Source organism: Ostrinia nubilalis, chromosome 13 (assembly GCF_963855985.1).
Source record: "Ostrinia nubilalis chromosome 13, ilOstNubi1.1, whole genome shotgun sequence".
NCBI classification, from domain to species: Eukaryota; Metazoa; Arthropoda; class Insecta; order Lepidoptera; family Crambidae; genus Ostrinia; species Ostrinia nubilalis.
In genome coordinates this window covers 4,638,195-4,710,283 of record NC_087100.1, presented here as the reverse complement: position 1 = coordinate 4,710,283, position 72,089 = coordinate 4,638,195, and the positions used below count along the sequence as shown (strand labels likewise).

The 72,089-nt window shown below is 35.8% G+C and overlaps 1 protein-coding gene across 1 annotated transcript; it reads left to right on the top strand.

The window, feature by feature from the left end:
• The first annotated feature begins 32,591 nt into the window (after positions 1-32,591).
• Positions 32,592-51,749, top strand: LOC135077282 (uncharacterized). The gene is made up of 3 exons (XM_063971817.1): positions 32,592-32,932; positions 45,522-45,715; positions 51,649-51,749. The coding sequence occupies exons 1-3, from the start codon at positions 32,592-32,594 to the stop codon at positions 51,747-51,749; spliced, it is 636 nt and encodes a 211-aa protein (XP_063827887.1).
• The last annotated feature ends 20,340 nt before the right edge of the window (positions 51,750-72,089 follow it).

Sequence of the window (72,089 nt, the reverse complement as noted above, 5' to 3'; positions counted from 1 at the left end):
GAATCTAGACTAGAGACACAAACAAAATAGCTTTCACAACGGCTCAATTGAACCAACGTTACCTAACGATTGCGGTGTTAACTGATATAATGTTGAAAATTAGATCTCCTCTGACAATACGATTAAGGTCTTAGGGAAGGGTACTATGTTTACTTTGGTTGAAGACCTAAAGGCATAAGCAAGAATATGTAATACGTATACGTGCTCTATCCACCTGGCCAAGATGAGGGTCTGCAAACATTTTAATTGGCCTGCTGGGTCTGTTAACTAATTAAATCGGAACCTTACAGGTATCTAAATAGACCTAGTTTTAATTCACATATTGCGATACCATTATGGAGTTTGTCCTAAATTAACTAAAGAATACCTTTAAATTTAGCAAGCTAAAGTGGCAATGGCCAGGGCACATAGTACGCAGAACTGAAGGCCGATGGGGCAGTAAGGTTCTGGGCACAAGGTGGACCGACGACATCATAAAGGTAGCAGGAAGGTGCTGGACGCAGGCCGCTACCAAGCGGGCAACATGGAAAGCATTGGGGGAGGACTTTGTTCAGCAGTGGGCATCCTATGGCTGAGATGATGATTATGATGTCCTTTAAATTGGAACTCTCAGACAAAAATAACACTTAAAAATACTGGCCACGTATAAAATTGAATTGATCAAGTCTAAAACTAATTATAATACATTAGAAGTTAGATTAAAATGGTTCCTTGTCTCATTTTCAACTAAAACCATAATGAACTTCTTTAAATTGTTCCGACTCATTAAGACGGTAGGTACTCCAATAAAGGCTGAAGCGGCCTTTACATCTGACGATAGTAGTGCGGATAATTTTGTCATATCGATAAAAAAGTTATTAAATTTTTTCTGGCGTCAAGAGTCGCCCGTCGATTCCCACCTTAGGCAGTACGATTTTTTCAAGTTATTTTCAATATATTTCGATAAACAAGGATGTAAACGAGTATGATGCGATAACTAACTTAAACTTTACGTTTTATAGGAATACTACAACATTCGTTTTTGAAGTACACCTTTACATGGTAAAATAGCATTAGTTTATTTTTTGCATAATTATTTTCTTAGACAATTAGATTTAAAATAAATAAGAATGTAGTTATCTATAGCTTCCGTATTCCTAAACTCATACCACATTATTTAACCTTCAAGTTACCATTAAGTCAGATCAGTTTTGGTGAGATGATGGTACGCATAAGATTATTAATTTCCAGTTAAGTGTTATCAAGAGAAAAGTCATTAATAAAAATATCTTCATGAAACTGAAAGCGCGGCGGGAAGAGCCTGGATGCGGGCAGCGCAGGACCGTTCATTGTGGAAAACCTTGGGGGAGGCCTTTGTCCAGCAGTGGACGTCATTTGGCTGAAACAACAACAACAACAACATGAAACTGAAGTAGCACGGTGTAAAGTCCAGGAGTCGGCGTCGCCTGGACAACATTTTAGACGCTTTGTAATTCGAACCGATTTGTTGAGAGCCTTCGGGCTAGGGCTGTTGCTTATCTTATGTTCTGCTCTGTCGAGTTAGTGGACATAGTCTTATTAAAACTTTAAAATAAGAGATTATATTGATTTCTGGCTAGATATTATGTGGAATTAATTTTGGCCTAGTGGTAGCGGAGTTCTGCGGGTTTGAACTCTGCTTCATGCCTTAATTAAATAAATATTTGTGAGCATGAATTTGAGAGTTTTCTTTATATTTTCAGAAAAATATTTAAATAAAATATCCGTTGTGTGGTATCCAATGCCTAAAATCCTAGCACTAGGTACATACAATTCAGCCATCTTCATAGTTTTCAATTAACTGCAAGATACCGCTGGTAGCTCTATCAGAATTCCTACTCCATCAATACTCGGGAGTTCGAGGTGGTAGGACGTCCAACCACAAGGTGGACCGATGAGACGACGACCTCATAAAGGTAGCAGGAAGGCGCTGGATGCAAGCCGCTACTGAACGGCCACTATGGAAATCATTGAGGGAGGCTTTCAGATCACAGAAATTCTATGATCTGAGGGGGAGGCCTATGTTCAGCAGTGGACGTCCTGTGGCTGAAATGATGATGATGAATCTATTATTAGTCATACTTATTATCATCATGATCATCAGTCTACCTTAATTTAGCAATTTAGAACCTTTTCAATTATAATCTTTAAAACTAAGGTTTAAACTATGTCGTCGCTGCTAACTAAAAAAGTCTCGACGATGCGCTAATAAAAACTTACCATTTAAAAATTCTTGTACCAAAAACTGTAATACGAATACCAACATATTTGAAGACGGAGAGTAATGCTACTAACTAGAGCGCAAACAACGAAAAACAAACATAATAAAGGCAATGGGAAAAATAATTATTCATACTTACTGACGCGCACCTGCGCTCCACAGGGTTGTCGATTAGCAAACTTTTAGATAATACATAATTTAAGAAAAGTACGAACTAATTCTACACTTTAAATATTTTTTCTTAGGAATAAAACTTTTTCTTTTTCTATGTGACTGGTTGTAGTTACTTAACAATATAAACAGAAACGAGAGAATAATATAAAAGTATTTGCACCCATAAAAAATCACCTTCTAATTGCTAATAAACGACTAGAATACTAGATTTTTTTAATGTTAAATAAGTAGATTTGGGTAAAATAACGTAATATTCTGCTATCGTTTATTACGTTTGTGAATTGGCAACCCTATTTTAAACTAAATAAATCCCTCCCGAGAATGAAGTTCTGAGCCAATTTATTCTTCGAATTAAAACTTATACGAAGATGATATTTTCAGGGATTTTGTTTAGGAAAAATGTAGAGTAGTATATTTTGGGCTGCAGATAATTTTCATTAAGAAGTGCATAAAGGCTAATGAAGAATTTAAAATACCTACTGGTTTCGTAACTTGTAGGCCTCGATTGAAGTTATTAAATGCTCTAAAGGGGTTTTGTTTCAATAATAATTATTATTTACGGGATACAGTGCCGAAATATCGGGAACTCAAAATTAAGGTAGGTACATGGTAGCAATCCCGTAAATACTTAATAATTATTATGTTAGTGACCATGAAAGTTTAAAAAAATATTTTGTTTTTTTTAGCTCACTGACAAAACACCTATTTACTCAATGTAACTCGGGTACTTTGTATACCTTGATTTTTTAGAATCCAGCAGAGATGTAAACAAACACTTTCATACACAATTACACCATAATCACTTACGTGTTCATAATATCATACACATTATTTAACAAGCCCATGAAACCAACTTTATTTTCACGTTTATACAAGTTTGAAATCAATCTTTGAAACAAATTATTTTAGCAAAATACGTGGACGATGAAAATTTGTGAGACTTGTCAAATTGACTTGACGTTTAAAATCATGTGTTATCTCCATATTGTCTATGACTTGTCTCTGACACATCAGTGCTGTAACCTGTGAGTCATAGACAATAATCTGTAAATTTAATCGCTATTATTTTAAGTATTCACTTATTCCGATTACTGATTAATTTTATATTGGAGATAACGTAAAATTATTTTTCTACTTTTAGTGTATACTTTTTCGGAGTCAGTTTAATTTTTAGTTGGTTTTATTTAAACAAAATTATTTTACTTTTTTATGCAATTATTCTTACGTATTGTTCCATTGCTTATTTTTCTATATAAGTAAATAAAATAAAAGAAAATAAAAATCTTTTTTCAATTGATAGCATCTTAAATAACCTCCCTAGCCTAGCGGAATAGAGCAACAAAGAACTGAGCGAGCGAGATATCACTAGTAGCAACACTGTCAAACAGAACTTTTTGCAACTATTTGAAGTTTAATGACTTTACGGATAATTGATTGTTTTACTGTCCAGTGTGTTTTTTGATTACATCTGTGCATACAGTTTGTTTCCTGTTCTCGAAAATTTCATAATCAGTTCACATTCAATGTTGCGACTTTGTTGCATATTTTTAGTATTTTGACGATCACCCGGCGAGTAGCAAGTACTACAATAATTTCACTTCGCGATTAACGAGAGGTTTTGTCGCATCACTAGTTCACAGACTAAAAATATTTTTATGTCAGTTGGCCATATTTGATGACATTTCTGCTGATTTCTAAAAAATTAGACTGTAGGTGGGTATAAAGTATTTTTATTTTTCTCAAAGATACAATAAGGCCATGATAACTCAACAGATATATTAGTCTCTCGTGCTTGCTTATAACATAAGTGTCACAAGTGTAGAAAGATGAGTGTCGTGCGAACATCAAGGGACAAATGTATGTACAGACGACAGTACATCAGACTATACATTTGTTGAAAAATCGTCCTTATTACAGTTAAATAAGTGTGTTAAGCTTGAGGTCTGTAAATTCCATTTATAAACCCTCGAAAAACATTCCATGTTGAATTACATAATAAACGCGCCACTGTAACTTTCTTTTTATTCGAGAACGATGTCGCTGTCATCGTATTTTAATTAACTTTCGGTTTAATCTGCTCGCCATTTTGTGCGAAGAATTTCCATTGCGGGTGTTATGTCGAAAAAGTGCTTTTTACCTACTTTTACTTCTGTCACAATTTTTATTCCATAAAAACTTCTAATCTCTTTTTATTGCTCCGACACGTTTTATTTCAAATTGATGTTACAAAGTTTAAGAATTCTCAATTCACTCGTAAAACTGTGGGCTAGCTTAAAGTTTTTATTTCTTTCGGATGAAATAAAATAAAAAAGAGCTTTCTTCGTTGCAAAAGTTAAGTTAATGTATAAATTATTAGTTAATTAGGTCTGTTTCCTTTTAGGATCTTTTGCCCTAGTGGACAAGACAGCTTTGTTCTTACCTGACTGACCTGAATTAACATTCATTATTAGTATTAGTTTAGTACGTTTATCTATACCGTCGTTCAAGTGAAATTAATAGGGAAAGCGATCAGCTGTTAACTTTGCTTAGACTTTAGAAAATAACTGTGAAAGCTAAGCAGACCAAAGAAGAATTTCTTTGTTGATTTCGCGTTGAAATTAGATATTAAATTATCTGCGAAACAGTAGATAATAATTAACTTTTTTGTCTGAGGTCAAAAGTTGACGGGTGTTATTACTTTGTAGTCTTTAGAAATACCTAATATCGATGAGAATAATTGGCTGAATAAGTCATCACTTAAGAAATAACCTTTTATTCGATTTTTATTATGAGAAAACAGTTTTTTCTTTTGCGACTTAAGCTTAAGCAAGACAAAATGGCAAGTCTTAATACTTACCTAAGTAGGTAATCTGAGAAATTTCGAGAAAATACGGGATCCATTAGCAGCTTCGACAAAGTGTGCCAAAAGGAGGCATTATCTAAGAGTGCGTCTTTGTGGATACTAGGGACGCTCTACCACTCTTATTACGAGTACTATCGATGGTTCATATTACCTACTTAGGATAAGTTATACTATGTTATGGACCGACGCGACGATCTGGTAAAGGTCGCGGGAAGAGCCTGGATGCGGGCAGCGCAGGACCGTTAATTGTGGAAAACCTTGGGGGAGGCCTTTGTCCAACAGTGAACGTCATTTGGCTGAAACGAACGAACGATACTATGTTAAGGCTTCTTGAACATTCCATCGTTGAAATCAATAAGAGCCTGTTCTGATGGGAGCTGAGAATGAAAAGAAAATACGTCCAAATTGTTTGCCATTAATATTATTTTTCTCTCGAACTAAAGGTTTTTTTCTCAACGAAAAGATTTACTTACGTAAATAATAGGTACTTATTTAGCTTAATTCACTAAATTTTTTTATTTAAATCTGATCAACAAATTTTCTTGAGACAGCACATCAAGCCTAACACACTAACGTCTTAATTCGATAGATTTTAAAGGCAATTTTCAACGAAAAATTACAGTTTTACGTGCTGTTGACTAGATAAGCTATTTCGACAACACTAGTAAACACGTCATCAAGCCTCTCTCTTGGGGATAGCAAGGCTGCGCTCACGCTGCGCGTCATGTCTATTAGGCAAACGACGATTTGGGATTACGTTACTTTATTTAACTGATCTTTCATCATCATCATCATCATCATTTCAGCCACAGGACGTCCACTGCTGAACATGGCCTCCCCCAATGACTTCCACATCGCACGATCGGTAGCGGTCTGTATCCAGCGCTTTCCTACTACCTTTATCAGGTCGTCGGTCCACCTTGTGGGTGGACGTCCCACGCTGCGTTTTCCGGTACGTGGCCTCCTTGAGAACCTTGCTGACCCATCTTTGATCTTTACAAACTTCGAACTTCTCCTAGGTTCTTCTGATTAATTTCGTTGCGGGCAATGACAGTACAACTTTGAACGCCCGGGACAAACTTGACCTTCACTGGTTGGGTTTTTATTGGCGGTCAAGCTGTAGATCCTGGCTACACAGGAGATGCAGTGGTGAGAACGAGAGGGAATAGTCCCGTGATCTTTACAAAAGATTTTCAGCAACTGATCTATCTATACAATTAACACACAGCAGTAATTTGCGCTGCAGCTTCAATGTGTATTAATTGAATGATTTCGTCACCCTGAAACGTAATTACATTCCCAATATTTAACTTACGTTTGCAATTAAAACAAATGAAACCCTGTGAAATCTTATGTCAGTTGTAATAGGCACGATTTTACAATAAAAACGTGTAACATGCTATCTATACAGGGTGTTAGGTAAATGGGTATATGAGCCGACACTAGCCCATGTTAACATGGTCATATAAATAGTATGGTGAAGTCAGAAAATTGATATCTTTATTTTAACTATTTTTATTTTCATACAAATCGGATTTTATAAAATTTATTTTGCATGAAAATTAAAAAAAGTAAAATGATGATATCAAATTTCTGACTTCACCATACCATTTATATGCCCATGTTAACATGGGCTAGTGTCGGCTCATATACCCATTTACCTAACACCCTGTATATAGGGTTGCCAGGTCCAAAAACAAAGCCTGACTCTGTGCTTCATTTGGCTGGACGTTTTATCACAGTTTTATAGTGTGTGGAGTGTAGAGGACGTTAATTAGTGAGCTCACGAGTAAGTATCATCATCGGTTACTCAAGGTCCTGATGCGTGCACTTCATGCCTGGAGCGGCAGTCTAATAAAAAGCCTAACAAAAGCCGGACAAGCCGGACACCCAGTTATTTTGGCTGGACACGCAATCAAAAAGCCTAACTATGTCCGGCTTTATCCGGACGCCTGGCAACCCTACCTACACATAGGTACTCGTATCATTTTTCATTCGGTATCGACAAAAATGTGCCATTAAAAGTCCGAGCTTTAATAATACCCGCCATATATCAGCCGACTTCACACATTTGTAACGCCATTAGAAACGAATAACGCTAAACACTTTGGGGCTTGTTTCATAAAATAACGGGCTATATCGTGCCCGTTACGTTTGACAAATGGGGGTTTGAACTATCCCTTTCGCACCTGAGATTTTCGTTCCTTTGTTTTGCAATGAAAACTATATTATTTTGGCAAAGAAGTGGTAATATTAATGTAAAAAATAGTAAAAAAAATCCAGCGTATAACAGGACTTTGGAAAGTCGATATCACGATAGTGAGCTCTGGGGCTGACTTCTACCAACTCACGATCGTGCATTTATAAGTTTTGATGAGATTTTTATGCAATGATAATGTCCACTTATCAGAAAAATATTTATAATGAAATAAAATGCATCTGGTTATTAGAAAATACTTATTTAATAATTGCTAACATTATAGCTTAGGTACAACATTACAGTATTTTGTTTTCATTGGAATGTAAATGTTCTTTCAACAGACAAATTAGAAACTAAACGAAATTCACATAATTTTATATGAGATCATTTTCATGTTCATTTGCGAGATAAACTCATGTTTCTTAGGAAACAAAAATTTAACACAAAAACGAAGAAATTAACTAAAAGGCCTTTCTGGCTGTACAACTTTACTATGTCGATTGCGGTGCCCCCAGTACTGTCCTTGCGTTACAGGTGCGTTGCCGGCCTTTGAGGTGAAGATACGCTCTCTTCTTGAAATTTTGCAGGTCGTATCCGTCCGGAAACACCGCAGACGACAGTCCATTCCACAGTTTGGTTGTACGGAGCAGGAAGTTTCTAGAGAAACGTACTGTTGTGGACTGCCAACCATCTAAGTGGATGGAAGTGCTGTCGGGTAGATCGGTGGCGAAAAGTGGCGGTAGGAATAAGTCCGGACAATTCTTCGGAGCACTCCCCGTGATACATGCGATAGAAGATGCACAATGAGGATACATCTATACGCAGCGCCAAGGAGTCAAGCAAACCCGGAATGTCCTGGCAGTCAACGATTCAAGCTGCTCTCCGTTCAATGCGGTCCAGAGGGAGAAGCTGGTACTGGGGCGCACCTGCCTAAAGATGAGAACAGTATTCCATATGAGGCGGAACCTGCGCCTTGTAAAGTTGCAGACGATGGGCAGGAGTGAAATACCGCCAGTACATTGCGATCCTAGGATATGAAAGTTACTATTGAACAAGGTGTCTGCTTTGACTTTTTAGAACAAGATGGGTCTGCTTTTCTACCATCCATACTATCAGACGTAGACTTCCTCTTAGATATTCAATTGCCCAGCTGCCACAGATGGGTGAGGCGGAGAAGATAGCTCAACTTCAGCTTTTTCATCATTTTCCGGCTGCGGAGGGATAAACTCTTGGTCGTTGTCGACAAAGTCCAACTCGGAACAGTCACCCTCGTCGAGGAAGCCCAAAACGAGGTCGTTGTTCAATGGCAAATATAAAAAAAAACCTTAAAAGTCACGATCATGCGTTGGTACAATTGCAACCCAGATATCACGATAGTGAGCTGGGATTTTTTTCATAATTTTAATGAGTAATTGCTAAGAATATAGAAGAAATTTATAGTTATTCAGATGCAACATGCACTTAATGATATAATACAATCAAAATATCAATAAATTCCTACGAAAATTGCAATAAAATAAATATTACTTACGACGTCCAGTGACGGGGTCAAGAAACGCATCCATTTTTCCGGTGCGCTCTCGGCTACTGATTAATTTAGCCGCCAAAACTGTTTTTTATTGGTTAGATCGATAAGCGCACGATCAAGTGAGGTCGGTTTGGCGCGGAGAAACGAATTTGGCGCGAACTTATAATTTTTTAAAGAAGAAACTCACGATCGTTTCATTCAGGTGCGAAAGGGCTATATTGGCGGCGCAACAGATATCTGTTGCACTTGATTTTAGTGTTGCCAGCAGCAGCTTATGTTGTAAATAGTAATAAAGGCCCACGATTCTAGAACATGAAGTGGCAAAAATAAAAAAACTAAACCCAGTATTGATATTAGCGCCCTACGGTAATTTTATACTATAAATGGTTGTCCAACCTACCTATTTTTAATTAAATTTAAAATTAGTCAATTATTTTGAAACAAACTCATTCGATATACTGGTTCTGAAAATAAAATCTGAGTGAAGTTACCGCAATCGTGACGTCATCCATGGTCGGGTGATGTCACAAAACACATTAAACGGTTGTGTGTGATGTCATTTAAACAGAAACTACTAAACTTATTTCCCCAGACGGTGTGATCAAAATAAGGTATTAAAATTCGAGTCACATAAATATTATCTACGTGCTATATCCATATTATAAACATAAATTAAAGTAGAAGGAATCGGGAATTTCCCAAGAGCTGTTTCTGATATATCAACAACATGTGAGCTGTCAACTCCGGTGGGGTTAAATATTGAGAATAGGCCTTAATGGAACGTCTGGCACTATGAACTGCTAACACAGACTAACTTATTATTAGTTAACTAACTAATTAAAAGAGTTTTAAACAAGCAATCTGTACCAAGGTAATGGTAGAACATTAACAACAGACTGATTTTTCTTACAAAATGATCGATACCATTTATGAATACCATTAATTTATGAGTCTTCAAGTTGATCCACTTATAGCATTTTATTTGTAAAGTAATAAAAAGAGAATGTCCAAAAAATAAAAATCTCATTGTTCGAAATAGCTTTTAACCCTAGAGAAAAACGGTCGTAAATTTTTACCGCCGGGTCCGTAGCGCTGGCATCCCCGTAGTCGGGCCGTAGCCGCGTAGTGTTTGCTACGCCGTAGACGCGCTACGACGCGCGCTCCGGCCGCCGTACTACGAGTCTTGCGGTCGCGCGAGTGCGAACTGACATACATTTTTTAAGTGCTGTGGACGTGCTGTGTATTTTGTGGGTGTCTTTTGTGTATTTTTTAATGAAATTTTAATGTATTTTTACGGCATAAATATTTCGTCAAACAAAGACCGTTTCAAAAATTTATAATAAGCACTTGCTGTCAAAAGCCGGATGAAACTTAATTCCATAACTTATAATATTTGTTTAGTAATTAATTTATTTATAAATACAAATACTTGATGATTTAAACTTATTTAAACTTTAACTTAAAAAAATTAATTAAAACGGAAATAAATTTATGTTCTTTTAACGATAAATAAAATAATAAATTAAATACTTCAAAAATAAAATTGCATAGGATTTGATCCGGTTGAAGTCAATTTTAATTCAAAGTGTGATACAAATTAAACAATTTTAATCAAACGCGTGTTTCCCAATTGGAACTGTCAAAATTGTAATGAGTTACGCAAAAGTTTTGGATCAAACCTGAGGGTAAATAAGGGTTATTAGTTCGCTCCAACTTCGTAAGTAATTGCTGGGATGGTTGATTAAACACACACGAAGTTACCGTCAGGTTCGCGAAATTTTCTGTTAAAAAATTAACTTTGACTGCTGTGTGTTATACAGGGTGATAACTTTGACTGTTGTGTGTTATACAGGGTGATTTTGTAATCTGTATCCAAATTTTTTTAATAAGCTCTATAGAACAATTTAACAACACAACTTTATCTAAATTATTTAAATCGTTTAATTTTTTACAAAAAAAAATATTGAAATTCTAATTCGCGGGTGCCCATTTATCTGAAATAAAGACTAAGGCTTATACAGTGTGAGTCACGTTAAAGTGTACATATGAAAATAGATGAAACTAGACCTATTTTTATCGACAAAAAAGAGGTCAAAAATTTTTTGAGATTTTTTTTTAATTTTTTATAGAATTTTTTTTCTTCCAATTACTTATTGTAAAGAAAACGTAATAACTTTTAAACTAAGCGGTATATCCTGATAAAATAAAAACAGTAATAATGCTAAATAACAGGCAATACTAAAAAACTACATAAAATACACAAAAAAGGCCAACAAATAATAAAAAGTGATACTTTTTGAAAAAAATCTGCTTTTAAATTCGTGTTTTTTTGGTTATTTGCTTAATTTCTCCAAAAAATGCCCCTATAACTGGTGGTTTTTATTACTTTTTATTATTCTCTATCGTATTACCTTCGTAAAACCAAAAATCGCATGTCTCTATCCCTATCACAACGTTTGCAATGATCGTTTGAACTAAGCCTCTCCGGGCGCGCCATTCAACGCTTCGTTAATAACGAAACTGAAAATGGCTCTAGATTTGTAATTTTGATAAAACAAGTTAGATTTCAAATAAAAACAAAAGATTTCGAGGTAAAATAAGCATTTTAGTTAAAATTAAAATTGTCTCTACCTGTAGCGGAGAATAATGTTGTGGCAGGCCTTTGTTCAAACGATCATAGCAAATGTTGTGATAGGGATAGAGACATGCGATTTTTGGTTTTACAAAGATAATACGATAGAAAATAATAGAAAGTAATAAAAAACACCTGTTATAGGGGCATTTTTTGGAGAAATTTATCAAATAACCAAAAAAACACGAATTTAAAAGCAGATTTTTTTCAAAAAGTATCATTTTTTATTATTTGTTGGCCTTTTTTGTGTATTTTATGTATTTTTTTAGTATCGCCTGTTATTTAGCATTATTACTGTTTTTATTTTATCAGGATATACCTCTTAGTTTAAAAGTTATTACGTTTTCTTTACAATAAGTAATTGGAAGAAAAAAAATTCTATAAAAAATTAAAAAAAAATCTCAAAAAATTTTTGACCTCTTTTTTGTCGATAAAAATAGGTCTAGTTTCATCTATTTTCATATGTACACTTTAACGTGACTCACACTGTATTCGCGTACCATTATGTCTATTAAGCTTTGCAATTAACTTCGTGTACGTATTTTTCTATGAACGAAGCAAATTATCCACGTCTGCCAATTTTGAATAAACGAAATTAAATTAAAAAAAAAAAAAGGTTTTCTATATGTGGATCGATTAAATTACTAATCCTGGATACTGATTGAATAAAAATCACCCTGTATATTATGAAAGGTGTTCATTCTTCTGGTAAACTTGTAGGAAGTAGGATCGAAAAGTACGAGTAAAATGGCAATGCCAGATTTTGTATGGAAAGTGGCGTCTTTTTTTTTTCGCGCGGCCATCGACCAAACTTTGTTTTTTTGATTACAAAATAGTGTAATAAACCAAACTTACTATGGCATATATACCTCTAAACTCAGTCTGAACTTCTTCTTCTTTTCGTGTCGACAACAAACCTACACAGTGTCAGCCCAAAACTCCGCCACAAGAGTGGCGTTGTCAGTAGCACTCATCAAATCCTCCTGAGTGCAGTTGCTTGGGCACTCAGGGCATGACATTTTTATGACATGAATATTGCGCTATTTTTTTATTGCGCTGATTCTGCTCCATACTGATGTTTGGAGCCTTTAATGGATGGTATTGTTTGTTTACACATACAATCTCACTATTTTGTTGCAATTTCTTACAAAACTTTGCGCGCAAAAAGCAAATCTAGTATGAAAATCATCAAACTTCTAATGCTCGTAACTCAGTTCAGACTGAGTTTAGAGGTATACATGTCATAGTAAGTTTGGTTTATTACACTATTTTGTAATCAAAAAACAAAGTTGGGTCGATGGCCGCGCGAAAAAAAAAAGACGCCAATTTCCGGCATTGTCTTTTTAAAGGTACAGTCAAGAACATATTTTATGTAACGGAATATGGTTTTTTTAGCTTCTTTTATTTATTTATTGAGTACACAGATAAAAGTGATTGCTGTTGTATGATGTATTTGATTTTATCTCTGAAATTTCACAATCTTCCAATATTTTTAAGGATCTCTTTTATTTTAAAGTAATAAATAAATAATAATAATAAATATATTACAGGATGGTGAGATACGTAAATGTAACGTTAAAGTAGTACGTAGACAATAAAAATGCATGCTATTTGTCACTAAAAGATTATTAAATTAAATACTGTAAAAAGTCATTCTAAACCACCAAAACACTATACTTATTATGTTGTAAAAGATGTGACTCTTTTCGGCCGCTAAAGCTAACACAGCGTTTGATTTAAAAGTTTTTCTTACTAATCTAAAATATTTATGGATACTGAGAAAGTTCCGAATTTATTTATAAACTCCAAACTGAATTATTCAACGTAATTTGTTATAAATCCGTTCAGCCGCTTTCACTTTGCCATGAATATTTAACGCGCAAACTTTCACATTTACATTGATAATAATTAATTAAAAAAGTTTGAATCTAAAAATAAATAAATGAGACTAGAATAGCAAACAGTCTATAAGTATGTATTACATTAATAAAAACATGTTTCGTCTTAGAAACTACTAAGGATATTTACTATTTAATGATTTTTTTCTTTTAGCAGCGTCTGACAATCAAAAATCATGACTCATGAGTTTTAAACTGACTTTATAAAGGAGGAGAACTGAATTGAGACAGTTCAGTTTTTTAATTGTGCGAGACGCGTCGTACTTCAACCAACCAGCATCATAAACACTTTGTAATATGCTATTTTTCATTAAAAGATGTGCTAGTGACTGTACAAAAACAAAATACTATCTATAGCTAGCGTACATTATTGTGATGAAACATTTTGTCTCCTGCGGGATTAGAACCAATTTGTCTCGGGAACAAAACTTTCGTCGTCCTAAAATTAGATGAGTACAAAATTAGGCTACGCACACTCTGCCTATAAGTTTCGAATTCTTAAACACCAACAAATTTTGCGTGGTCGACGCCTTATCCAAAAAAATGGAAAAAGTTTTACAACTTTTTTCATTAGTTTCCAACGGACAGCTTTTTGTGTGGATTAACCGACGCGAAACTTAATATCTTGACGCCTTTGAATTTTATTAAGATGTTTCCTGAATATTTTTTGAATAAAGGAATGATAAAAATAACAAACAAGTGACTAAAGAAAAGAAACAGGTCGTTTCAAATTACGTTTGAGAAAACCTTTTCTATTCTCAAGAAGACTCGTCTTATAATGGTCAGTGGACTATAATAATCTGGACTGAGATTTGAGAATGGATGTAAAATAATTGTAATTATTTGCAATTTCCACAATAAACGACTATTTTTTGGAAGTAGGTAATTTAATCCTTATGGATGTAGAGTCTCGAATTTTAGCTAACATTTGTCACCCCTTTGTTCAGTTGGATACAAGAATAATTAAAGCTCAAAGATAACCTTTGCTAAATAAGTTAAGTGTTACCTAAAACTGTATTAACCTAATTATTTCAAAACATATTTAATAAACTAAAAGTTCCCCAGACAGAGTCTGGCCATTTACTTTGTTATATCCCGACTATCAGCGATTTTAATGAATGGGAGGTGTTTTCCGGGTCGGACGGAACGAAACAGGAACGGGTCGGACGGAACGGAACAGGAATGGGTCGGGTAAACCCGGGATAGTATCCTGAGGGATGATTATAATTTGATTCTGAAACGCGACTCACAAAACATTATTGATTTCACATTTATTGGGAATGACGACGCGTTGTGGTAATGTATCTGAATAATATAGTTATTATTAATTTTATGGATGCTCGATAAATTTATCATTGCAAATAATTTTGGATTATTTCGTCTCTCATACAAGTTCAACGTAACTTGCAATAATAACAACTGAAGATAGCTAATATTGAAAATAAAATCTTTCATGTATGTACAAAACCTCCCCAATGCAAGGCGGAAAGGCAAATAGACAAAAGGTAAATCACACACCAAATATAGGTACCTACTTGGTCAACGACGCAAAAAGGTAGACAATATGGTGGGCCATGAAACTAGCGATATTCGTAAAATATTGAAACATTTATTTATACAAAGCGGTAACGAAATCTTGTCACTAGCTTGGCTCTGTGATAATGATTACTTTTTTAATTATTTTTTTTACACGGCAAAAGGCTGGTAGGTATTTGACCGGAATCACACCTGATGCTAAGAGAAATGCAGTCTAGGGTGGCCTAGGATGGTTCACTCTCGCCTATAAAGTATTTTAAAACAAGTAATGAGTTTGTAGGTAGAAATTCGTATTTTCCCATTTAACTATTATTACTTTTAATAGCTACTAATAGATTCTCATAGGCCATTGGGGCAGAAAAGTTCTTGAGTGGCCATCACGGGCCGGAAGACGTAGGCAGGCCTCCCACTTGGTGGACCTATGATCTGGTGAAGGTCGCGAGAAGAACCTGGAATGCGGGCAGCGCAGGACCAGTCGTTATGGAAATCCTTGGGGGAGGCATTTGTCCAGTGGACGTCATTTGGCTGAAACTAACGAACGAACGCAATAGATTCTCAATAGGCTAGATGACAAAATTTCAATTATTTGTCCGTCAGACAGATAATTAGAAAATATTAGACTCATATTTTTTATTTTCTTTCATAATTAAATAATAACAGCAGTGTTACATCGAGTTGAATGGCGCGTTACGTCACGCGTGAGTATGCTTATTCAAAAATGACTAAACAAAATCGATTATGAAAAAAAATAAAAAATATGCGTCCATTTTTTTTATTATCTGTTTGACGGGCTAAATAAAATTTCGATTTCATTACCCAGTCATCATCCATATTATCCTTGCTAGATTTCAAGGCCCCACTTGAAATAGGCGACTACTTGCGAGTACGGCGGCCCTTCGTCCGCCGCGGACGGGAGCGATTGCCGCGCAGGCATGTGGAATGGTGACAAGTTGTGATATACCTACCCGCCATTTTTATATTTACCAGTTTTTCATATATGAGAGCCTTTAAAGTATGTAACATTTGTCGTGTATTCATACGGTAATCTCTTAGCTATGTTCTTCATTTGTTTCACCCGAATGACGTCCACTGCTGGATAAAGGCCTCCCCTTAGTCCTCAAAAATTGTATGCGTCGTAACAGATACGAAATAAATAATGAGTAAATATACGTTCCTCTTATTTTTGCTATCAGATAACAAAAAAATTTCGTGATGTGTAGGAATACCAGGAATGAAAAAAGGTAATTCAAAATGGCAATAATGGGAGGCCATAATAAAGCCCGTCGAAGTTACAGGGTTATTAATTGTTTTTGGGACACAATAAAACACAATGGCTCCACATCTTTGTTTTCTATTTGTTCCAATTACGTCTGAACTGAATGACACTAAAAAGATGTGTGGAAGTGACAAGCGACATGTGATTAGTATCCGCTAGGCGTGTGGGGGAAATCAGAAAAAGTGTTCTGTATTCTTATTTTGCTAACACATTACTATGTGTTAGCAATACTATGTAGTAGCAATTGTCTACTGACAATTTGACATCATTCCCCAATAATTCGAAATGTCAACTTTTCTAAAAAAGACCCTTCATTCTGGTCTTAAAAACGTAATTTATTTTAAATTACCTGTAAATTACGATTTTTGGTCGCATTGTAATTGAAAAAAGTAGTTTATTTGAGTTTAAGTACAAAATGATACAAAATCTATGGGAATGTTTTGTTTTGACAGTTTTAAAAAGTACGTCAATTGATTGGTGGTGTCAACACGTCTATTAATTTGGACCAACATTGATAAAATACTCTCTATTTTGTATTTAATCATATTTTGCACCAATCATGTATAATGTCCAATATAAGTAGTAGAACAAAAGAAAGACGTGAAAGTTTCTGTTTGGTTGAATATGAAAAACGTTTCATAAATTCGGAAAAATGCATAAAAATGTTCAGTGCCATTACATTAGCGTGCTAAATTAGATAGTTCAGTACTGATAAGATTTGGGCTTATCGCTGAGCTATCAACGCAATTTAAGACCTAAATTGCGGCACTTTATACAGATTACACTTGCGAAAGTTCGTGCGGATTCCTCACTAGTGATAATAATGAAAGTAGTTCGATTTTCGTCGGTCCCCTAAATGGATGAAAACCAAATGTTTGCCATTGTATTTTATTATTACAGAATTAAAAATAACTTTGCCATCTACACCCAATAGTTCCTTCAACACACTACTTAAAAATTCAACAGCGACGTTAGTGAAGGAAAAAACTTTTGATATGGGTATTGTATTGTATGGTAAACCCAGGTATTTGAATAATTGTGTATGAAAGCACAAAAAGCTGAATACTGGCATCTTACGGAGTTGTAATTAGAGCTTTTTTGCAAGAAAATTCACAGTCTGATACTTATGCTTTCGACCGTATCTAACATTGAATGAAGAATAAGTCGAGTGAGTGAGAGTCTAAAGGCAACAAAAGCATTTTATACATAATCTAAGCACCCAACACCTCTCCAGACAAATCCCGTTGTATAAGAAGGTATAAGAGGAGCATTACAGGTTACTCATAATATATATCTGGATCCACTGCTCGCGATTCAACCGGCATCAAGGAACCGAAAATAGCAAGGGTGAATGTATTGTGTGTAGGGATGGGAAAGATCGCGCCCTCTGAGTCTTTTGGACAGACTTATTTAGACCCAAAAGTCTCTTTTTACCCGACTGCGGCGGAAGAAGGGTTATCTTTTTTCAAAAGACAAGTGTGACTCAAACACAAGACTTTCACAAATGTAGTACAATTTTTCTATCGCGTTCACTGCAAATTTTGAATTATTAGGTAGCGGGAAAAGCCTGGCTGCGGAAAGCTCAGGACCGTTCATTGCGGAAAACCTTGGGGGAGGCCTTTGTCCAGCAGTGGACGTCATTTGGCTGATACGAACTAACGAAGATAGAAAAACATTTAATACTTATTTTCATGTGTATATTTTTTTGCAATAAAGAACTCTAGCTGGAGTGTTGGAACTAGAGCTGTTAATCATGGATGATAAACTCAGAATTTTCTGAATTGAGCCTTCTTACGCGGTTTTGATAAAAGGCTCGTAACTACTCTTGGCTCATTTTAATGTGTGTCTAGCAAGATCTGCATAATGACTCTAGCCCTTCAAGTACCAGCAAATCGAGACACCAAGAAATCATTTGTTACCGCGGTCTCATGCGACCACTTAGGCCCAGTTTTTTGATTCATAGTTAAAATAACTAATTGTTAAATTTTGCTACTAATTGTTAAATATTAACAAAATGTAAACTAAGGCTGAGTTGCAATATCTTACTTTAACTTTGACAAACGTCAAAAATCTGTCAAATTCCATATAAAAAGCACCGGTCATCGTTAAAGTTACGGTCAAAGTTAGGTGGTGCAACTAAGCCTAATAGTTAAAAAATGTACTGAAAGTCAAGCTATAAAAAAAAATATCATAAAATTAATCACTTGTCATTTGACATCTGTCAAATTTGACTATTGGTTATTTTAACTACGAATCAAAAAATTGGGCCTTAGGTTTCTACGAATTAAGGCTGGATTGCACCATCTTACTTTGATTTTATCAAACGTCAAAAATCTGTCAACACCATAAAAAATACGCCGGTTATCATTATTGTCACGGTTAAAGTTAGATGGTGCAACTCAGCCTAAGTCTTTTTAGACTCATATTTTTCCCAGCACTAATTGTGAGGTGGGACCCAGAGCCGTCGCGCGCACCTGCCGCAACTTATGAATACATAAACGCTGTTTTTGAGATAACACTGAGGCAGGGATGGACTTAACATATCAATATCTGAGATTTCCATAAGTCCGAACACTGACATTTATGACGGAAAACGTAATGCCACAGATAACAATAGGTAATACGTAACACGAACGTGAACGGATAATAATAATAAATATCCTTGGACATTTTACACTGCGCTTCTAGTCCCAAACTAAGCTTGTACTATGGGTACTAGACGGATATAAACATACCTAAATACTTGTTTTTTGTAAATACATACGTAATATTATACATAGAAAACACCCAGTCCAATACAAACAAATATGTTCATGCACACAAATGTTTGTACTGTGCGGGAATCGAACCTGCTACCTCCGGAATAGTAGTCCGTTTCGAACCACTACACCAAACGGCCGACAAATAATAGACGTAAAAGCTTACAATTTTGCTTTCTAGGTTCTCATCATCATCATCATCAACAGCCCTTTACAGTCCACTGCTGGACTATGAGCCTCCTCCACTATAGTGGAGGGTTTTGCCATAATCTCCACGCTTGGCAGGCGGGTTGGAAATCGCAGTTTAAAAGATTGATGTTTTTCAGAGAGCGCTGCTGCCCATGTCAAATTTTCTAGGTTCTATAACTCCATAATCGAGATAAAACTTTCTCGGTCTTGTTTAAATACAAACTAGAATATTGACGGTATTGTAGGTCGCAAACCTTTATACGACTCTGTATTAACTTACTGATGTGATGTAGATACATAAGCTGTGCGCTTTTCTTATTGTCATATTATATCACTCTGGAGTTTTCTGGTTCCATGGCCGTTTCTTCTATATTTTCATGACATTCCTAGTTGTATCCTTGTTGGCCTGCCGCACTAAAGGGATTCCGGTCGTCACTCGTCACTATGTATGGCCTTCGTCAAAGTGCGTGCGTGCAAATCCTCTCTAGTTCCATTGGTATGGTAATTTTAGTCTTTGCACTCTTGGGCTCCTGCTTCGAACAATGAATGTTTCTTTAAAATTACGTTACTTGACACCATATTTAGTCATGACATTACTCACGCCCGTATTCACAAACATTACTATGAGGTCTCATAGTGCGCGTGGACGCACAGGGTGACATTCGAAGTTCGTATAGGTTCGTATTACGAACCTATCACATAGTGTTGTGCGATTTGCTGCTTCACTTAGGCAAGTATCGTTTGTGAATACGGGCGTCAAACTCTACGCTACTGCGACTAAAGCTTGTGTCGAAGTTTCTTATTAAAGGAGCAAACAGTCAATGAAGCACATAATGTCGTGCCATGCGTGCCCAAACAACTGCACGCAGGAAGATTTATTGAATGCTACTAACAACGCTACTCTTATGGCAGAGTTTTGAGCTGATACTAAAGGTTTGTTGTCGACACTACAAGAAGAAAAGGGCAAAGCAATGTGAACCAGTTGCTCTTTCTTGACGTGTAGTGAAGATTTTTCCAAAAAAAGTCACGTGCTTCCACTAGTTTTAAATAACTGTCTCTTTATTAGTCTTTTAGGAGTCATATTCGGATCCCCTCACTGCAGCCTGACGCATCACGTACAGTCAGCGTCAAATAGTTTGTTGTGACACCCAAAGTAGCCAAAAAGTTCGCAACACGTCTGTTAGGCTAAGAACTCATGGCGCGCTTTTCGCCCGCAGCGGGCTCGGTTTTGTAATCGGGTCCCGTTCGGCGGTTTTCACCCGCGCGAAAACCATCCGATCGGCGGGCGACCATTTTGTACCAGTGACTTAGCACGCGGCGTGATTTAAAATCGCGCCGTGAGTTCTTAGAATAAAACCGCGCAAATAACCGCTCTCGTAAGTTTTGAAATAAAACCGCAATTCCACAATCGCCGCGGGCGCGGGTGAAAATAGCGCCTTGAGTTCTTTTTGGCCACTTTGGGTGTCATGAACTATTCGATGCTGACTGTACTCGGATCCCCTCACTCCCGCAGCCTGTCGCGTCACGTACACCAATTGTGCTGATCCCGATTACTTTTCTAGTGAACGATTATTTTATTTTTACGGCCCGCCCGAACACGAGGCCTTTGTGATTATGGAATGCTGAAAAACAAAACGTGAGAATTATTTTATCACTCTCCCTAGAATTTTTCGACCGGCGTTCGGCAATATGAGATAAAATTGGTGCGTTGGGCGAATCGTGTTGAATATGGTGTTCCGTAGCTTATTTATACATTCCCACGTCATGTATCAACTTACTTGTATCATGACGTTATTTATTTCCACCCTTTCGCCTTTTGCGCCTGGTTTATGTAAATCCCAACTAATATTATAAATGCGAAAGTAACTCTGTCTGTCTGTCTGTCTGTCTGTCTGTCTGTTACGCTTTCCCGCTTAAACCTCGCAACCGATTTTGATGAAATTTGGCATAGAGATAGTTTGAGTCCCGGGAAAGAACATAGGATAGTTTTTATCCCGGTTTTTGAAACAGGGACGCGCGCGATAAAGTTTTTCTGTGACAGACAAAATTCCACGCGGGCGAAGCCGCGGGCGGAAAGCTAGTATTTTTATAAATAATACAAAATATATTATTGCAAATACAATACTTATTGTTCTTGGAATGAAACCTTTTTAGGCATTTTACCAAAAATATACCTGACGTTTATCTTTTGTTGTAGCTATATTAACGCGAGAAATTAAATACGAGTTTATAGTTATCAGATGCGATTTGCACTTTATAAAATGACACAGATATGGCAGTAACCGTAAACTAATTTCGAAACAAAACACGCTATGGCCGAAAGTTAAATATACAGAGCCTTTTACTACGGATCCCTTAAACAGTCTGAATTCATTCGTCCGTTCGTTCAAATGCCGACCTTAATTTGAGCGCAGCTCAATATATGGCGTGAACACGAGTTAACAGTGATGTACTCAAATCGTAATTGTAATCGAGTATTACGGCACGTGTAATCGATATGAGGACATGCTATTATGAAATGAACTGTTTGAAGTGGTCCAATTTGAGCGTTCTTGAAAATACGAGTAGAAATATGGGCTGTTTATTGTGTTTTCTAAACGATTTGAGATACATAATGCACTTCGATAACGCATGCACTTGAGTGCAATTGTTTCGACGAGTTCTCTCTCTCGCGTATACGATCACTATCAAACAATAGTAATAAATATAAATCTAAGAATAGAGATACTTGGATACAACTTTTTTGATGGCGGTAACATTAAGTAATCTCTCAATAACGATGGATCTATTCAGTTATGTTACATAATCCTAGATTCACATAATTTCGTAAACTGTTTAATTTTATGTGTGAGATTTTACTTTAAGTTTCCACATTCATTCATAAGTGTAAAATTAGCAAAAATATAATGTCGATTTAAATACATAACCTAAAATTAAAGCTTTACCATATAGCTTGATGGTAAATCGAGTTTCCAACGAGGAACGCACATCGAATACGTATCATGTTATAATTTTTCGTTGATTGTCCGGATTTCATTCGAAATGTGGTTATCGTTTATCAAAGTGCTTTATTTAAAATTTAATTGAACTGTTGATTCGAATTGAATTGCATTTTGCTGTTGATAGCTCTTTTTCTGTTGAAGGTTTAACGATTGTAGAGTCACTAGAATCGGCCCCCATGTTTAAGATATTGGCAAGTGTATGAAATAAAACAAATAATGAAAAATTTGTCAAGTGCGTTTCGTGCCACGCGCAGTGTAGGGTTCCATAGTTTTCCGTCGTTAACACAATATATTTCAGAAGCAAGCAATTACTTCATCTAAAGTCACTTTTAATATTTCCTTCTAAGGAATTTTTACTAGTTAAAAAAAATTATAATACATTCAGTCAAATGACTATTACTCTTAAACTAACTGATGTATCTTAACCGTTATAGTTTTCCTTGAAAGTTCATGAAAAGCAGTATTATTACGAATTTTTCAAGCCAACAGTTTAATTTTAGAGGGGGGGGGGGGGGGGCTACGGAACATTGCAAGAGTTCGGTATTCCAATCAGTGGCTGTGGACGAACTACCAGGATATACAACGTGTTAATGAAAAAGCGCAAAACTTCATACTGTGGGCTTAAAGTGAATTTAATAATTCAAAGTGAGCTTTTTTCGCTATCGTATTGAATGGTGAAGCTGCATAAATTAATTGAATCTCGCTTTACACTATTCGCTGAAACTGGGGTTTAATATGAAATGTTTTTAAAGTAAATGTGTGTAAACGTGAAATATGTTTGGATTTGATTATAATGAAATCTGTGTAAATTAATATAGCTTTTACTGATCAATGTCGAAATTCCGGTTATTTAGAATTCAAATGTCATTGTATAGCGAAATGGAACGTATAACGTTCAAATACATAGGTTACAATTTGGTTGGTTGTAAATAGGTGCTGCAATTGTTCCAAGGTACGGGATCAAGTTTTTTAACTGACTGATACAATTTCCTGCAGCATCCTTAAGTCCAGGAAAAACTAGGTACATAAACAAAGTATTTTTACTTAGGGTTAAGCTCGCTTCCACCTTCGGCTTGATCATTACTCTCCAGGTGTAGAAAAAAGCCTCCACGTTGTGGGTAAAAGAACTTTTTACTGCATCGTTCTAATATTTTATGCATCTATTGTGAGTGAACAAACACGATAGCCTATAACTAAAACGTCATGCGATGGTATACTTATTAAATTAATAATTTACAACAAATATGGCATAACGGTTTTCTCAATCACAAACATAATTCCTATTACCAACGAAACAGGGTTCAAGTCCGCAGTTATAATAAACTTTGATTGAGTCACCGAGGTTCGGCCCTCTAATTGTTTTACGTTGTGACCCTTGTTCCCTCTTGGGATGGGGACGGGTTTGGGTCCATTGATTTCTACATGCTACGTGGGCAATTGAAGTAACGCTTCCCAAAGATTCATGATAAGAACTTGTTTCCGATCACCTAAGTTGAAAACCAATCATATAATCGTATCATTTAGAAAGCTGGGTGTGGTTTGACAAGCGCTAACTTGAATCAAAGATATTTGAAGATAAAATAATGCTTTTAAGGAACTGATTATAGAGCTTTTTAAAATATTTATCAGAACTAAAAAGTACATAATATTTATGTTATTATCATGAGTTAAAATATTTCATTACAACTTCAGTATAGAGGAATTCGTGGAAATCAGTTAACTAAATGATTGCTCAGTTTATTTTCATGACGTAGATTAAATAGTTTTCAATAAATGAAACGATTTCATGGATTGCCTATTTTAATTAACAAAATATTTGCGTTGAATGCAAACTCTACTGTTTAAAATTTGATATGTTATGAGCTTTAAAGTTTACGTAGCTTTTTATCCGACTACGGCTAAGCAAAAAGTTTATGATTTTAGCCGTCTATGTATGGTAGGCGTACATTTGTGTACATACCTATGTTTGTGTCTGTCTGTAATATGTTGAATTATTTCAATTAATCCAGGCTAACTAATCACATTTCTGTTGTAACATTGAAGCGAGCAGTATATCAAGGAATGTCAGAGCCCAATTTATTGCCAATTGGGTTCTGTCGTCTAACCCCAACCCGACATCCTCGGGAATATAAGGATTTAATTACTTACCTTATGTTTAATCATACATTTACAGGGTGACTTTTAAATTGTTGGCATCCTTTTAATATAAGACTCTACTCCTGATACAAAGTGCATTCCCCAAATATGAGACAAATCCAATGAGATATTTTGACCTTATTTTTACTATGTATCTATTAGTGTGCTCTTATAAAGAGTTTAAAACTACATATTTTACAATACATTTTTTTGCAAAATGATACTTAATACATCGAAATAAGATGCCACAGTATTATGCTAGATGTGCTGTAGTCTGGACAAGATTTTAAATATTGAAATTTTAACTCATTGGATTTGTTTCATATTTGGAGGAATGTTCATGACTAGAGTCTTGTTTTAAAAGGATGCCAACGGTTTCAAAGTCACCCTGTAGTATGAGTAAAATTTAAAGCTCATTCTTTACGTTGATACACGAGAGAGTTAACCTTTCTAATCATCTTTCTGTATAATTTAATCCAATTTGAGGTTTCAGAGCCATTTTGCATTATTTCTGAAACCTGAAGCTGTGTTTTCGTAATTGACTGTATAACTTTGTGATACCTACGTAAGCTGTCTTGTTTTTGTCAGTAACTAATTTAAGTGTACCTACCTGCTTAAAATTTCACTTAAATAACAAAGATCTAGTAGAAGTAGAAAATAAGGAAAAAGAATTGTAACAGCCATCGGCGAGCAAAAAGATAAGTTACTCTATCAGTTCTATCTCGCTATTGGAATTGAGAAAATATTCTTAAAAGTAGTGACCCGATTGCCTTATTGGATTTATTAGAACAATGGAGTACGGTTAATAAAATTAGCTATCAATGTTGAATCCAATTCTGGTAATATTAGGTAAATAGTTCATGAAGTTTAATAAGGTTATTTTATTAAAGATCAATTATTTATTTTAGCCTAGGCGCAGACCACCGACTTTTACTTGGACGATAGTTGTGTCGGGCTGTTAATCAGTATGGATATGTATGAAAGTGCGCACATTACACCGATTGAATCTTTATGTATGCAAATTAGAATCGAGCCCAACTATCGGCCGACTAAAAATCGGTAGTCTGCGACTAGGCTTAAATGATTTAACAGTTTAAGCTGTCGGAAACTTAACACATTCTTCATGTTAAAAGGCTTCCGAAGAAAAATTTCTAAAGCGATATTTCAGGCGGGTGAAAGACCAGCGTTACTTCAAAACCGACAACATACCTAAGTATGGGAGCTTCGTCCATTCTTCTCAGGGCGTTTTGGGAATTCGCCCGTAGGGATGTCATACGATTGAATAGTCTCAAAATCGATTAAAACCAGTCAAGTGCGAGAGGATACGTAGGTGAACTGAAGGTTTCGTATCATCGCACAAGATGACTTTGTGCTTTATTATATCTATCGAAATATCCACGTACTATGTGTAAAGCATTTAGCGGAAGTAGGCTACTCTGTAAATATTTTAAGCGTCCATTTATTAAGCAAAAATTTACAAAAAAATACGCGACAGCGCACTTAGACACTTCTTCAAATCAAAAAATCTAAATCAACAATCTTATTCTGGCTAGACTAAATAAATTAGTGCTTGCAAACCGTCAATTGCCCGTATGGAGCCATAACACGCCTCATTATTTTTAATGGCGGTGAACTTTCGTTTTGACGCTAACTAATTTCATTCGTATAATTAATGTTGTTTGACACCCCTAGCTCCGTGGGGGTTGCCTAACGGCAAAATGCCCTATTAAAACTTGCCAAGAGTCGATTACCGATGTTTGGCCTGAGCAGCTGTTTTAGCCGATATCATTGCGTAATGTGTACAGTTGAGCGCTTGTATTCCCCATCTTTCTTTACGCAGTAGAGACATGGACAGTACGCGACTTACTTTTATTTTAAACTTTAGAAAGGCATTTTTAATTAGCGTAACTACTTAACACAAATAAAAAATAGCCCATTGCTTTCCAAACCCATTATTTTCATTACTGTTGTGATTTTTTCACCTTCCCAAAACTCACTTCCTGTATTTTCAGAAAATTGTCTATGGTAGACGTAAGAATGTCAATACGGTACATAGGGCACCGTATTCACCCGTTTAGGGATCATAAAAGTAACCTATATACACAGTAACCAGTAGCTATCAGTTACTGACAAGGCCTCTGTTTCTAGTTTGTGGCTCCGCGGTATCCCGAGCGCCAAATATGCAACCAAAGCATCCAGAATGCATGCGACCGACCGCCGCCTGTGGTCTAATGTAGCGCAACAGCTCTGACGACGGCTACTCGTACCTACTTCAAATAATATGGAACTTAGAAACCTTTATTCACCCACTTATTATACAAATTACACTAGATTTTAGCGTGCATTTTCTAAAATTCTAGTTTTTTTATAGATTGTCATATAATAATGTACCTACCCTTCAAGCCCCGCGAATCGAAAAAATAAATTGTTACGCGGTCTTTTGCGACCGCTTGGAGTTTGATGGTTTGATACAAAAATCTCAATGAAATCTCAATAAACTTTACTCTTACACCTATTTGAACAATACTAGAACTCAAAATAAAGTAAAATGTTAAAACATTTATTTAATCCGAATCAGCAACACTTTTTATTTCATCGGTTCCTTTATCCAGTAACATGCAGAAATATATTCTCCTCGCTGCGCGCTGCGCTTATTAAACTTAAAATATTCCGGTTCGAAAGCGCTGTACAAAGCGAGATGTGAACTTCCGAGTATCGCTGCTGTTTGGTCGGCGGTAGAGCCATCGTGTTACCATTATATTTCTCTTCAATAGCCGAGCTCTGAACTCCGTGCCAATTATTTCTTCCAAACAAATACGAAAGCTGACACACGACATTGAATTTGTTTTTGCCGGTCACAGACATGTGTCAAGTAGTTTTACTCTAGCAATAACGACTTCCCACTCAGGATTCACAAATTCTTACAAAAGTTTTTGCAAAGGTAGCGCACATTATGACATTGTAATGTACGATAGTTTCGTTGGAGTAACAATGTATTGAAACAGATGCTTCTACAATATACTTAGATATAATATTGGTACAAATATTATTTTGCAAACGACATAATACTCAATACTCGATTATTTATTGGTTCCATGATTTTACAAACTATAGAACATTATAGTTACATTGTTACTTTACCAAACAACTTCATAAACAGCTGGTTATTCTTGATAATACAATGTAACTTGTTTAAATTATTATATTTCAATAGAAATCTATCGTAGTTGAATAACAATATAACCAGTTAAAATGGCACAGCCTATACAGTTGGAATTCCAATAAACTTTGTGTCATTGTACACTTACTTGGAAGCAAACGCTTTGTTGTTGTTCCCTGACGTGGTATCGGTTCAGTGAAGTCGTTCTATCAGTAATAAGTTACTGTCGAGTTTAATAATTTACTGCGTTTCACAACTCATGAACTTATTTATTTCATTCTCGAAGTTCACTCACTATCAAGACTTTTGTGATTTTGTGGTGAATGAATATTATCTGAGATTTAAATTATTTATTTGCTTAAAGTTACATACCTACTAAATGATGAAAATCTTAGCTTAACAGGAAATATGTCTGTTATAACATAAATAAATACTTCTATGATAGTTAAAACATGTTTTAAAATCACTTATCACCTTCCTATTATGATATTTTATAATATTTTATTGAAATCAGGGTATTATGATGTCATTCATATTTTCAAAATATACTTTTGTAACACTTGCGTATCTACGGGGGAATTGGGGATGTTATTTGACACTACTGAATCTTACCTACTGAATAAAAGTAATCAACTTTTACTTAACACGTTTAAGCAACAACTGCAAGGCAGGTGGTAAAATACACATAACATTGTTGTGAGCTTATTAAACTTCCATTATATACTTTAATTCTACATAGATATAATGTTGAACTTTAGCCTATTAAAGTTTAATGCGGCGAGTTAGCACAAAAGGTGGTAGTTCGGAACTGCATCGCCGGCAGAATGGAGCTGATATCGCCTATTATAATGGGACCATAGACGGGACGTGATAACTCGCTGTAGCGGTACAAACGAGGTATTGCTAGTACTAGGGTTGCTATTAATTTATCAAAAACACTAAACTTACACTTGCTATTTTGATCTACCTAATACGTAAACTTGAACGGCTTAGGTACGTCTTAGTTGACGTTCGCATAAGACCGCGTAACAAATTTATTTTAGAGACATTGTAGGTCTCGATTCGCGGAGACACCAAATCATTACAAAGTAGCAAACTCATTTTTTAAGAAAGATTAATTGATTCTTTTTATCTCTATATTTGGGAAAAATGCCACATAGATTGAAATTTTCCGGTAACATTGTGAAAAATTGGCATGATTCTGGGCTAATCATGCGGAAAATATTGTACAACATACAGTAGTAGGTATAATAAACTACTGCTAAAATAAAAATAATACAGCTTAGTTATTTTGGAATAAATCAGGTACTCTGATTAGATTTTGAAAACCACGCCTGACTCTTATATCTAGGATAAATCTAGGACAAACCTGGAAAACCCGGGTCGATGGCAACCCTAGCCGGTATCGAGACCCTATTATACTGTCACCTGCGGGAGTGCATCAATGTTTGTTGGTATAAATTGCCTACTTTAGCCAAGGTTTTGGTTATTTAATGACCTTGTACACTCAGGTTTATTGTAATTTTAGAGACGTACAATTTCAAAGTTATAATAAGTATTATAGTCTAGAATGTTTTAAATGTTAGGAATATTTTTCACAGAGATTTCAAAAATTCAGTGGAAAAATACCGTGAATGTTCTGGATTTTAGAAGTGTTTCCGAAAAAGAAACATATTATGTGTGTTGTTAAAATGAAATGCAATATTTTGACTGCGAATGTTATTTCGCAATACGAATAATTACGTTTACGTAATTACGAGTAATTTTACCTGAACACCGCTACCACATCATTTATTTTGTGAAATCCAGATACATATCACAACTACAAAAATGTCTTAGCATTTAGCTCAATATGCCGCTGTCGTTACGTTACAGCTGTAAACATAATGTTGTAAAGCAATATGTACTAATTGTAGTACGTAGGTACTAACTGGTTCCGACAATACTTAGTAATTATTGTCAAAGGGAAGTCACGCTATAAGCACGAGGCACGAACTATGGCGCTTCGCAAAATTACCAGCTGCATATATTATTATCAACGCTTAATTAACAAGTTAGTTAGTAGATAATTCACTCATGTGACAGTAATTTTAGCTACATAACTAAGTAGATGTGTCTGGTGATTGTAGACGGTGGTATTGTATTTGTATATGAGACTAGTTTCTGCCAGCGACTTCGTATGCGTGAAAATGGGTTGAATAATATTTCCCGTTTTTCTTTACTGCTTCGCCCCTATTGGCTGCAGGGTGATGTTAATAGCCTTCCTCGATAAATGCGCTATCCAACACAGTTTTTTTTTAATCGAAGATAATTCCTGAGATTAGCGCGTTCAAGCGCAACAAACAAACAAACGTTTCAGCTTTATAATATTAAGTAAAATGTAATGGCTGTGTCGTAGCTAACATATCTTTATTAGTAGGTACAAAAGCAAACGTCCTAACCCACCAGGATAAAAATAAAAACGCCTTAGGTAATAAATATATTTATTTTAAGCTTTTTATGATAAAGCTTCACTTTTTTCGAGTTTAAACCCAGCTTACATCGTGGTCGTTGTGTGGACAGGATAAACGTGCTAATCCCTGAGCAGGATTTGGCTTAAAACTAAATGATGGTTATTTTTTATCTTTTTATAAAACTGACGCAACACAAACAATTTTTAAAAATAACCCTCCTTCCGGCGCCGTCTGGTAAAAACTAGGCATCATCCGTGAAAATAAGGGATTTAGTTTTCCACGAAAAAATCTAAATTAGTGTTAGATCGCGTACATACAGCTTTACGCTTATTCCGTAATGAACAGTGATCCAGTTTTACGTGGAACATCGGGTTTTCATGAAAACACGCCGACATATTTTCGATCCTCAACAACTAACTAGTTTAGAAATGTAAGTATGTAAGTAATATTTTAAATAAAGTTGCCCATTATTAAAAAAAGTTTAGAAAGAACTTGTGACCTAGCAAAGTTATTACGGTTTCAAATCGCAGTACTTACAATGTTACTTGGTCTATCTATCTATCTATAGGTATAAAGCGGCAGTTCGGACATCTACCAATTCTGATGAAGTATATTTCCCTTGAAGATTAAAATATTGCCTAAAGCATCCACCGTTTCGAATTAAACTCCGAAACAGTACGAAGAACTCCGCAAATACTAAAATGTGGTTATAAAACAACTCTGCGGGACTAAAAGTAATTCCCAACAAGTACCAACCCTACTTTGCATTAAGGAAACGAGTCCCATTTCAAAGTAAACGATCATTTATTCCCGAGACAGTAGAAATGCTTTATAAAAGCGAGATTTTCGACTTTGTGACAACGAAATATGACAATATCACATATAATGACGTTCTATTGTGACGTGGGTCTCATAATGCTATTGACTTGTATGCAAATTGGGGAAGATATGACCCTGTATATAAATTCCTTCTTCGAGGGTCGATTTTGAGGGAAATTTGTGACGGGGAAGTAATGATGGTAGATTGTAAAATCTCAGATATCTTTTTACCCTTCGTCATTGAAGAGCCTGAAATATTTGAGATAAATGGTCCACTGTATAGTGTTTCTGGTAGGTAAAGGAAAACGTTTTGACGGCGAAGAAGAATTTTCATTAAGTTTGTTGAACTTTCTGAAGAGTTCGTTTCACCGGGCCACTTCCTATTTATGTACCGAAGCCTCAGCATCCTTTATTTTTAGATAGAAACATTTTTAACTTGAAACAGGCCCTTAAAGTTATTTTTAGGATAGCGTTTTGTCTAGGTAATTTTCTTCCTGCATTATTATGCTAGACGCTGTAGCCTGGCACTGTGGCGTGCTAATGAGAATGGCTAGTGACCACGAGTAGCAATTGTTTTGAAGTAGCTCTAAGAATGTTTCTTCTGCAATTAGGACTTAATTGTTAAGTGCTTGCTAACCATTTTGCCAGCAAGTAAGAAACATTTCGTTTGATCCAAAACTTTACACAATAAAATGTCTTTAAATAAAGATCAAAAAGATATTCATTACTGATAAGATAAGATAAGAAAAAAGATAAAAGATCATTTATTCACCGAGACAAGGTATAGGTCTACCAGAATCTCATGGCAAACAAAAATATTGGAAAAGTGTGTTTTTCATATGGCAATTGTCTATGGTTTAATTGTCACCTGTCAAAGAAAATTATGAAATCTGTCAGCCGCTGCAAAAATTTTGTAATCTCTTCTTGACTATTTGTTATTTTTGTGAAAAAGTCGAAAAAGCTCAAGCAAGTCATATTGTTTTCAATGTGAATTGTAAAATAAGGCATAATTCAAAGTCATCTTTGATTCTAAAGCTCGTCGTCGAGTTGACAGTAAGTTGGACTGAAATGTTCTGATACATTTAGTTTATTACCCAACCACGTCACAAGGAGGATTATGTTTTTTATATTATTCTTTATAGCTACTTTATCGGGGTTTTCAGGTATATATCACAAATCGGTGCAGAGTAATGGTCAAAATGTTATGACCATGTAAAGAAAATTGAAAAAGATTTTATCTCTTTATCTTGATCATCTATTGAAGAACAAGAAATTGCAAGTGGAGTTCTTAGAATCGTTTTCTAGTTCTGAATGAAGTGATAAGTTAAAAGTATGATGCATAATAAAATTAGTTACTTAAAGTAATAATACGATTTATTTATTTTTCAAGACATTTTCCTATGTTAAAAACCCGATGTATAACAACATTCTTCATACACATACCTACCTAAAATGTATATTCGTACTTCAATGTTCATTAATATTAAAGTCATAAAAGTAAAAAATTAAACAGTATCAAGATCGTTTATTCCAATTTCCCCAGTATTGCTCTCAACAAAGTTTATTTTCCCTATTTGCCATGAGATTCTGGTACACCTATAATACAACATTACTGATAAATAAAATCGTTTCTCAGCAGTTAACTACAGCATAAAAATGACGTGAACAATAAAAATAAGTGAAGTGTTAAAAAGAGTTAAAATCCGAAAAACTCAAACAATGAAAGTGCATTTTCCAAAATAACAATGATGAATGGTACAGGCGAGCGAGGCGCGCTGTCGCTTACGTCATCGCCGGTCAAGGCTTCCAGCTCTCCAGTTAGAGCGTCCCCTAGCCCAGTTAGGGCGCCATCTTCACCTCTAAAGTCGTCCTTATCGACTGGGAAGAGGTCACCACGTAGATGCCAGTTCGCAGCGCCAGCTGAGGATGCGAGAGACAAATGTGGGGCGTCCTGGTTATGTCGACGAGGGGCGGGGCTTGGAGAGGATTCTGATCCTGAGAGGTCTCCAGGCCCGAGCGCCCCGGTGCCACAGGCTTGTGAAGAGTCCGCTCCGCCCCCGAAGAACTGCTTCAGACTTGTCATGTTGGGGTAAGTGTCTTCAAACTTTTTGTATCTTTGTCCAGGTTTCACAAATTATGGTAAATACATGGAAAGTTCAACCACATTTTTAGTAATTTTGAACATTGAGTGCTTTATTTCGAATCTTTTTTATTCTTCTTATATTTTTTTGTATTATTAAGTCCGTTGCTTGTTCTGAAGCCAAGCTGTAAATCCTGGCTGTAAGTATCTACCTATCTATCTAAGTTGCAGCGGAAGGATGAGAAGTGGTAGTTATAATTAAGTTTTTTGCTAAAAAAATATTCTGTCAATATCACGATATATCTAACTTGTGCCAGCTAGTTTGCACGAAATTGTTGTTCAAACATTTTTTATTATTCATTTGATACCTAATTGCTAACTAAATGACTGAAACATTACCAATTAATGTTGCACTTAAAATAATTAGATCACTCTTCAGTTGTTTCAATAATCCGAACGTTTCATTATCCGATCGCATTTCCAAAAGCCAATCCTATTGGCGCTAAGTGCGCAAATGCAAACATATCCGGCTCAGACCGCAGCATCACGGCCATAAATCAACATCGGCGACAATCCGCTCCGAACACAATGGCACATTCTGCCGGTGGTTTGGCACGATTAGATTAATTATAAACGAATAGATAGATGAACTAGACTAACATATTCATTGAAATTAAATTTCCAGGCGTTAAGAGTTGCATCTCAACATTACATTATAAATAACTTGAAGAGATCTAACTGCCTAAGCATTCTGTGGCCTAAGTTCGAAATCGAATTCAGTCTAATGTCTAAGGCCGCTTTCACATTAGGGCGTGATAAGGCATCCGCACTTACACACATCACACACATAGTATGAAACTATCGGTAGCGCGTCTGTTGCGCCTTTGTCGCGCTGCTAAGTCGCGCAGTCGCCTGGCAAGCGAAAGGTCGCGACTTCGACTCCCACCTTAGGCTGGTCGATTTTTTCAAGCTGATTATATTAATTAATGTTTAAAATGTAGACAATTTGCACTACCTTGAAGAATAGAGCAGTAGTTTCAACTATACCGCAGAAATGCGTGTTAGTGACTTGACTTTTTGACGGTCGCTGAAACTCGTGACCGATCGTTTTGTGTGGATCTAATGATCCACGGTGAAAACGATCTGCGTGAGTGATTGCATAGTAGGTACTGCAATCACTATTACAAACATTACTCTCAATGTGTTATTTTGTAACTACTTTAAGGCTGAGTTGCACCATCAAACTTTGACAGTAACTATACATTAACCGATGATTTTTCTATGGAATTTGACAGATTTTTGACCTTTGTTACAGTCAAAGTAAGATGATGCAATCCAGCCTAAGTTTTTCGTTCTATAGTTTTAAATATAAATTCTTTCGGCCGTTTTAGCCAAATATCATCCACTGCTGGACAAAGACTTTCCTCAAGGTTTCCACGACTGGTTCTGCGCTGTCCGCATCCAGGTTAACAATATTACCTGGAATAAAAAGACTAGTGCTAGTTTTCACCGTCAATCCCTAATTTTTAAGTGACCCCTATGGTGACACAATTTTGTTTTCATAAGGGTCACTTAAAAATTAGGGATTGATGGTAAAAACGGGCGGAAATCAATAATTTACTGGCAGGTTTATAGCTGACGAAGATATCAGCCAGATTTGTCGTAATTAACGTAATGTAATTACAAGCTTTCCTACAGTTAATTGCTATCGTTGCAGGTCTCTAATTTGGCTCAATCTAAACGAAGCTATTATTATTAAAGCTAATATTGTTCCAGTTCGTCTGCTCGTGATTACATGACATTACAGTATACAGGGTGGGCAGGTGGGAGCGTTCTCACGGAGTGTGGTAATTTCCACAATCGATACGAGATCGTATCTGAAATTGTGATACTGAAAATGTTTTTTAATTTAAAAACATTAATCTAAAATAAAATAACTTTTAATGGATTTGGAACTGTAGAAGTAAACCAGATACAGGTTATAGAGGTGAAAACTATAGGCTTTGACCAACTACACTGTATCTATGCAATTTATATATTTGTAAGCTGTTTGTTTTCTGAATAAAACAAAATAAAAATAAAATACGAGTATGAACACCAGCATCTTGTTATGCCGTATAAATAGATTGGTTCTTATGATATTTTAATGCACGAAATATTGTTATTACACACCTTATAAATGTTCGGTTGGGTGGACAATATATTGCCCTCCTACTGCCACTAGAAAGATAAGTACGAAGTTCATACATGGAGTTCTAAATTGTTATTTCATCTGGCAAACATTGTTTTCAATTCATATTAAATTTTGTAAGAAGATGTAAGTAAGAGCATTTTGCTTTAACAATTTAGGTTTTCTTAACTTGGATTACTTAATAGAAAAGTTTGATTCGTTGACTTAAACTTGGGAATGGTTAGGTTCTTACCTCGAAAGAGTTTTTGTAATTATTGTTGTTTACAATTACAATAAATCACTGTTATTTGATTCATACATTTTGTATAAGAAACTTACACCATTCATAAACGATGCTTGCTTAAGTGAAGCAGCAAATCGAACGCACAGTGTTGAATAGAGCTCTGTTTGTTTAGTATGTGACACTGCGTCCACGCGCACTGTGAGACAATTACAAACATTACTGAGTAATGTTTGTGTGGTAAATACGGGCGTTATGGACGTTTTTTAAGAGTCATTCACATTTGCAATAGGCCAGTGGGAACGAGTGCTGTCACATCTGACCTTTTGTGGGTCGACTGATGTATAGCTCTGACAGATCTAGCGGTACCATTCCATTTGCAGTGTGTAGGCGCTGTGAAAATTCAAATTGATTCACTGTGGATAGCTTGATCGACGGGTCCCTGGAGTTAGATAGATTAACTGTCACGATCAATACTGCTTGTAACGTATGGGACAATGAGTCTAACTGAAAAAAGAAAAGTCTGCTTACAAGAACAGGTGCGTATTACAGAACGTAGCTCGATTCCATTTCAAACATAGACTAAAAGACGCTTTTGGTTGGTTGAATTTTAAAGGGTTGAAAATTAAAGTCTTTTAACCGCGAAGTACCTATCGAGTTTGATACGGGAACTAAAGTTTTCTGCAACATACATCTAGGCTGTCGTGTATGATATCAGGATACAATTAATCCTGTTGTTCATACTAGTCCAGCAGATCGTAACTAAATTAAAATCTGAAAATGGCAGTGATAATTTATGATTTTAACTTGAAGTACTCGTTATTACTTCAGCCAATGTACAATACAAAGATGCATTTGAAAAAAACAATTTTATAGTGCACACTATCCTTTTGTTTGCTTACCGATAGATCATTAATTATACTTTAGAACGCGAGTGCGACTGAGAAAATAAAAACACTAGAAGAAGGCAAAATCGATGTGTCTCCAGTGTATGATAGATTAATGTTTGTGATCTCATTTTGTTGCTACTACACGAAGTGGATCGACGACCTTTTAAGGGTAGCAGGAAGGCGCTGGATGCAGGCCGCTACCAACCGGAATTATTAGGGGAGGCCTATGTTCAGCAGTGGACGTCCTGTGGCTGAAATGATGATGATAATGATAAGTTGCTACTTGATTTGAAAATGTGAGGAAAATCCTGAATTTCCTTTACAGAAACTTATTACTTACTTTTTATCAAACCTTTCAGTGTGTCCATTTTAATTTGGAGCCTAATTTGCTGTGACCCTTCCTGTTAACGTTTAATTTAATTAGATCCAAGAATTTTAATACCGCCAAGTATTTGAACTCCGAATTTTTTGTGGTGAAAAATTGGTCTAATGGACCTCTGAACTTTTCACTCCGGGGTGAATCTACTTACAAATAGGGTCCGTTTATAAATTACGATTTTATTTTTTTATTTACAGTTTATTATATTGATTTTGATTTATGACTTGCTCGGGAATGATTAGGTCTTGTAGGGAGAAAAAAAATCAAAATCAAAATCAAATTTTTTTTATTCAATTTAGACCACTGGTGGAATACCACTCACTAAAATATAACGTTCATAAATAATGAACGTTATATTTTGACGTTATAAATAAAAAAAAGGTAGCCCTTATGGGGCACTTTACATGTCTCCTTATCTTTTGGGCCCATGAGACATATACTTAATGCCTGAATACAACATTAATAAACGCTAATGAATAAACATTAATAAATTATGAAGATTACAGCACAATATCTTTCACAAAGAATGGAGTACCTTTTTACCCTAAACTTAAGAAAATTTTGTAATGCAAATGACGTCAGAATCTTAGGTTAGCTTATAAAGTCAGAGAAATAAAAGGGGTAGGTGGCTATTTCTCTGATCACAGCCTTTAGATTACATGCATGCATGCATGCGCTTTGTTTCTGAATGGGAAAGAGAACCTTTTACTGATTGCTGGCTCATTGCAGCATCCCTTTGTGTTTTCCCGTTTGGTGTTTTCATGCGTTACATTTGCCCGCATAGAGCACGACTATACAGACGTGTTCCTTTGGAAACAGAAAAACAGAGCTTTCTTGCTACTAAAACGATAATAATTTAGTTCTAGATTTAATAGTTTACTACATAGTTAGTTGTAGTTAATAGAAGTTTAGCAAAGAACTCACAAATTGACTAAGTACGTAAATCAACTTTAAAATTAAACAGATATTATACATATATAAAGTCATGTATGATACATAAAAAATAAGATAACTTCTTTGACGTGCGTATAATTTGACCGTTATAGGTACTTACTTAGTTCACTTTCTAAGGCTGGGTGGCACCACCTTATTTCAACCGTAACAATAACAATACCTAACCGGTGTTTTTGTACGGAGTTTGACAGATTTTTGACGTTTGTTAAAGTCAAAGTAAGATGGTGCAACTCAGCCTAAAGATTTCACGCACATGAGTTAAAACTCATGTGAACCTGCACACATTGTGAAATCGTTGCGTGTAAATCGTCCTTTCAGAACCATCGCAATCCGTTTACATTGTAACCATCAATCAAATCGCCCGAAACGAGTTACGATCGAGATTCCGCTTCGAAAGAAATGATGCGATCTCACTTGACGAATGCCTTAAAAATTCTCTCGTGATTGCAACTTAAAATACGATTGATTTATGCATGAATGGTACCTACCTACTCCTATAAAATATGGCATAGAGATGAAGGTTTTCCAGTTTATTGCAAGATCTTGGGTTCAATATCTAGTCTGGGTATATCATTAGATAGTAAACAATTAGTAGGTATGTCGTCATAACAATCATCCCTCTTACCGTTCAAAGTCAAATAGCGGATTCGGCGTAAATTCCCACCCTACCTCTAGCATGAACAACTTTCGTCTACGAAACGTTTGCGTATTCGACAAAATTCGATACTCAACCTTCGAATTAAATGATAACGAGACAATTTTGATTCTCAAAATATGTTTCGTGCAACCATTTCTCATACTAAGTTCACTTTACGACACGTTCACAAGGGCGCTGTTGTCAACGTGTCGTAAAGTGAACTTTTGATGGCGATTGGAATACGCAAACGATTCGAACTCGAAAGTTTTTCGTGCCAGGCCAGACGGATTAAGGAGGCCTGATGTTCACATATTTGTCCCTTGGTCATCTTTTACGACATCCAGGAATTATTATGTAAAAAATAAAATATCTACGACCATTATTTCTTCAGGAGAAAATGGTGTCGGATGACCGACACTAACGATCGCCTCCTTAGTTATAAAATCAAAGTCTTTCACAACGTTATTCGATACCTACTACATAAGTAGGCATTCAGCTATTAATACAGCATCACGATATAGGAAAATATTACCGAAGCAAGTCTCGAATTTTGAAACATAGAAATAATAAATAACATTATGTGATGTACAACGTAACGTAATGTATTGCTTTAATTTAATAGGAAATGCTTCATAGTAGAGCGAAATTAATTTATTGAAAATTATTAGTTGAAATCATATTATATCGTGCGGATTGTGCCCTACTTTTGTTCATTTAACGTATGGGCGTGTTCACATGTACAGTATGTGACTTAAGTATAAGTATCTGACAATAATGAGTGCTATAATATAGCATGTATAGTGATGCGGGCAGCGAAGGACCGGTCTTTGTGGAAATCCTTGGCCTTTGTCCAGCAGTGGATGTCATTCGGCTAAAACGAACAATTACGAACGATAGTGATATCAATTCAAAAATCTATAGTTTAGGTAAATTAGATAAGGTATATTATTATGTACGTATACTAGGACATCGTAGCGGAGCGTGCGATTAAAATAAAACTTTAAGAATTTGACTTTTTTATACAGAGATATCGGAGCGCATCGCAGGTGGCGTACAAAAGTTGGAAAAACACTGTGTACCTATAATTAAGGCGATTAGAGTCCTCAATCCGCGTCAAATGGGCATTTTGTAAAGCCTACTCCTCTTTTACTGCTGGACAGAAATAGTTAAAAAAAATATATGTTATACAACAGTTCAAGGCCTACATTTGTGACGTTTGAATTTTCGCTACGTCTCTTTGTTTTGGATTAAAAAAATAAATACGGGACATCGATTTTTTACTTAAATTCCCTACTCCTCCAAAACGGCTATGTTAATTTAAAAAATATTTTCACGAATAGATTAGGAATTCTTTCATCTTTAAATGACACGTTGCGTTTTTCAACCGAACATTACTTTCATTCATAAATTTTACTTTTGATAAATTCCGAACCTTTTGCTGTTGAGGGGGCCTTCGCGGGGTGCGGGCGGCAGTCGGCCGCTGGCCTTCAGACGCGGAGGTTGTGTCACTCGCTGCAAACTGACATTAGCGATCAAAATGAATTTTTTCTTTGGCTGAGTTGCACCACCTGACGTGACCTAACTTTGACCGTAGCTTTGGCGATAACCGGTGTTTTTTTGTATGGAGTTTGACAGATTTTTGACTTTTGTCAAATTTAAAATAAGATGGTGCAACCTAGTCTTTGTTCGACAATAGTTTTTATGTCAGAGTTGTTCATAGAGCACGTTCAGTCAGACGATACGATTGAATTAAGGCATGCTCGGACGCTATTATTTACCTAAATAGAATCTATTAGTGTAAAAAAATCGACTCCAAAAAAAAACGGCACTAGATAAGTAAAAGTTGAAAATATATTCCGTTATTTATTTACTAGGCCTTTGCATCAGTAACTTAATCGATTTACGTGAAGAAAACAATTTATATTTTTCATACTTAGGCTCGGCGCAAATGGGCCATTTAGAATTAGATTTTCAATATGTTTCTTCGCGAAAATACCACAGTTAAAAAAATAATATAAAGTGGTATTGATAAATTGTTCTATAGAGCTTATTAAAAAATGTGGATACTGATTACAAATGCCCGTTTATCATGATTGATATTTTCGGAGTCGGTGACAGCCTACCTTTTGGTGATTCGTTTTGGAGTTGGTTTTAATTTTTGGTGAAAATTAATTTATTTCATGCCTTTAGTAGTATAGGTACTCAATAGACCTTGTTGTTGCCACTGAAGGTGCATAGGTACACAGTACATTGATACCATATTTTTCATGTTAAGTGCAAATAAACTTCCCTAAATTACCTAACCATGAAACGTACCTATAGGCTACAATAATTAAAAAGTTTCGTCGATAAAAACTGAAATCCTCTTATAAGATGATGAATTTTGGGAGCATGTCATGAAACTAAAATTATTAGCATACAAAAACTTAAAAAAAGAAAAGGTTTTTTCTTTTAATTTATTTTTTTATTTATGATGCGGAATTTGCTGCGGCGTAGTAGCAAAGATTTTTCGTTATGTAGCTCGTAATAATTTCGAAGAATAGGGATGTTTCCTGGGTAAAGCAAGAGTTTGAATTAGTCCGTCGGTCAACTTACCAAAAAAATACTTTAAATGTATTTTTCTCTTTCTTAAACTTATGAAAAATCAATTATTTGTTTGTTGACAAATAAAAATATCCCGTGTCCAATATTTTTTGATAGTGTAATTGACGGACTAAAAGTGTTTTTTTAAGAAACTAGCCTATTCCTACGGCCACATTCCAGCTCCATCATCAGACCCTGTTTGCCTTTGAGAATTGAAGTAGGTAGGTACTCGTGATTTTTAAAGTAGCTTACTTACATAATATTACTTACTTATATTTATATAAATATATAAATACAAATCAAATGAGCCTAAACTAGATGGAATCGTTTAATCCCGGAGTTGCTATGGGGCCACTGGCATTCCAGCTCTATCATCAGATCGACTCCATGTCATCACAATATTGCATTGTCATCCGAATTACATGTATATCCAAAATTTTAACTCAATCAGTTTGTTGAAGGATTTCTAATAAAAAGACGAGAATGTCATTTTCAGTTTATTCTTCATAAGTGACACAAAGAGAATGACAATAGACAAAAGAAGAAACATTTGCTTTTTTAAACCATAGACAATACTACTATGTGTTCCAATACCTACAGTTGTCGTCAGGAAGTTGGTCTAACAAATTCAGCTTGCAAGATTCTACCCGAAGTTACCTACATTACATTTTCGTTCGAATTGTTCAAATTTCGAGAACGGCTGAACCGACAAAAACATTAGAAAATTTACGAAAAATTAAAAAGAAAAAATATCCCGTACAAAATGTTCATGGATTGTGTTATTTTTATTAAATTACGCCTGAGTTAAATGACACCGACATCAAGGTTCATCAATTCAAGTTTAAAATAATAGGCAGTAATGTCATGAAAAAAGAGCTTCTATTCTGTATCTACCTATGCAAGTGTAATTTTGATCGGTGTCAAATCGGAGTTTTCGTGCGGGGTGCGCGGGTGTTTCGCGCGGCGTGAAGGTCAAACGCCCAAGGTCATTGAGGACTCTAATCGCCTTAATTGTAATTCAGGCTGTAAGTCCTATTAATCTAATTAATGTTAAACGCCTATGTTGAATTGTTACAACCCACACTATCAGAAGATTAAATCGTATAACCCAGCCCAATTTGTAAAGTGCGTTTTAAAGTATCTACATAAAAGGGCTTTTTCTACACTTAAAATCAACCTATCCCTTAAACTAAGTAATAGTAGATTAGATTCGCTTCTGAGTAAAAGTAATAAAATTAATATGTTTTACCTTTCAAGTACTATACGAAGGCAATTGTTTTAGTCTAAAGCAGCGGTTCCCAAACTTATTTAGTCTGTGGCGTTTAACCTCTTAAAATTAAGTTAACATATATTTTTCATAGTTTATCTTAAATTAATATAATTGTAAAAATATTATAAATATGTATCTGTACTAAACCTACTTAACGTAACTACACTGTGTATAATAAATAGCATACTTATTTTTGTATAACTTTTGTCAATCTTACTTCTTCTAATCTTACTACCCACTTTGAGAATAAATTATTTTTTAGCGCCCCCAATTTTTTTAGTCAAGAGTCGAGCTCAGTCGGTGTCTAAGAGTCCTCCTAGCAGATGACGCCTCCCAAGCCTCTACACAACGTCCCGATTTTTTTTTCTGGGTCTCTTACCGCCCTCCTTTAAGCCTGCAGCGCCCACAAGGGGGCGTTATCACCACTTTGGGAAAGACTGGTCTAAAGACTATAGGGTCATTGTCTAGTCGCCCTTGTGAATGTTAACTTTTTCATTAGCAAGTACTATTTTCATTATTATCCAGTAGGTACTTTAAATTCTGTAAAGAGTTCAATAGCTTAGAAAGGATAGAATTAAAAGTTGAAAAGCTAGTAATGTTTGAAAATCGAACGAAATGTATTTTAATCTTATACTTAGGTACAAGTCTTTTGAATATAGATACCTACTATTTAATACCTATAAATATTCAGTACCTACATACCTAATTGAGTTATGACTATTTCTTATACTTATTATAACAAGGAGTAAGGATTCTTTCCCTATCTCAGAATAAATTTATTAGTTAGAAGGAAGTTCTCGTCAGTGATAATATTCTTCTAATGAACCCTAATTCCGTGATTGTAAGGTCAGTCACTATTATATTTCCTTAAAGATTTATCAAAATAAACTGAAAAAAATGCTGTCTTTTTTAATTGGCAGTTGAAGAAACAGCTTTTTATTACTACATACAGTTTTTTATACCCCGGTGATATTTTTTTTTGGCAGAATCAGGCAGGGCATTACTTACTCGTATTTGACCGCAATCTCACCTCTCTACTGGCACGTGTTCGAGCGCGTTAACTGAGTTGCAGTCTAGGACGGTAGGTTCTTCTCTGAAGTGCCTATTTACTCTCGCCTTGAAAACGCCGGTTTATAGTGTTCGGCAAAGACATCCACAGGCACCGAATTCCTGTATCATTGTGTAGGCACTTGTTCAAAACAAATAGGGTTTATTTCAATCAATTTTCAACATTGTGAAAAGATTCAACAACGCTGTACTGGCGATAACGAGCCTGCAGGCTTTAGTTGCAGTAGATTAGCGATGCGTTTCGCTAATTGGATTCGCTCGTGTCAAAGCAGCGCTATCGAGTGATGCGACAACAAAGGGATTTTGTATGCCACAGGTAGAAACGTATTTTTGAAGGATTAAAGATATACACTGCCTAGCATGAAATCCGCATTTTTGAGTCTAAAGCACATTGGCCCCAGCCGGTATGAAATAGATCTATTTACGAGTAAAAACCCGAATAACTCTTTCTGTCTGTTTCAACTATAAAGTCTAAACCACTGAACCAATTTCGATGAAATTTGGCAAAAAGATAGATTGGACCTTGGAAAAGGACACAGGCAAAGTCGCGTGAACGAGCCAGTAAAATATAATGTCCTTGTTTGTATTCAAGTGCGAAGCAGGAATGTCTCATACATCATCTTGAATACGACATTCTTCAGATATTGACTTGTAAAGCTTCTACTTTTGCATTCTAGAAAGATCTGACCTCCAACTCGGAAAACTCTAGTGACCAAAGTCATTTCAAATCGATTTTGCTCCAACCTCACATAGTAATGCGTTCTAAAGTTCCGTGCATTATGTTCAAGCGAAGTTTGGATGACTTCACGTTTTTAAACTAAATTTGAATCTTCTCAAGCAAACTTGTTTCTGAAGACATGGTGTAGAAAAGCAATGCTGCTGCAAAGCTTATGATATTTTGTATTTTACTTCTTATAATAGCTGTATGTACAGACAAATACAGGGTGTTAGGTAAATGGGTATATGAGCCGACACTAGTCCATGTTAACATGGTCATATAAATGGTACGGTGAAGTCAGAAAATTGATATCTTCATTTTAATTATTTTAATTTTCATACAAATCGGATTGTATGAAATTTATTTTGTACGAAAATTAAAAAAAATAAAATCATGATATCAAATTTCTGACTTCACCATACCATTTATATGCCTATGTTAACATGGGCTAGTGTCGGCTCATATACCCATTTACCTAACACCCTGTATACGTACTTAGTGCATATAAAAGCAGATTATTGTCGTAGTGGAGAGGTGCGGGTAGGGTAACGTATGACGTAAAATAGCTGTCAGTGATAGTCACGGTTAATCTGAAGCACAACATGAAGTTTTGTCAATGTTTGACAAAATTAAAACACATCCTCCAGTACCGCTACACTATCACAGGAATTTGGGTTCCTTGGGTTGAAGCAACATTAACCCAATAGTGTCGATTGTCTGACTGGTGAAATCGAGATCCGAGGAACGCGGGATCGAACCCTGCCGCCGCCGGACTATTGTGGTAAATCCACATGTAACACGAGCATAATATTTTGCTTACCACCAGGGGTTATGTGCCCCACTTAGTTATGTAATTTGTCTGTAGTAGTCATATGATTGACACACTTAGTAGCTAAAGTTGTAGTATTGTGTACACGAGCATATTTATCTTGCCACGAGGGGTAAATAAAAGCCACTTAGTTAAACTCTGTCTGTAGTAGTCATATGACACACTTTAGCTCTGTTTGTCCCGTTCAGACCCTAAGCAAACATTATTAGAAGTCTGTACAGCGCCGTACCCTGTTATTGTGTGGAAGAATCCTTACGAAGAGTTCGGGATTTGTTTAATCTAAAGGAGTAGGGACAAACTTATAAACTTGTACTAACGCGTTAGGTGTTAGGGCTTCGCTTTATATTCGTGTTCGTATTAAGTACTTAGTTTTCAAGCTACATGTTTCCAGAATTGAAGCTTAGTTGTTAATTATTTTTCAGAATTTTTGGAGTTTGTCACGAGGCATTTCAATTCGCTGCAGTTTTGGTTTGATAGAAGTATGTTATGTTTATTGCAAGCAATAATTTACGTAAGGTACCTACCTACCTACGAGTACCTGGGTCTTTTTCTTGATTTTACTCCAAACCACAAATATTCATTGAACATCATCATTTCAGCCATAGCATGTTCACTGCTTAACAATAGTATTTTAATGAGTATTGACTGAACATGGGCCTCCCTCAATGATTTTATATTAGCCGGTAGGAAGAGGTCTGCATCAAGCAGCTTCATTCAATCTTTATAAGATCTTCTGGACAGATGTGACAGAAGATCTTATAAAGGTACCTTGGGTACACCTCACTTGGTATCTTACTGGTACACCTCACCTGGTATCTTATTAATATCTGATTAATATTCAGTTTTCTTTCTTTCCCAGGTCAGCCCGTGTGGGCAAGACATCCCTCGTGTCCAGGTTCCTGGGCAACAAGTTTGAGGACAGCTACACGCCGACCATCGAGGACTTCCATCGGAAGCTGTACCGCATCAGAGGGGAGGTGTACCAACTGGACCTGCTGGACACTTCTGGAAACCACCCCTTTCCTGCGATGAGGCGACTGTCTTTCCTTACAGGTGAGATTCTTTAGATACTATTCTTTAGGTAAATTCAAGAATCTTTTATCGTCTTTCTATTAACGTGACAATACGCAAACGACAGTAACTTAGCGCTGCAACTGCGCTTCTAGAAATTGTATGAAAACTACAACTCGATCGAGTTAACTGCGCACCTCGCTGGAATGCGATTCTCCCTCCCACTTTACCTCCCCGCGTTCGCCCGTCCGTACCATTGCATCGATGTGACGTCACGGCTGCCAGGTGCGTAGTTAACTCAACCAGTTTGCTACTGCAGCGCTTCACACCTCTTTAACCTGAAGGAGTGAAGGCGTCCTTATTTTGTTCGCCGATTTCGCACAAAGGGATGATTTAAGAAGGTGCTTGTGACAGGCTTTTAATACAAGTCAATTTTTCTTGGTATGAAGATTTTGTGTAGGAAAAGACTTATACTTTTCTCAAGAATTCTATTTTTAGATAAGTATCTGTTTGTATTTTGAATATTACGAAATATTTTCTGATAAAGGTACAAAAAAAACCTGTAACGCCCCTGGGTCTGCGGGTGTCTATGGGCGACGGTAATCACTTACCATCAGGTGATCCGTCTGCTCGTTTGCCTCCTATCACATAAAAAAAAAATAAAAAAAAAAAAATATGATGCTTTCTAGGAAATCTTACTCGTGTAACTTTTGTAGTAAAATCTCAATGTTAACCCATTAACATCTCGTATGTATGTCTAAATGAGAATGAAATTGTGCGCCTCTCCAGCAGATGTGGTACATTCTGCCTTATTTAATGGCAATAGAGCTCGTAATCGAATGACGGCGATGGCTTGCATCCGAAGCATCTCATCGAAGAGAGCGATTGCGGGGATGTAAATAATCTCATTTTCTACCAATTCTGAGTGCGTTTTATGTGAGCCGCGAGTAACAAGGTTTTACTGATGTATTACGTATCCAAATACCATGTTTAGGGCGATCCATTATTATAATTTACCTCGTTATAATAAGGTGTTAAAAATCTACTAGTATGTGTACCTGCAATAAGTAAGATTCTTGGAATGCTGGTAGAGTTTCAGTGGAATCTGAAACAGCTTTACCACCCTGTTACAAAATGTCAAGTTCCTTCAATTTCTTTGCATAAATTCGTCACATACTTAAATTACTTGAGAAATACATTTAGCTAAAATGAGAGTGATCTTAATTTGTAGTTGAGATTAAATACTACTTCAACTTTGAACCCCAAAATTACATCAACCGATATAAATTGAATTACCAACATCGGTCATGTAAACAGAGAGAAAACTCACAATCGCAACCGTGTTTACAAATAAATATTAAACTTTCAGCGACCTCGGGCTATTGGCGGATTAAATAACAGTTGCAAAATAACCGTTAAGGTTTAGGTCACACAAAAGTGTGGTGCTGTAACAAATCTTGATGATACTTTAATACAGTTTAGAGTCGCGTAAATTAATAGTAGTGTATTAACAATTGTAGCAATAAGCACGTATTTGGCCAAAATTACATCTTATGTTCAATTTATATAGAAAGTTGTTTGAAAAGTAAATTACCTTTATATTCTTTCTTACCTTAAAGATACCCAGAACATTTAAATAATATGGCGTTGGATTAGATAGGACAGACAGTGAGTTCCAGTCTTTAGTTTTTGAAATGTACAAGGGCTAGCAAAATGATTTTTTGCATTGAGCTACGATTTTGATTCAATAAAATGTCTAATCCATTAAGTATTTTGTAAAGCAAACTGGACCTGTTGGTCAAAAAGTGAATGCTTTCAGACACGCGTCTGAACTGAGTCATCTTTAACTACATAAACATAAAGAGTTCTTCTGATAAAACCCTTTCAGCAATGTCTGTATTAAAACATCAAAATGTATGGCGATTTTGAGAGCTTTTATTGAAGCTCGCATAGTTTGCTTAAAACTCGATAAGCTTTTCAAAGTTCCCACAAATAAAAGTACTGGCTGAAAACCTGAAAGCTGAATGGTTTTCGTACAAAAGTAATTAAAAACCCCGAAATTCGGCCGCTATGTAACGCCTGTGTCAACTGCAGGCGGCTCTGATAATGGCGCGGTTTCCATTCTTCCTGCTCTATCGACATTCTTTTTGAATTGAAAAATCTGAAATACAGTAGCGGCACGAGGGAATGTACCTACGCCCTCTTAATTTTCTTGTTTTCCTAGTAGAGGGAATAGAATACAAACAAGATAACAAAAGATAAGGTATTTATTCGGCACATTTAGGGTCGCTTTACCAGTTCCTGAAAAAGTTTAAAATATCTGACATATACCGTCCTTTAACAAATACTTAAAGGATGCCAATTACCGGGGTTCTACAGTCAGACATTTCTATTCGACGACGGACTTGTGAAAAGTTGTCGATAAGTTATCAAGGTAGGCATTATTAAATCTGAAACTTAGTTAAGCGTAAGCATTGAAGATTCTTTTCCTGCTATAGTTTCAACATTAGCTGCAAGTCCATTTATTTTACTTTATCTAAGCTTAAAAACATGAGCGTATGTATCATCCGGCAGAAAAACTTTAATCCAAGGGTCGTTAGCAGGAACACCTAACGTGCACTTCTTTTTACTACCATTAGAGATTTTACGATCGAGCTTTATTGACTTTTGTAGATCTTTATATTCATTTTGGTCATGAATACCTAGAGTGCATTGTACATTTTTAAAAGGTACAAAAGTACCTTTCGATAAAAATTCTTATATCATAAGACTACTTAATATCCTAAACTAGCTTTCCGCCCGCAGCTTCACCCGCGTGGAATTTCGTCTGTCACAGAAAAACTTTATCGCGCGCGTGCCTGTTTAAAAAACCGGGATAAAACTATCCTATGTCCTTTCCCGGGACTCGATATCTCTATGCCAAATTTCATCAAAATCGGTTCAGTGGTTTAGGCGTGAAAGCGAGACAGACAAACAGACAGATAGACCGACAGACAGACAGAGTTACTTTCGCATTTAATTTACAATATTAGAATAGATAAGGCCCTATAACATTTTTTCTTTAGGTGACATTTTATTTATTTTTGTAGGTTACCCCTTGTTGTTTAGAGTTCGTTTAATATAACAGCGCTATTCGCAAACTTGCTCCCAAGAATGTAGTTATAACCAAACAAGGTTAGTTTGGTACAATCAAATCTCTACTTACAGGTACCAGAGTAAATACAAATGAGTAGGTCATCTTCATAGAAACGCACCGAGCGCGGTTTGTATGTGAGCGCGCCAATATACGTATGCGGCGCGCACGCACACACTGACAAAATTCGGCGCACCTCACCGCTATAACACAAAATATAACAGAAGGTAAACTCATGTATGTACCTCGCTTTGCATACCTCTCTCGCTCGCACGCTCGGCCGTCGCGCTAGGGTTGTCTTGTCATGTGTTGCGTTTATTTCGTTATGATAGAAAAATGTTACTCTTAATACTATGCAAGAAAGACAATAACAGATATCCACGTATACTTATTTATATTTAGTACGTTATTATATTAATAGTTTGCAAACAAATACACGAGAAGGATAAATAGTATTTAGTTGAGTGGTTGACACTATTATCCAACTATATATTATAAATGCGAAAGTTTGGATGTCTGGATGTTTGTTGCTCTTTCACGCAAAAACTACTGAACGGATTTTGATGTAACTTTACAGTATTATTGTTTATAACCCTGAATAACATATAGGCTATAATTTATGACGATCTGTGACAAACTAAATTTCACGCGGGTGAAGCCGCTGGCAAAAGCTATTTATCCAATAATTCCTAAAACCTCTCTAAAACAATTCGATATTCCTAATAATTGAGTTGGCTTTCAATTTCAATTGAAATTCAAATAAATAACTTACTTACCTCCCCGAATCAAATGGTAATTTAAAAAATGAAAATAATTCGGTATTTAATTATGAGTTTAAGCAACCAAATGCCGAACAATTATAATAAGACTTTTACTGTTCACTCATTTTCGTCAATTTCGCAAAACAAAATAATATCACAGGCGTTTGACCGGCGCGTGACTCAAGCGAACCACAGCGAACGTGTGGCGAACGTCTGTCGCGCCACGTCGCGCTCGCATTCGTCCAAGACAGTCTTGCTAGAGCGGTGTCTATGTGTGCGTGGCTCGAGCGCGTTTAGTATGGAGTTTGTCTTCTGTTATATTTTGTGGCTATAATCACCGCTAAATTTTGTCAGTGTGTGCGTGCGCGCCGCATACGTGTTGGCGCGCTTACATACAAACCGCGCCCGTGCGTTCCTATGAAGATGACCTACTCATTTGTATTTACTCTGCAGGTACCCAAATCCCGTACTGTTGGGAAACAATGTTGTTTGCAACTGTCAAAGTTGCGAGTCGACAAGCTCGCAACAAATCAGCAACTAATTCGCAAAGCGAGAAACTAATAAAAGTTGACCGAAATTTTTAATTAACGTGCACGCTAGTTCTGTATTTGATAGAGAGAAGGTTTTGACGAATGAGGTTATAATATTGAGGTTTTAATAAACGACATTTAAAACTCGATTCAAACTCAATCACAGACTTGGATCTTTTCTTAAGTAAAGATTCAAACTCGAATACGTCACGTAGTACACAGAATGAAGCTCAAATAAGTTTAGAAGTGACATTTAGATTTTTTGATAGTAGGTACGTAGGTACCTATGTTTTTATACAGTCCTAGTTTCCATAAGTCAAGAGTAACGCTCATATAAGTACAGTACATTCTGTAATAAGTAATCATGCAATAATGATTATTAAAATCGGTATTTTATGCCATCATTTTTTTATTTATTTGCGTCATTATGGCAATCTCAAATGACGCAATCGGATTATCAGCTTAATGTGCTTTAAACTCGTAGTTACGTTCACTTTTGCTTTCCTTTGCTTTAAAAAAATATAATGATTTTCCTCAAGATTTTTTATAATGTTTTCCTCAATTTATTCTTTAAAATATAATTGCAATGAAATTACTTTCTCGTGACGAGTATTTTCTGTCTAATCAAATTAAAATACAAAGAGCTGTTTTAGAAGAAGATAATTTCTCATTAAGTATCTACTTAATCAGCGAGCTATTTAATATCAAACATCGCAGTATCATAATCAGATTAGCGTTAAGTGACGTAATATCGTAACTTCAAAGAAGAAAGTGTATTAATACAACCTTCGAGGTCTTAATTACGTATTTTTTGGGCAAGGTTCCTCGTTAAAGGTTCCTTCCTAGATAAAAGCACTGCTAATGTCTTTCCAGAACACTTTTTGTAGCTATTTGTTGTTATTTTATTACTTAGATGAAGAAATTATTTTGATCTCTGTCATGGAAACATAGGCCAAGGGCCATAACACTCATCCTTGTTCTGCAAATTGCAAAATAATTACACGTAAGCCATCTAGCGTGGGACATCCACCCACAAGGTGGACCGATGACCTGATAAAGGTAGCGGAAGGCGCCTATGTTCAGCAGTGGACGTCCTGTGGCTGAAATGATGATGATGATGATGAAGCCATCTAATAAATAACCAATTTATTCGGATTTAAAACACTTTCAGGGCCTTACAAATAAGCTTAAAGTTGCACAGCGTGTTGTGGAGAGTGCTATGCTCGGTTCTTCGATCGAATCATAAATGAGGAGATTTATCTATTACATCTTGTGATATCTGGACATACTTACGTACCCACGTACTTATGAGCGTGTATGTAATAGCGCGGGTAAAAAAAGAGACCTTATTTTTGTGAAGGAGTGTACATATTACACTATACTATAGTGATCATTTCTACTAAATTCGGATGTCGTTCTCGAAGTCGGATTAGATAGTACTTACTTAGTCTAAAAAAAAAGAAACCTTTTTATACAAAACCTCTTAACCCCTCGCATTCTAATCGGCATATTCTGATCGTAATAGCTTTAAATCTTAACGGTTATTTCCAGACGGACTTAGAGAATGTAAAGTATTCAGGGAGTTTATTGAGAAAGTGTTGCGACAGACTGAGCTGAATTCGTTATTGCCGTTTAAGTCGCTGTGCTTTTAATAAAAATGATATTTCATGTCTTTCAGAACGTTTTTTCATTTCTTTAAATTCAGGCCGTATTTTATTTAAGTGGATTCTTGGAAAGTGCTCAATGTTTTCTTCTTTAAAAAAGATAATCAAATATTATTACAATGAATGTTGGTTTCATTCGTCGTCGTTTTCAAATTTCCTGTGACGTTGGCCATTGATTTTGGTTAGAAGATTGAATTTAAGATCTGGATGTAACGGGTCCGCGTAGTAAAAATTAAGCATTGTCTGGAACAAATAGGTCACATAAACTTTTGCATAACACTATAGGCGTAAACTATAAATGTAAAGACAAAGAAAACAACACACTCATATAAGAACACACAAGACAAAATTTAGAGTAAATGTTCGAAGTACCTGCTCATCATATGTTGTATCTATGTATTTATTCATGTTATTTACGTAATTATTTTTTCTAAATTCATATTAATTTTATACCGCCTACTTTATTCTCAGTTTTGCCCTAAGGTTGACTGGAGGAAAATGCCGAAAGGCATTAAGTCCGCCTTATGTACACCGTTCTATGTGCATGTAAGTTTGAAATAAATAAATAAAATAAATGGCAGTCAGGTTATAATAGCAAGAATAAGTAGTTTTCTATATCTTACACGCAGATGATAATCACTCATTTCCTACACAATATACGTGAGTTCCATATAAAGTGCATACAACGATACCGCGATCTGTTCGCACCCGACTGGCTCACTAATTAGATGACAGTCCACCGCTCTTTACGCTCCAAGTGTCTTCATGCCAGAGAGTTCAGGAAATGATCCACAACCCACACCCATTGTTGCGGGTTTTTGAAATTGGAACATTTTGTTATTGAAATTCGAATATTTATTGAAAAGTCGATGTGTTTTTGTTAATTTCACAATTTAGTAAGATGTGACGGGACTAGATAACTGCGAAACTAACTTGGAGTACCTATTTGTTTTGATTTTATCACAATTTAGCAAGATTTGACGGGACTAGATAGCTCCGAAACTAACTTGGATTATTTGTTTGATTTTAATGATTGAAAAATACATTATTATGATTGTAATGATTGATGCTGACAGTAGTGATTGAGTTTCTTGTGCTGCTTCTAGTCAGCACTGACCCATTTATTGTCCCAAAGCAGTGGTAGGGTTATTACTGGGGCGTGTAAAAGTGCTTTATAAAGTCTATTCGCATTTTATGATTTTTTTATGAGGCCACAATCAATACATATATCTGCTGCTGTGCAAGAAGTTGATTTGTGACTAAGTTTACTGCGCTGTTTCAGCACGGGCCTAACATTCTCCCGTAGTCGCAGGGTTAAGATTATACAGCGTCGTGTAGGTATACGCGCTTTTCAAAGCTGCCAAAAACATATAGGCAACTTAAGAAGACTGATCAGTTTACATATACTACACACCCTACTCACACATCAAATCCTATGTAATCGTGAGTCCTTGGCTCGTCGCGCGACTTTTTAAAGGAAATCGGATCACGCGCGTGGCGGTATAGGAAATCCAGCTTCTACGTGTTTTGTATTCAGGACAGCTTTGGGAATATTACGCGGAATGGCATTCAAATATACTCCCATCTCGCGAGCAAAATACCAGTTTTATGAATCTAGTGACAGTGAGTAATCATATTTTTTTCTGCTCTGATACGCAAAGGATACGAGGCATATGGCATAACCTATCAACATGTAAAATATATTTATTTATAAAATGTTTGGAAACTGTTACAACAATGTTTGATGTTTTTAGAACCCTATCATCATCATTAGTCGACTTATTACAGAAAGTAAGTCAAAAGAAACAGCAAAATAAGCCAAACACTTACGTTTCTAATAGCTGCATCTTATAAGTGGAATTTTTAAACAAATATGTAGGTCCATAACAAAAATAATGAAATTCCTGTACCAATAATTTTCTATTTTTGTAAATGGACCAATTCAACAACTTAACTGCCACATTAGCATTACTAGACCGAGTATTAGGCACATGATACCGCGCAGGTTATTTTCCTATCCACTGAATCCCCTTTTTATCGCAGTTTTCAGGAAAAGTATCGCCTTTCAGGGCTCGTTTCACCACTTGTAAGTCCCTGATATGTAAGGAATTTATCTGGCAGATAAATTGCACTTTTCATTTTTAGAGTTCTTAATATTAGACTATCAGGCAGAATAATTGGTATTCAGCTAACTTTTTTGTTTGGTTATTTTACCAATTTTTTCTCAATTGCTACACATAAACTCTTCTTAGACTTCTTCTCCCTCTTTTACCTTAAACTCAGAATTATTTTCAATAATCTGCTGCGAATGTCAAAGAAAGAGTGAAATGTCAACCCGTACAGGGAGCTGAAGGTGCTGGCAGATTCCAGAAATAAGTGGAAATTGCTCTACCAACAGAGCAACGGTCTTAAATCATGAACGATTGAATGAATGAGCGTTACTTAATTATGTGAAATAATTATATGACACTTAATCCGGCACCGGTGAAACCGACCCTTAAACTTACAAATATGATGCGATTAATCAAGAAGATTTTAGACACTTTTTAGGTTTAGGTCCATCCTCAGTGGGTAAAAAGTCTGAGATTTATCTTAATGATAAATTTTTTATACTTTTTAGTTACGTACGTACTTTTTCATGTTGGAATTTTGTTACGAATTTCTTACCTAGTAAATCTGCTATATTACTGTCTTTGGGCGGTTTTCTCGTCATGCTCACGTAGCTCACTTTAGTTCTAAGATAAAAAGCTTTTGAATTAATGAATGTTTTAAGAGCACAGAACAACCGTGTTGCTAAATACGAGTAGATATTCAATATTTTTGAAGATGAAATAAAGGTTAGACTAAATTAATTAAACCTAAGGACTGACTATGAATTCAAAATACACACACATATAATTCATAGTCATTTGCCACTACAGTTCAGTAGATTTTGGAGTATAGTTGAGATTATGTATAACAAAAATAGTTTTCAGTGTTTGCACTCAATCCGAATCTATTCCCAAGAGTTACAGATGAATATAAAAGCCATAAAGATTTTGATACTAAGTCACAAGTTTGAAAGTGCAAAGTAGTATTGCAATGATATCTTACACGTCATGTACACACAATCAAGTCTCGTTTCAATTATTTTGGAAACTCTTATGTCTAAATATCCATTTCAGGCCAAGACCTTCCTCGATGTGAAAAAAAAAAAATTGGCAATGCAACATTTTGGGATTGTGTTCCTACTGTGTGTCATATTCATACTTCATTCAAAATCTCCTTAACACTAGCAACCATAGGTTAAATAAAAACATGCCTCATAGAAACATATTTTTATGCATTTAATTTATCTAAGGTTTTTGATTTACTTAAAAGGATCATGGTAAAACAAGCCTGTGCAAATTACTACAAAATTATACACTTTCGCCAAGGACACTTTTCCTTGTTAATTTCGTTACCCGACGTCACGGCTAATCACTAGTTATTCAGAGTTAACTCCGCCAACTAACGCCTAGCAATTAAGCTCACAAATTAATAATCTAACCGTTAACAGTGAGTTGACGAGCAATTAGCGTCAGCTAAGGGGCCAGCGACGTGGGAGGGATTGGAGATATTGCTGGAGATATAATTGTACCTACTAAAGAAAAATTTTGCTCGGTGGGCTATTTTTGCGATATCTTTAAGGGACTCACTCTACCTACCTTTGCACAGCAACGAGTAAAAGGGTCAATTTCCCAAACACATTTTTTGAGCGGCGTAGCTGAAAATCATATGTTTTTTATGACATAGAACTTTGATTTTTTTTTACACGAAAATATACAGAGGTTCCATTTTGAGGACAACGTTATTAATGAGTATTTTCTTTTACAAATTCGACAAAAAATAATTGAACTAAGCGTTTCTAATTTTGGTGCAGTGTCCACATCCTTAATTTCTTACAATATGTATTTTTTTTAGCTGAAGATCAAAACAGAACTTAGGGAAAAAGTATATTTTTGGATTATACAATCTATCTATTATCTAAGATTACCAAATTAAGCAAGTTTCCCAAATAACTGTGATTAAGTCAGGTCCTTAAGTTTTGTCCGCGAAAAATTTATTATTTTGGTGTCAATAATGAAATAGCTCGTCAGTTTCTTTAAAGATCAAACAGGATTTAAACACTCCCATCATTCGTTAGGTTTAGTACCGCCCCCGCGAGCAGTGACGGCAGACGGGTGCAAGACCTCTGCGTCTTCCCGCCAAAAACGTAAATGTGTTGTTTTTTTTTAAACGGACAACAATTCTGCAATTTTGGTGTCTTTTTGTATAAGATTTCTAAGCTATTCTTTTTAGTTGAATTGCTCGTATAATGTAAAGGAACTGTTTTCATACCATGTGTTAAAATGTTATTGTTATATTTAAAACAGATTTCATATAATTTAGTTTTTTCAACGAGAATCTAATTTTGGTGAGTCAATTTTGGTGTTTTTGGTGGTGCACCAAAGCATTTTTAACCGACTTAACTCCGTCAATTGTGAACCGATTTTCAAAATTATTTTTTTGTTCTATAGGGTACACTTATGTGGTGGTCCCATTGTCACCAAGTCAGGATCTGATGATGGTATCCTAGGGAAATCGAGAGTAAACCTCAAATTTTGTAGGAATGCAATACGTTTTCTAAAGTTATTCAAGTAGTCATCATCTAATGTTGATGAGGTGATGATGGAAGGTAAAACTCCTTAACGCTTAGGAGTTGGAGGATAATTCTTTAAATATTTTAGGTAGGTATGTACATACAGTTGTATTATTTCAGGTATTTAAGATGAGCTGATGATGAAAGGTCAAACAACATAAGTTAGGAGTTAGATGATACTCAATACTCATTTGTTGATACATACATTGACACATGATACATTGATACTTTTTAGTTGCCGATATTTAAAGTAGGGAGCCTGTATTTTGCTAGGAAGATTATTTACACTTGGATTGTGATTAAGACTATCATTTTCCATTACAAAATGGAAAATTATAGTCTTAATCACATTAAACATAGGTACTGTCCCTCTTCAGTGACAATAACAAGGACTAATCAACTAAAAAGCATGAAAAAAAATAATTTTAACAAAAAAATTAAAACCGACCCCAACAATCACTTAAAAGTAGAAAATAAGTACGTCGTTATTTATTTATTAGGACAATATACCATGATTAATATTTTTGGAGTCGGTGCTGGTAAATTTAAAACCATTTCTTGAGCTTGGCACTAAGATATGACCGACTGACAGCATATTTTCTAATTTTGGTGCTTTAATATAAATTTTGGTGTTCTCTTAATTTTGGTGTAAGGAAAATCTAAAAAACTACTGGACAAAATTTAATGTCTTAATCATTTTAGAAACAGTATAAGTTTCCAATAAATTTGATCTATAATTAAAGAATAAAAATACACAAATAACAATTTCCACCAAAATTAGGCAAAAATATGCACTTGTTGAAATTCACCCAAAACCATCTGGACACATACTAGCTCACCAGTTTTATTGGATAAATCCTCGTGCTCGGGTGGTGAGAGCATTTGGCGTGGGGCTTGTATCTATAGACATACCTACATACTTTAAGGCATCTTTTGATATCGTGGAAGGTCTTGGTCCAGCAGCGAACGTTTTTTGGGTTACGATATTTTTGAGTTATAGTTAGGTGTAACTAAGTCAACGTTGTTTCTGTAAGCATATACATACAAAATTAAGCACGTATCTATTACTCATATAGTTTTATCTTGTTGACAATAGGTATGTTATCGAAATGTCAACAAATGATTTTACTGCAAAATTCATTGGATTCCATCAAAATATCGGCTTCGAATATTTAGCGTACGCTTAGTTTCTAGAATATATGAATACAAAAATTCACTTTGCTCATATCACATTCATAGAGCTTAAATATTTATGACGTGTACCCGAGTACATAGTTCGGGTGCAATTTAAATGTGGTATGTTCGGTGTTCGATTCTCGTAAAGTAACGGCCTGATTCACAAACATTACTATGAGGTCTCACAGTGCGCGTGAAGGCACAGGGTGACACATGAGCCAATCACAGAGCCCCATTTAACGCTGTGCGTTCGATTTGCTGCTTCACTTAAGCTAGCGTCGTTTCTGTATACGGGCGTAAGTTCCTTATCTACTCGTAAACTAGGTAGGTACTACTAACAAGTACATATTTCGTTCGTACACACTATAATAATGACGCTCGGATTGCTAACCGCACCCCGCGCCGCCCTCGACCAAAAACTGGTGGGGCGCGTCTTCGTGGATGAAACGATCTATACATCTATCTATTTTGATTGTCACTAATTAAATTACATAGTTGTGTCTAAATGCATTAGTCACGTGTATTAATTTGAGTTCAAAGAACTTTACACGGAATGGGACTTAACCGAGTTCCCAGTATCAATTTGTTGGGAAGTTTCTGGGAACGTGTCAAGATGGTGGAACACAGCTTTCAGAAGACGTTTAATTTATTTTGGCATCCTTTTTTCATTAAGGCTGTATTCAATCCGTCAAACAACCCGACGGCGAAGGCGTCCACGTTTTTAATTATAGGACAAGCTGAATTAATTTGGTCAATCAAACAAATTGAACGCTCAAATTGCACGGGTGTTTGTAAAAAAGAGTTGATTCGTGCTACGTTTAATCGAAACGTCTCTGAAATTAGAATTTTCACAATTTTCCTGCATTTGACTGAGTAACTAGAGTTTATTCCACTCTCTCAAAAAAAATCTATAAGAAAGTCAAAATCCATATTTATCTTTCATTATCTATGGTAAGAAACTACCAGACTTAAAAAAGAAATGACACTGATACATACTAATGTAATCGTAATATATTTTTTTTTTAAATAGAAAGTTAGGTTAGATACCTATTGGTGACCTGACCATTGCTTACGATCGATTTCTTTTCAACCGACTTCAAAAAAGGAGGAGGTTCTCAATTCGACCCGTATGTTTTCAAATTCAAATTTTTTTTCGTAAATCCACCTATTAGCTTTTAGAGCAAAAGTTACCAAAAACTTGACCGCCTATGAAAAACAAAAGACGAGAAATGTCAGAATCATACTCGTTCTGTTATGTGTGTTTAGTCAGTTCATAAAAAGGTGTGTGTAATAATGTAGGTAGGTACTTAGGTAGGCACTATGAAAAACAGTTTTAGGTAAGTAAGTAGGTAACCCTTGCCAAAGGTCTAACGGACCCTCGCTTAGAGGCAATGGATCGAGCTGAAATGTTAGTTTGAAGGTAAATAAAGCCCGATTACTTAATAAAACTTTTGTTTGGGATTTCTCAGGTGTTCGTGTTAAAAGAACGGAAGTTTTTCGTTTAGAAAAGGCTAGGTATTGATCACAGTATTTTGGCTATTTACTTTTTATTTTTACGTCAATATCACGCCTCTTTTTTAGTTGGAAAAATAATGATAGGAAGACGAGATAGTCGGGTTGGGTTGCACCATCTTACCTTAACTTTTCCAGGCGAGAGTGAATAGGCACTTACAGGGCAGATATGTACCATCCTAGACTGCATCTCACTTAACACCAGGTGCGATTGCGGTCAAATACCTGCCTTGTCTAGCATAAAAAAAAAATTAACAAACATCACAAGTCTGTCAAACTCCATACAAAAACACCGGTTATTGTTATAGTTTCGATTAAGTGGTGCAACTCAGCCTAAGACAAGTAAAACACGCTTTTAACAAAGCTTATGTCGTTGTAGGTACCTATCTATAAATTATTTACAGTGCGATTTCAATTATTATATTACAGTGTAGGCTTCAACTAATTTTTTTTTCTTTGAATGTCACAGATTTCCTTGTGTATGTGTAGGTTTCAGGGTACCTTTATGGTCTTAGAACGTGAAGGTTTTATTTGGTTTTCTAATATCCTTCCTTGATAAGCTTGAGATCTTCTTTCAATTTGCAAATCTCGTTAAGGACGCCCTTGGGTTAAGTATATCGGATTCAGTACAAGCAACCAATCACAGGGCAGGCTTAAGTGGAATTCGCGGGGATACGTTACAAATTGGTGGATAATGTAGGAATAACCACGTGGGTGACACTAGTCTTGTAAGTACACGAGTCTTAATTAACACTGAGTAGACAATGGATATACAGGTTGATCCATCCGAAATTTTTTAACAATTTAATTTAATACTACTTTATCTTAATTATTTTTAATCGTGGTATTTTTCGCAAAAAATATTGAAAATCTAATTAAGGCTTTTCCGCGCACCATTATGTCATTAGGCTTTGCAGTTACTTGTGTGATTGTGTGTACGTATTTTTTATGAACGAAGTAAATTATCCTCGTGTACCTACCAATTTTGAAACAGCGCGCAACGGATAAAAATATATAAGGTTACTAGCTGACCCGGCGAACTCTGTTCCGCCTTAAAGGCAATAAATAAGCATATCTTTCCTTATTTGCTCATCGTTTAGACCTACCCTGGACTACGACAAACATTTTAACACCAAAATCAACACAATCGGCCCAGCCGTTCTCGAGTTTTAATCAGACTAACGAACATCAATTCATTTTTATTTATTATAGCTGACCCGGCGAACTTCGTACCGCCTTAGCGTAGAGATTTTCTTTATATTTTTTTCCGTAAAAACCTTGTACAGAGTATTAGAAAACTACAAAAAAAAAATCAGCCAAATCGGTCAAGCCGTTTTCATGTTATGTCGTGACAACGGAAAACGGGTTTCATTTTTATATATATAGATAAGGTTCATAGTTCATCTGGAGGTGCATTATTTAACAACATTTTTAGCTTCGAGTTAATCAAATTATGCATCATGCTGCGGCTAAGTTAGCAACTACATTTTTACTTAGCATTTATGCTCACAGTTTTGCATTTCATTTAAGAGAAACACACCTTGAAAATAAAATTTAAAATTTAAATAAATTACTATTGGCTCACTTATTCGTGTTTTTTGTTTTTGAATTTAGCAGAACCAGAACTAATAATTGAACAGAAGAATTATAATACGCCATGTTTTCTGAGACTTTATTGGCTTAAGTAGGTATTATACCATTTTATCCAATGAACATCATAATCATACCTATACATACTAATATCTATACTAATATTATAAAGCTGAAGACTTTGTTTGTTTGATTGTTTGTTTGTTTACTTGAACGCGCTAATCTCAGGAACTACTGGTCCGATTTGAAAAATTCTTTCAGTATTAGAAAGCTCATTTATCGAGAAAGGCTATAGGCTATTATATCATCACGATACGAGTAATAGGTGCAGAGCAAAAATGATTTTCACGCGTACGAAGTCGCGGGCACTACTAGTATCATTTTATATGCATAAACATAATTTTATTGAAAACTTGGGAAGACTTGGGACAATGATGTACCTAAAACAACACAAAAATCTACAGAAAATTGAACAAGAAATATTAAACTCAAATAGGTATTTAAAACCCAGTCCTTTGCTTCTGTATAAAGAACGATCCCAACATTTTATGCATTCATCGCATTCACCGAACAAAACTTCAATAAGTCAATTCATTAAATCCATGGCCTGGCATCTTTTGAAGGTCCAGAAAGGACAATAGGCATATTTGTGTGGGGAGACCCTCAGGCAAAATGAATTCCTAGTCCTTAATTAAGTGAAATAGATATTAAAATCCTAAGTAAGTAAGTTATTATCAAGTACCTATCCTTTTTTTGGCTTCGGCACTTTTTGAGTTTTTGGTTAAAGTACCTACGAATGTGCTCACAGTTGATGATTGAACTTCGGAAGTTCTGAGCGCAAAAGGCGTTTGATTGCAGTCTGTTAATCAAGTACCTATACTAATAATAATACGTGTTAAAGTATATTGTTGGTATAAAACAGTGCTACTTAAAAACAGCAAAAAACGTAATAAAAAACAACTTATTCTATATTAAGTACTCGAAACCAAAAGAGAAATCCCCGACACAAATTCTGAAAAAGACATTAATGGACATACAGGAAAAAGGAACGAGAATTCGAGATTAAACACGTGTCCCATGGAGGATTATGTCTAGCAGTGAATTACATTGTGGCGTACTTGTACGTGACGTAGATTTGAAGCATAAATATTTATTTTTATGAAAACAAAGAAAAAAGACAAATATATCATGTGACATTGACAGGTACAGGGGGGCGCTACTGTCAACACTCGATTGTTGGTTCCGATTTTTGCCACGTTGGAAATCATTTAATTAATGTCATTTGCAGGAGGGCGCTGCTATCGATGCTGGGTCTATTTGCGATGTTTGCCATTTGACGTTTCAAAATCGTTCAACTATACAGAACTATCAAACTTAAAAATTTCTCACCTCTAGAAATAACCAACTTTTGAATCAATCAACAAAAATCATATTATGGACTTTAGATCTCTCAACGACGTGAAGTTTCAGCGTTTTAACTTTTCTATTTTTCAGCGTATTCCACAAATTGGAAAACCAAACCAAACGCTTGTGGAAACAAAACGCTGTGTTGTTCTGTTTTTTTTAGCTGGATGTAAGGACTGAAATGGTAAGCTAGGGTGAGTTCTCTCCGATTTTACTTAAAAAAAAATTACGAGTTTTTTCATTCATTTTATATCAAATCAAATCAAAAATATTTATTCAGTTTAGACCACAAGTGGCACTTTTGAGTTAAGATAATAATGTTATTTTGAATTACAGTGATCGTCATACTTACGTTATACTTTAAATTTTATATTATTACTAGCTTTCCGCCCGCGGCTTCGCCCGCGTGGAATTTTGTCTGTCACAGAAAAACTTTATCGCGCGCGTCCCTGTTTCAAAAACCGGGATAAAAACTATCCTATGTTCTTTCCCGGGACTCAAACTATCTCTATGCCAAATTTCATCAAAATCGGTTGCGAGGTTTAAGCGGGAAAGCGTAACAGACAGACAGACAGACAGACAGACAGACAGACAGACAGACAGACAGACAGACAGAGTTACTTTCGCATTTATAATATTAGTTGGGATGTGACCAGAATCCTTATTGGTTTTGTCTCTCCTAATCTTACAAAATCTCGCTTCACAATCTTTGCTAAAAACAAAAAGGTTTAAAATATTTTTATAAATTAAAATATTTTTCAGTGGCACCCCTAGGCGCTAGGCTATAACCGGAGAAGTATTTTGTGAAATTCTAAACCTGAATTCAACCGTAGCTAGCATGTTTTAAAAAAACATAAAACACACGTCGAAGTGGAATCAAAAGCAAAACATACGCTTTTTGATGGAAAAATTAATAAGAAATACAAAGCAAGCTTAAATAACGCTTACCTTAGTCAGTACCAGTACGGGAGGGGGTTTTTGTAACGTCAAACGTCACGGGACTATTCCCACCTCTCGTTCCCACCACTGCAACTCCTGTGTAGCCAGGATCTACAGCTTGACCGCCACAAAGGGGAAAGTTAGTATAGTATTGTTGACTCGCCCTATTTATTGAGTAAGTTGTCTTTCAGGTGTTCTAGACCTAACGCAAGACATGGAAAAACTTTTATGACGCCACCATGTAGGACTAATTATAGAAATAACTGTTTTGTCATTAGAGCCTGCAAAAAGTATGACAGTGATTATGGTCACGTTGACATATTTCACGATAGGCCTATGCGGTTCCGTGGCCTAATAAAGGCATAAAATGTGTATTAATACACCTTACAAATAGAATTTGCCCATGGTTTTAAATGTTTAAGTTAGATAATTAAGTATTGTGAATCTGTCTTTTCAATTTTAAATTACCAGTGAAAACTCATAGGCTTGTGTAAGACTTATTATTTTTATTCTACATGTATCATAATATAAGCTGTATGTTTTCCTAATAAAGAAAAATAAAATAAAAAATAAATAAAAGTTAAACTGACATTGGACCCGCAACGAAATTAATCAGAAGAACATAGGAGGAGTTCGAAATTAAGGTTCGACTTCCCGTCAAACGTCAGTGAGTCTTTTGATCTCCATTAGAATTTTTTGCTTTGTCACGTCACAATATGTCAATGTCACTCCTCCCGTGCCGCTCCTATGCCTCAGGCACTGAGTTAAGCACTGAACCTATAACAACCACTGTCAGTGCCGGATTAAGCCAGCGCGGGGCCTGTAGCAAATTTCTATCAAGGGGCCCTTGGTTTGCTTTAGGTTCTCAAGTTTAGGGTATTAAATGAAACAAAACTGTTATCTACAAATGAACTTTTCTTGATTTAATGTGGGCAAAGGACAATGACCAAAAGTGGTCCAAATGTCCACCACTAACGAGACCCATATTGGCTTATAGTCCATTAAATAGAGATTAACTTTCAGTATGGGACGAAAAAAAAATAAGCTGTCAGTAAAAAGTTATGACTGTTTGAAAAATTGTAGTAGTTTACGCGCTAATCTCAGGAACCACTGGTCCGATTTGAAAAATTCTTTTTGTTATGGATAGCCCATTTATCAAGGATGGTTTTAGGATAAATAACATCACCCTACAACCAATAGGGGCGGAGCAGTAAAGACAAATGTTGTAAAAATGGGAAATATTATTCAAACTATTTTCACGCGTACAAAGTCGTAGGCACAGCTAGTATAATATTTAATAAAATTCATCTATAACCCCGCGCCACATGCGACATGACATAACATGCGTAGATTAGTCCAAAATGTGCAATGGATAGAATGATATCAAGAACATTTTTTGGATGAAAAGGTAAAAAACAGACTTTTCATTCAGTCATAACTTTTTACTGACAGCATATTTTTGATTGCGCTTTGGTTATAATGAATCAGTATTTAGTAGACTATTTTACTACATAGGTCTCGTTAGTGGTGGACATTTGGACCACACTCCATACATTTTTGGTCATTGTCCTTTAGAGATAACACTTTCAATATCAACTTCTTTAAGGAAATCATGCTCTACGAGTATATTCAACAAAGTAAGATGATTAAGACGTTCTTGTCCCATCGTGTTCCTTAATTAATTTTTAATACGTTTTAATGTTGAAAAAGAACGTTTGCCACTGCAGTTAGTGATCATGAGAGACATGTAAATGCGCAAGGCAATTTCTAAGTTTGGAAAACACGATTCTAAAGAATTATTTATTAAAAGTTTATAAAATTGCTGCTCCAGAGGCTCCTGTTTCTTGCTGTCAATAAGAGTAGCCACATCTGTTTTAAGATCAAGTAAGTCAAGAAATCTGTTTTCAGAAGCTCTGCAAACTGCACTAATTCGCCACCTAGGCTGTTCTCCAAATCAATTAACATACTGACAGTAGTTTCACAGTTCATTTATGAAAACCTTTTATATTATGTTCGCAAAAATATAGAGCAATTCACGAAAAAGAGCGATTTGCATAACTTTAATACAAGAAACAAAAATAAACTTGCCGTTCCAAATTTCTAGGCCAGTAGATTTTGAATCGGAAATAATTCCTACAAAAGATTTTATTGCTTTAATGGCTTCATTGGTTGCCCATTAAGACTCTACTAGGTTTTCGACTTCGACGGAGTTGTGCTTAAGTGGTGGAGGCCTCCGAAAGGGGCGTTTTTTCGGTTTTCCGGTTATACCGCGTAAAGGACTTACCGTATCGAAAAGTGGTCTTCAGGACGGTTAAAGGGCACTTAATTCTGCATTGAATAAGACCAAATTCATATGTTTTGGACAAACCGTTCTCGTGCTTATCTTCGACAAAGTAGAAAATGTACGTATAATTAATAACCCTCTCTATGTCCAATAGCTCGTCACCCGCAGGCTCCCAAGCCTTGTAAAGGGCCGCCTTAACCAGCTTATCCCTGTCAAGGCTCGCGAGTTGGATTCGCTTATCCTTGTTCGTCCCAGCCGATCCTTAACTGAGGTTGCTGCACCTCTTCCTTGCACTCTCCTGAACGACTCTGTGTTATCTACTATGGCTGCCCCTCTTCCTTGTACCCTCCTGTACGACTGTATTGCTTAGCCGTATGCCTGGTCCAAGGTTCGACGCCAAAAATCAACAACAACAAGTTCATATTAAAACGCTGAAGAGTTTTTTGTTTGTTTGTTTGACCGCGCTAATCTCAGGAATTAGTTGTTTGATTTAAATAATTATTATTGTGTTGAATAGCCCATAAATTGAGAAAGGCTATAGGATACATACAATCACTCTACGACTAATAGAGGCGAAGCAGTAAAGAAAAATGTTGCAAGCACGGGAAATAGTATTTAAACTATTTTCACGCGTATGAAGTTGATTTTGGGGCATCGAACCTTGGACCAGGCATACGGCTAAGCAATACAGTCGTACAGGAGGGTACAAGGAAGAGGGGGAACCATAGTAGATAACACAGTGTCGTTCAGGAGAGTGCAAGGAAGAGGTGCAGCAACCGCAGTTAAGGATCGGCTGGGACGAACAAGGATAGGCGAATCCAACTCGCGAGCCCTGACAGGGATACGCTGGTTAAGGTGGCCCTTTATAAGGCTTGGGAGCCTGCGGGTGACGAGCTATTGGACGTAAAGAGGGTTATTAACTAAACGTAAATTTTCTACTTTGTCGAAGATAAGCACGTGAACGGTTTGTCCAAAACATAATGAATTTGGTCTTATTCAATGCAGGATTAAGTACCCTTCAACCGTCATGAAGAACACTTTTCGATATGGTAAGTCCTTTACGCAGTATAACTGGAAAACCGAAAAAACGCCCCTTTCTGGGGCCCCCACCACTTAAGCACAACTCCGTCGAAGTCGAAAACCTAGGAGAGTCTTTATGGGCAACCAATGAAGCCATTAAAGCAATAAAATCTTTTGTAGGAATTATTTCCGATTTAATTCATTTTTGTGTTTAATTCTACTGGCCTATTCAGACTGCATAAGATTGGTAATTCATTTATGGGAAAATGTATTAAATTCTTTAATAAATTACCACAAACTGTTGTAGAACTACCCATTGACCATTCATAAATTCAAAGCACATATTAAAAGTACCTTAATGAAAAAGGGCTACTATAAAGTCGATGATTATTTAAAAGATAAAAATGTTTGGGATGCGTTACTGCCTAGCTCGCATAAATATTATAGTTAACTTTGTACATTTTAAAGCCTGTAAACCTTTGAAAAAGAGGCAGACAATAGTGACTGAGTTTCTTGCGCTGCTTCTTCTCAGCACTGGCCCATTTATTGTCCTGAAGCAGTGGTAGGGTTAATACTGGGACGTGTAAAAGTGCTTTTTTTAAGCCTATTCACAGAAATAAATGAGTTTTATCGATTATAATTAAACATTAGAACATTCACGTTAAAAAGTTCGTAAAATACCTACCTACTTATTTTTATGATTTAAACGTGATGAAATAGAGTTTTAGATTTTCAAGTGAAAGTAAAGCATAGCCTAAGCCCTTCGCGTTTAAGGCATGCAACTATCTAAATTAATCTTTTTTTTATTTCGGTCAGACAGGCGTTGGAGCGCGGGGCCCCCAAATTCGCGGGGCCCGTAGCATTTGCTACTCTTGCTACGTGGCTAATCCGGCACTGACCACTGTGTTTCTCAAACTTGTGTGCGGTATTATAGTAGTTCCTGAGCTTGAATTTATAATTATAAATAAATAAATAAATAAATCTTTGGACAATTTCACACAGCGCCAGCTAGCCCCAAAGTAAGCAACTTAATGCTTGTGTTATGGGTGCTAGCTTAACGGATATACTACTTATAGGATACTTTTTTTTTTAATACATAAATATTATACATAGTCACACCCAGACCCGTCACAGAAATTAAAATTCATCATTTCAATTTCTGCCCGGCCGGGAATCGAACCCGGGACCTCTCGGCATAGTAATCCGTTCTGAACCACTACACCAAACGGCCGACAAATAATTCACAGCTTAGAATATTCCGGAACTACTCGTATTCCCACCTTTTGTTCCTATCTCTGAAATTGGTGTTCTCACCTTCCTATCTCTGCAACTCTTGTGGAGTGTTCACTGTTAGAATATTACTTAACAGATGAATGGTGGCAACGTATTCACAAATGGTGCTGTGTAGACTATGTCTCTACATAATATAGGTACCTACTTATGTTTCATGTTGTCGTTGTTAAACATGCCATGCCAAATATTATACAGATTGCAACTGTTACTGTAGTGTTTAGGGCTTAGAATGCTAAACCTTTTTACAGAAAATGGTAATTTCTTTTAATTATATATGACAGACAATTGATTTTAGGAACTAGGTATTCGACTTACATTAAGTATTTGAAACATCAATGAACAGAACATAAGAAGCGACCATTTACACCAATCTAGCTAGCTCTGTGCTTCTCTAAAGCCTTAAAAAAACCTGAAAGATACCAAATAACTAAACAAATATTTGCCAGTTCTTTTTGCAATGATACATAAAACAAAAAAACGTTTTGTACTAGTCTCAAAAGTTAAAAGGTCAAGTCTAATTTTAGAACTCAATTGGAGGTATTTCTGGCTAAAGTTTTCGCGGCCGTTATTTTAGTCAGTACCGTTTCACACGTCGTCGGCTGAAATAATTCTTGCTTACATATTGCTACAAATGTAATGCTCATGAGGATTTCTCAGACGCTCCCTGATACGAATATGGTTGAAACAAACCTATTTGTCTGCGTTGTACGGACGACAGCACATCTATACTAATATTATAAATGCGAAAGTAACTCTGTCTGTCTGTCTCGCTTTCACGCCTAAACCAGTAAACGGATTTTGATGAAATTTGGCATAGATATAGTTTGAGTCCCGGGAAAGGACATAAGATAGTTTTTATCCCGGTTTTTGAAACAGGGACACGCGCGATAAAGTGTTTCTGTTACAGACAAAATTCCACGCGGGCGAAGCCGCGGGCGGAAAGCTAGTCAGACTATAAATTGTTGCAAAATGATTCCTATTTCAACTACGTAAGAGCTCGTTCCCAAGGCAATCCTGTTTTGCAGGATTCCGCGAAACTGGACTGTCGTGTAAACACACATAATAGGTACCTACTCGTATGTGTGTTTGAAATTCGAATTATAAATTCGAATGGATCGGTATTTTGCGGGATCCGCAAACGGGTTGATCGTGTAAACTAAACGGGATCCTGCCAAAAACAGTTAAGGCTTGGTATTTCTGCTAAAGTAGGTATTTCGCGCTGTCAAAATCTGCGCGCGCAATTCTTCGCCGAAGACAGCGCGCCAAAGAGCTCTCGCGGCTACACAGTATAGAAATACGCAGTTTAGAAATACGCAGTTGGTTAGGTTAGGTTGACTTCCTTCCGTTCAAGCGTCACACTCACAGCACTTTCTAATACAAATCATATCCGAGTGATACAAATTAAAACAACTTTCAAAATTTTTGGGAATATATTTTAGAATCGAATAAATATAGAATATAACTGCCAAAGTAAACACGGTTCAAAGAGGCGTGGCGTCACCCTACCTTCCGGAAGTTCCGCGCCGGCTAAAATAATTTCAAGATTACGTCACCCGACCTATCGGTAGATCCTCGGGAGCTTGAGCGATTGGAAAAACATTTTATGATCAGTTACTCGTAGTAGCGATTATTTAGAGCTTGGATAATAAATTATAGTTGTTGCAATTCACAAAGCTTTGCATGTGGTTAATTACATTAATCAGTACACGCATCAATTTTGTTCAGTCTTTTTGTTTATTAATAAATAAAAATATCATACTAAAATTGCATACATATTTGTTTGTATTGGTCTGGGTGTTTTCTTTCCATAATTTATGTATAACGTATGTATGTACGGGGCTCTGTATCGAAAATCACTATGAGCAATAAGCATCACACACGGTTACCTGGAGTGCATTAGCGCAGCAAAATTTTTATAAATGTTGTGCTTTAGAGAGTCGAGAGTATAGCAGATAATTAGTCCATCGTGAGCAGAAATTTGTCCACTAATAGCAAAATTCGTTCAAATTATAGTTTTAAAGTTATTAGGAAAAAACAGATTTTGCTGGGGTAACGTTTCAAACATTACCCTGGCAATTTTTTTTTAAAGTCGTTCTATCCCGGAACCAAATACATGGATAGATAGCTCTTGTTGCGTAGTAATTTGTCCACGAATAGCAAAATTTGTTCGTGTTCCGGTTCTCAAGTTATTTAGAATTTTGCTGGGGTAGTGTTTTGTGATGTCCCAGATTTCGTAAATGGCTCAACGCAGAAGTTTGAAAAAAATACCAATGATAGACCTTGATATGTCCAAATTAGTTCAAACATTAGTCATTGATTTGAATGATAAACACCAGTGTAATTCGAAAATCAGATAAAACGGATTTGTGAGTAAACCAGTACTCTTACAATCGAATAAAAAGGTGTAGCATGTACCCTTGGTACACCTTTATAACCACAGTAAATATAAATGATGTGGCTTTGCGCAAAAGAGAGATTTCAAGAAATCTAATTTATTTTAACAGTCTTACTTTCGTGGCCGAATACGCGATTCCCTTATAACAAGGGAACATGGCATACAATGGACAAATTAAAATGTTCCTTGAATAAGCTATCCTGTTAATTTCAGCTTTATATTACGACTTATAAGAAAGTTATCGAACTGCAAAAAAATATCAGGAATTCTTCTATAAGCCGACCAAATTATAAAGGTTACAAAAAAGCGACCGTTCCATACATAAGGCTTGCCATCTTAAATGAACGGTATAATATCGAGGTTTCGTCAGTACAGTTGCGAACAAAGGTGTTTGTGTAGTGTAGTTGAGTTGAGAGGTCAGATTATTGAAATAATAAAACGAACATTTTATTTTTTAAATACATTTTAAAAATAATTTACATTACAGATAACAATGAGAGGATGACATTGCAAGGTGGTGCCAGTCCAGTCTTAAATCCGTTGATATCTGCTGCATCTGCCATGTTTTTGGCTATAAGATTCTTCTATCTTACGGCTTAGACCTTTAGCTACAGACCTTAGACAGTATTTTTGTGAAAATTCTTACGCATGGTGGAGGAAGGGACGCTCTAGACACTCAAGTCTACAAGGAGTCACATCAACTCCAGTTTTAAATCCGTTGACATCTGCTGCATCTGCCATCTTTTTGGTTAGAAGATTCTTCCATCTTGCAGCGTAGACCTTTAACTACAGACCTTAGACAGTATTTTTGTGAAATTTCTTACGCATGGTGGAGGAAGGGACGCTCTAGACACTCAAGTCTACAAGGAGTCACATGAACTCCAGTTTTAAATCCGTTGACATCTGCTGCATCTGCCATCTTTTTTGCTAGAAGATTCTTCTATCTTGCAGCTTAGACCTTTAGCTACAGACCTTAGACAGTATTTTTGAAACATTCTTACGCATGGTGGAGGAAGGGACGCTCTAGAGACTCAAATCTACAAGGAGTCATATGAACTCCAGTTTTAAATCCGTTGACATCTGCTGTATCTGCCATCTTTTTGGCTAGAAGATTCTTCTATCTTACAGCTTAGACCTTTAGCTACAGACCTTAGACAGTATTTTTTATTATTTATTTGTGTCAGTGTGCTCTTCTAAAGAGTGTAAGACGATTGTATGTAGGTACTATTAAAATGTAATTTTAACTCATTGGTTTTGTCTCATATTTGAGGAATGTACTATGTATCATGAGTAGAGTCTTCGTTTAAAAGGATGCGAACGATTTAAATTTCAATAGGTAGACAAAATTGATAATTTTTAATTATCAAAAATTTAAGCTTTCTCCAGTAACACTGATATTATTATACTGTGACTCATCAAAGTCATCATTGTCAAAAATATTGACAAATCGCGAACTGTCACGGCCAAAAAACTGACACGCGTCCGTCCTCCGTAAGCGCCACCGCGCGACTGATTGAGATTGTCCAAGCCGTCATGGACGATTTTTTCCACATTTTTTAACATAGTAACTAAATAAGACGCAATATAAAAATTTCATCCGTTAAAAGCCCTCAAGTTATATCTGAACTTTAGTTTAGTAAAACATTTAGAATCTCAAATCGCTTATTTTAAAAATAAAACCATAAATAGAAAACGAATAGAGGTGACTTTGGGAATTTATTCTATCGAGTCAACTTCATCAAATCGTGTTTCCATCCGTTAATAGCCCTAGAAAATATCCTCAACTATGCCCAATAAAAATCTTAGCCTTTAATTTTACTGTTTAGTACCTCAAAAATGAAAAATGAAAACCTCATTTTCGCCATTTTCTCTGCTACCCGGCCTTTTTTTTTATATTTTAAAATAATCACAGTAGAATATTATTAGTTGCCTTATTTTGTTCTCTCTAGCAATTCATTTCGTATCCAGTTTGTTAAACAAACATTAATTGCTACGACAGTAAATATTACCTTATAGGCAAACATTGAGGATTCTTTGGAATTAAGGAGTTTCTTG

Excerpts from the sequence above, each read along its gene's own strand:
- LOC135077282 (XM_063971817.1), top strand. The coding sequence starts at position 32,592 with ATGAATGGTACAGGCGAGCGAGGCGCGCTGTCGCTTACGTCATCGCCG. Across the intron at positions 32,933-45,521 it reads TTCAGACTTGTCATGTTGGG|GTCAGCCCGTGTGGGCAAGA; the intron begins GTAAGTGTCTTC and ends TTTCTTTCCCAG. Across the intron at positions 45,716-51,648 it reads GCGACTGTCTTTCCTTACAG|ACGGACTTAGAGAATGTAAA; the intron begins GTGAGATTCTTT and ends GGTTATTTCCAG.